Source organism: Pleuronectes platessa, chromosome 7, assembly GCF_947347685.1.
Source record: "Pleuronectes platessa chromosome 7, fPlePla1.1, whole genome shotgun sequence".
Lineage (NCBI taxonomy): Eukaryota > Metazoa > Chordata > Actinopteri > Pleuronectiformes > Pleuronectidae > Pleuronectes > Pleuronectes platessa.
In genome coordinates, this window is record NC_070632.1 from 13,399,846 (window position 1) to 13,471,934 (window position 72,089).

At 41.4% G+C, this 72,089-nt stretch overlaps 2 protein-coding genes across 3 annotated transcripts; one reads left to right on the forward strand and one right to left on the reverse strand.

The window, feature by feature from the left end:
• Positions 1–2,400: 2,400 nt before the first annotated feature.
• On the reverse strand, positions 2,401–39,200 carry slco3a1a (solute carrier organic anion transporter family member 3A1a). Of its 2 annotated transcripts, XM_053427410.1 has the most exons (11): positions 39,029–39,200; positions 38,307–38,977; positions 31,805–32,261; positions 8,842–8,940; positions 8,492–8,755; positions 7,871–8,035; positions 7,583–7,781; positions 6,417–6,585; positions 5,981–6,153; positions 5,793–5,857; positions 2,401–4,139 (listed from the first exon to the last, which is right to left on the reverse strand). In XM_053427410.1, exons 2-11 carry the CDS (start codon positions 38,463–38,465, stop codon positions 3,787–3,789), a joined length of 2,103 nt encoding a protein of 700 aa, XP_053283385.1. In that variant the 5' UTR covers positions 38,466–38,977; positions 39,029–39,200; the 3' UTR covers positions 2,401–3,786. The 2 variants fall into 2 exon arrangements, with proteins under 2 accessions (XP_053283385.1, XP_053283384.1); XM_053427409.1 differs by having other exon boundaries at positions 38,307–39,200.
• A 16,542-nt stretch (positions 39,201–55,742) lies between these two features.
• si:dkeyp-59c12.1 (Ras-related and estrogen-regulated growth inhibitor-like protein) lies at positions 55,743–57,752 on the forward strand. Its single transcript, XM_053427499.1, has 4 exons — positions 55,743–55,866; positions 55,962–56,015; positions 56,340–56,416; positions 56,896–57,752. Exons 1-4 carry the CDS (start codon positions 55,818–55,820, stop codon positions 57,319–57,321), a joined length of 606 nt encoding a protein of 201 aa, XP_053283474.1. The 5' UTR covers positions 55,743–55,817; the 3' UTR covers positions 57,322–57,752.
• The last annotated feature ends 14,337 nt before the right edge of the window (positions 57,753–72,089 follow it).

Below are 72,089 nucleotides of genomic sequence, written 5' to 3' on the forward strand. Positions count from 1 at the left end.
AGCTCTGTCCTCAAGGTGCCCTGTCTAAAAAGTAACATGTTTGCAGACACAAAGCCGAACCACCTGACCTTTGACCTTTAGCTGCCACCACAGTCTCAGGTGAGCCACTTACTGGCTGTGAGCAGGTGCGACCCTTTCTTTGTGGAGACCTGAGGAATGACCCTTTGAAATGTCTCAGGGACGTGATGCCCGGCCACTAAGAGATGTCAGACATTATTTTTGTCCGTTCACTCAAACTTAAAACAACACTGTGTAACTTTTACTGAGCAGCAGCTTCCTCTGTAACCACATGTGGTCATTAACTCTGTTGGGCTCTGTTTCCAAGCAATTAAGTTGTTTTTATGTAGTGGAAAAACTGTGTCAATCTCTGACGCAGTCCCACTCACTGGACTACAACACAACTAATCTGTGGTTATTACCCATGACTCACATTTGAAAAGTTTCGTCACTGAATATTGGAGAAAAACTCTTGTTTTTAATAACTTTTTAACTGATCCTAGGCCTGATTGTGGGTGACTATCAATAACTTGTTGCAGGAGATCGTACCCACTCACCAAAGTTGGATAGTGAAAGCACAGGTGCTCAGGGTGAAGCAGCATCTTTACTTATTCCTAGTCTGTGTACTAGCAAACTCATTTTGAGGTAAAAAGAAAGTTGCATGGTGTTTTCTTTTTTATTAACACAAACTCTAGTTTAAAGGATGTTGAAGTTCGGTTTTCTCCTCATGAAAGAGCCAGGTCTTCTGTGCTTTTGGAGGGAGCTTCAGAAGAAAAATAACCTTGATGACATGATAAAAGATGTAGTTCCATCTTGGGATGTATAGGATCCAGCATTTCTTGATCAGGGCTCATATAGTACAAAATAAAAGGAGACATACCAGGAGAATGGCCGTTACGCGAGGGGAGCAGGACAGGGACGTAGAAGGGCATCAACCCTGCAGCAGGACCAGTATCTGCTCCTTTGTGAGAGGAACAGGATTACTTCCTAAAAATAACCTCCAGCAGGCTTCAGGGGGGGAAAGTGTTTTTGACCAAACTGTCAGAAACAGACTCCACGAGGGCCCAATATCCTCTTGTGGGACCTGTGCTCACAGCCCAGCACCGTGCAGCTCGATTGGCATTCACCAGAGAACACCAGAACTGGCAGGTCTGCCACTGGCGCCCTGTCCTCTTCACAGATGAGAGCAGGTTCACACCGAGCACATGTAACCGGTGTGAACGAGTCACATTCTGCTGCCTGTGATATCATCCAGCATGACCAGTTTGGCGGTGGGTCAGTGATGGTCTGGGGAGGCATATCCTTGGAGGGTGACACAGACTTCGATGACTGCTGTTAGGTACCGGGATGAATTGCTCAGAGCGAATGTCCGACCTTGTGCTGGTGCAGTGGGCCCGGGTTCCTCCTGGTGCAGAGCAGGGACCGGCCTCATGTGGCCAGAGAGTGGAGGCAGTTCCTTGATGAGGAAGCCACTGAGGCCAATGACTGACAATCACGCTCCCCTGACCTAAAGATTTTCCGCTTTCCTCAAGATCTGATGTACATTTTATATATATGTGTGTAAATAGAAATCAACACTGTGAATTTAGGATTCATTTTCCAGTTTTGTCTTCCCTCCTTTAGTCTTATCTGTGAAAAAACTGCAAGCATAATAAAATCTGGACAAATAGATGAAAGACGAGTCCACGCTGCACATTTTTCTTGCCCAATGTCTTGATTCAGTTGAGAATGGTTTCATTGAATTATTCACAATATAGAATCCCATTAACAGCTTCTTAAAGACTGAATGGCTCCTTCTACTTGTGAATAGACTGAAAGCTGAAATGAGGAAGTCTCTCTCAGGTCAATACCTCACATCTTACTGAGTGAGCACTTAGCACTATATTGATCACCTTTGTATTATGAGCCGTGAAAAGAGATACACAGTTTCACACTCGTCCCTTAATGGTGCTTTTACACTTAGAGTGAGGGTTACAAAAGGTGAATGAGAGTATTGGATGGAAAATAACAGATTATATTCAGTATATTTAATCCTTACTCAGCTCAATAATACCCTTATTATATACAGTTGGTAATAACTGCCTTAGTAACAAGCGTATGTTACAACTTTTTTTGTTATTTCCATGGTGTGTGTTGACCTGGTGTTGACGAGTATAACTTAAGAAGTGTTATCTTAGATTTGAGTGTTGTCGTATCATGCCTCATTTTAATAAATGATGTTTGTGTTTTATTTCCTCGTACATTTCTAGTTTTTGCGTCTCATTTACTTTGTCTTTTGTTCAGTGTTTTTTAAAACTTTTAAATACATTCATGTGTTTTCTGAAGGTTGTTTAAAAAGATTAAAACCAAACCAAATATAAAGGTTAGAACTGGACACAACAAAAAAAAACCTTCACAATTCAGTACATTTTCTGAAAAATTATTTATTTCCAGAGTAAAATAAATGATATGTTGCCATACAAAAAGTGTAAGAAAACGGACTAATTCAAAACTGTAACTGCAGAGAGATCAGTAGAGGAGCAGGTCGTATTTGTCCAGATGCTTCAAAAAGACGTCCGGGAACATATTCAGTGTTGTTTGCTTCGTTTGCACACGCAGCTTCCTGTAACGTCCTTTACCCCAAATATCACGACTTAGCTTGAAGACACAGATTCTGTGTGTGTGTCTTTTTATCCCCACTAATGCAACATAATATAAATTGTCCAAAACCTTTAGAAACACATCCCAAGATTATGTTATATATATATATATATATACAGTATATATATAATTTATCCTTTCAAACACAGTCTAATGAAACATTCTGTGCCTAATGAAATCAAAATATATTACTCCTAATCTTTTAATGTCAAAACATAAAAGATATTACTCTTGACTTTTTAAATCTTAGCTCTCCCACTAGGTGCAAAAGTCAAAAGAAAAAGAAAATAAACATTCTTAATTCTTTCTTAATTGAATAATCCCTTATTAAGACATATTAGGCTGAATAAACTCTGCAGATGTAAAAAACAAACATGGAAATGAAACAAACCTGCAGTCTGACACGAGACGAGAAACAAACATGGACATTTTAAAGAGGAATTGCACATTTGCACCGGTGTGCCGGTGCCGTGATCCAGCAAGAGAACAAGAAACTGAACAGTGCATGATGACATCGACACACTCTTGTAGGAAGTTATTCCTCTTGACGTTCTGACGGTTAAAACATCTAATAGGCCACTATAATAAACCTGTCAGTGTTTCTGTTCTCTTTTCATAATAAGAAAACTTCCTGCATCAAAACAAAATGCATTCACTGATCTCAACTATTCCTTTGTAAACACTTGGCAACTTTTAAATATGAATTACTGGTAAAGAACCACCCAAACGTTTTATTTCAAACACATCTTGGTGCTGAGAGCGATAGACAGAACACACAGTGCACTGACTGAAAGGAGGCTAATTATTGTCTCCACACAGATCACTGGGATCATGACCTAAAAAAATATGGCAACTATCTTTGTCGCAGAATCTCGCCCGCTCACTAATAATCAACTAGGACCGAGCCTGACAGTACTGTAGAGATTTTTCTACCACCAAGTCAACACAGGAATTCACCGGCAACATGACGACACCTCGCCGATCGTAAACAACTAAAATGGACCCTTTGAAACATCTACAGAGGACGTTTCTCCTACGGCTTTAAATAGATTGCTTTGAAAAAAAACATTTTATTTCATCTTTTCAAGAAAAGACGAATAAAATCATCATGAACGTCCACGTTGTCCTTTTTTCCTGCTTTTTCACAAACTATAAAACTGACTCCATATTTTCACAAAGCTCGTGGTCCTCTAGGTTATATATGAACTTTGTCCGGTCCACTGGTTTAGGGCCGTCCGTGAGTGAGGGGTAAAACTCGGTCGTGGTCATGTAGCCCTCGTGAGTCTTGATGTACTTCTTGTAGTTCCTGTGTAGGCAATACCATGTGGTGGCGTAGAGGAGGAAGGCGACGCTTTTCAAGATGATGGCGAGGCTCACGTACAGATGCCGGTAAGCCACGTTGTCGTACAGCAGGCAGGCGCCCTTCTCACCGCAGTCCGAGCTCCAGAAAAGGCAAGTGGAGTCGATCCCAGCACCGAAGATCAGCGGAGGAGGGATGAAACCTGGAATACAGAGAAGAGCAAACTCAATCAGTTTCTATAAAAATGTCCTCATGTTTTATTTGTCATATGTAGGTGAAGGACAAAGACAAGTGCTGGACGAAGGGACAGGTGGGCTCAGAAATGCAATAAGAGCAATTATTAAATTGAAATAAAATAAAGTAAAAAGGCTCTCGCAGCACGGAGGCATGAAAAGTAAAATACAATATTATAATACTATAAACATTTAAGTACAGTACTGAGAAGCGTATACTATATAGAGATATGAATGCATAAGTTATTGCAAATATATATATGTAAGTTATGTTGATTCTAGATAAATGTTAAAAATGTTAGTTCATTTTTTTAACCTTATTTTCCTTTTTGTGTCACAATTTCATTACTACACAGTAAACTTCGGCCTCAATACATCACTTCTCCAGTTTAAAACCTCTGCTCAACAGACTTGAACAGTTTAACTTTAGTAACAAGTTTCTTATGTAAATTTACTTTGAAAGTCAGTCTCCAAGTAAACATGTATTTTAAAACTTGAACGTTTCATCTTGTTTCGAGCTGTAATGATTGAATCTTTCTTGAAGGAACAGTTTAGGGATATTTTGTGAGATGTGTTGATTAGATTTCTCTGCAGGAGTTACATTATAAAAGTCTCTCGTCTGTGAGGCCACACCCGGCAGCGGTTAGCTTAGCATTAAGACTGGAAACAGAGGGATACAGCTAGCCGGGCTCTTTGTCCATTTACATTTACATAAAGTTTTATAATCTTCATAAACACTCAAAGGGCTTAACATAAGATTCACACACACACACACACACACACACACACACACACACACACACACACACACACACACACACACACACACACACACACACACACACACACACACACACACACACACACACACACACACACACACACACACTATATATATATATATATATATATATATATTTATTCTATTCCTCGCACATCCCATTCTCATGCTGGGGCACAAACATCAGGGCAGGTTTAGTATTCAAAGTCTTGCCCAAGGACACTTTGACTTGCAGACTGGAGGGAGCGGGGAGCTGGGAATTGAACCCTGACCTTCCGTTCAGTGGGTGGCTGTGGCTCAGGAAGTGGACACAGACAGAGTTTTCTACGGATCAGGCACCACATTAAAGCAGGTAGCTGGTTTTAATGGTGTTGCTGGCCAGTGTATTTCTCTGTCGAGCCACTGTCTATAACTGGCAACTGGCGACTGGCTTTTCTTTACCAAACAGAGTATAATACTAAATACATTTTAAATATGTTGTTCTTTCCCTTAACACAAGAAAAAACAAACAGTGAAAAGCTTCCAAAATAAAACCACATTGTGTCTCTCATGTCCAGTTTGCGTACGCGTGTCTCCATAATCTCATTTTGATTTTCTTAGTTCCATTACTCCTCCCACCTCCATCTGTTTTTCCACTGTCATCAACTGTAATGTCGTGATTTAATCAACTTTATTTATTTATTCTCCATGTGGAAATAAACAAAACCAATAAAGCAGCTGAGGCTCATCGAGTCATACGTTTGTGTGAGTGATGAGATAATGTGGGTGAGGTACACGCACACACAGACACACACACACACACACACACACACACACACACACACAGAGGCTGTTTTCTTACCGAGGAGTCGCAGCAGGAGAAACAATACTCCGAGTGCGTATGATTTCAGCTCAGGGCTCACGGTCCTTGAGGAGAAGCAGATAGAAAACAGAGAATGAGATGTTTTCATCTTCAAATTGGATTCTGTCATTGTTCTTCCTACACTACATGCAGGGCCCTCCTGTTCGTTCATATCCACAATCCACTACCTGATCAGGATGATGACGGAGGGCGTCTGGGCCATGGCTCCGACCAGGCTGCAGGCACAGATCACACACAGGAAGATGAGAAACGACTCCTGGCAGCCCGGCATTGGACACTTCCCCGGAACCGCCGTGGCGTACTCGCTCTCGGTTGATATGCAGCCGCATCCCGTCAGATTCTGTGAATGGATTAAGAGGAAAACCGTGTTATATCTGCTGCGCACTGCTTTTAACATTAAGAAGAAGAAACGGGTGTCAGCGCACTGGAACTAAATGATCTGCTCTTAGAAATAGACAAACATTACTGATGAAACCTCTGTGGTGAGACTATACTCTCAGTGATGGTGGGATTTTGTACGCTGCTGAGCTGAGAGAAATGTGCATGTGATTCTATTGGAGAGGACAGGAGGATAACAAAGCACACGTGTAGCAGAATAAAGACCTTAGTGCCGTTAGATGCTGTTTGACTGTTTCCTCGTCGGGTGCAGCCGGCGAAGCAGGAGGACAGATACGTGATCCCGTTGGAGCCGCACACGGGGCTGATGGAGGAGGTGTAGCAGTTGCAGTGACTGATGCACTGAGCCTCTGGTTTCTCGCCCACCCGCAGAGTTCTGAACGGAGAGAGGAAAATAAATAAAGCTGAGTGTCCTTTTGCACTGAAAGAGCCGACGAGGTCCGTGAAAGACAGAATCAAAGAAGCACTCGTGACCCTTTATCGGTAACACCACGGGTCTCCGGTGTACTGTTAACATCTCCATGGAAACTGCAACGTCGCGGGAGCAGGTGGGGGTCAGGCCGATCGACAACCAGTAAAACCCTGAAGTCTCTATTTCCACATGGTCCCCATATGGACGGACAAATCCTACTCTCATAACGATGTAAACGCAGCCATAAGCCGGGACATCAACAATTCAACATGTGTCTGTAGCACAAAAACAACCTGACAAGTGTTTTAGTTTTTAATTGAGCTAAAGAAGAAACTCTGAGCTGATGCAGATCGAACCTGCAGGGTAAAAAAAAAAAAAAATCGAGATATTTATGTGGATCCAATAAAAACCTCCAAACACATGGGTCCAGAGAAATGTTTGTTTTTCTTCATCGGGTAAAAAGGCAATGACCACAGCTTTATATATATATCAATAACAGCCTCTGATGATCGAATATGGACTGAAGGACCTGACATTTATATCAAACACACACAACACAAAAGATTGTACACAATATTCACTAAGGTTTGGTGTGTGTCATAAAATCATTACTGCGTAAAAGACAAATAATTTTTCACCCCTTTCTCTTGTTCTCCCCCCCCCCCCTTATAGCGTAGGCTTATAATGTGTGACGCTATGACACTGTCATACTGAGGAAATTAATATAACTGTCCTAATATTTTTTTCTTGTTCTAATTTATTACTTGGTACTTTCTAAAAAAATCTCATGTTTATATATTTAACATTACATTTTTTTTAAATCACTAGGTGTGACACTATTTCTATGAAAAGTACAATACCAATTAAGCACGATTGATTGATAGTCATTTTAACTGTTTACTGTGTCGGGCTTTAAATACACATGGCTGCAGCTTCCTCGGTTATTGAGTGATTCTCTTACTCGTTGCCATATGGGACCGTCACCCCAGCGACGGGACCCGTGTCGCAGCCCAGGAAGAGGAAGGAGACGTAGCAGGCGGTGGAGATCAGGTTGACCAGCATGGCCATGCGAATGGCTCCCAGTGCCGACAGGTTCAGCTTCTTCACCAGCAGGCCGCCCATGAAGATCCCCAGACACGCACACGGGATAGCTGTCATACCTTTAAAAAAACAAAATAAAACCAGTTTATTACACCGTCTGTTAAACAGGCAGAGTGAGATTGTTCACAGGTTGGATCTGAGCACAGACCTAACAGCTGGTTGGCTGAGGTGGTGGTGAGGTTGAACTGCTGCTCCAGGTATTTCCCCAGGAAGGCAGCGAAGCCGGCCACGACGGCGATCTCCATGCACGCAGCCAGGACGATGCAGGTGAACACCGGGTTCGACAGGAGGTGCTTGGTCACCTTGGGAATCACTGGACAAACAGAGAGAAGGAAGGATCACGATGAATATCCAAGTGCACAAGGGTTAGCAGGACAGACGGGATTCTCTTGATTGAAGTTGTAAGATTTAAAATAAATGAAATATACCCCGATGAAATCTCAATGAATCAAACTTGTTCTGCTTTGGTTTCATGAAGTATGTATAAGCACATTTTTATTATGTGGATTTCCTCTACATTTAAAACATGTAATTTGCTGCAGAGGTGGAACAAACTGCAACTAAGTACTAATGAGGAACTTTGCTTTAGTCCTTATTCTGCTTTTTAAAAGTAGTTGGAATTAGTTTTACACAGAAAACCTGTTACAAGTCAATATAATATAATGGCTTTTTTAAATTATCATCTGCTTATTTACCACGGAAGTAGAATATACTACACAATATTGCTAAAACCCAACACTGAAAACACTGTAGTGCTGTGCGCGCTCACCCCTGAGTTGCTGACAGCAGGTGGGGCTGTTCGCCGGCTCTTGGCTGCATACGACCCCGTTGCTGGGCTTTGGAGTCTCTGTGTAGTCTGTATGAGAGGGAGGAAGCATAACCTGCTCGTTCTCTGCCCCCTCCTCCCTCGGCAGCGACTGAGGGAAGCCAAACATGAAGAGAGCCGAGCAAAAGAGTAAGGCACCGCACAGGAGGAAGCCTGCCCACCAGGCCCCGATCCACCGCGGGTCCTCTGGAGTGATGCCCAGCTTATCTGATGGAGAGGCACAGCAGGAGTCAGTGGAGCGCTCGCACAGGGAAACACAACGATACAAAGCCGGAGAGATAATGAAAAGTCACCTGTGTCAATGAAGATGGCATCCACATAGTACTTAGTGCAGAGGGAGCCGAGGATGAAGCCACAGGCAGGACCGAACACCAGCGTGGAGAAGAGGATTCCTGCACAGAAATTACAAACAAAGAACAACTTCAATGTTTGCTCTCAGTCATTTGGGACTTTAATGAATATATGTTTATGGTGACAGAAGCAAGTAGGAACATTGTACAGTGGAACGTTATCAACCAAAATCTTTAGACACTGTATAATAATGTTAATGCCTTTTAGATAAACCAAAAAATTGACTGTAGGTGTGAACATTAGTGTGATTGCTTGTCTGTCTCTGTATGTCAGTGCTGTGATACACTGGCAACCCCGCATCGCCTAATGTCAGCTAGGATTAGCTCTAGCTACCCCCCCCGACCCTGAAGGCACGGTCATGTTTCAGAGGCAAACTTTGGCAAATAAAACATTTGCTTCCTGTGGCACTGCAAATCACATGGACTTCAACTTTGGTGAACTGTGACCCGAGATATTTTCTGTGTATGTGTGGGACTGTGCACTTAAAGGGTGTGGTTTTGTTGGGTTCATTGTTTTAAAAAAGGTGAGAGAAAGACAAATGTAATTTGATCATGAAAGCAATTTTACACCCGCTGTCCATCAAGGAAAGACCCTGTGCTGTCTTAGGTTTAATGTGGGTCTCCAGCGTCTCCACCTTCTATGTCTTGTTTGCTTTTATGTGGCTTTTTCAGAAGGTGGAGGGTTGAAGCTCGACAGCAAAAAACATTTAGGCTGCCGTGAAAGATCAAATCTAGCCACTTAAATCCACGAGGTGAGCGGTGGCAGCTCACAAGGCGACTGTGCTCTTTACAATCACACGCGCCAAACCCCCTCACGCTCGCTGGGTAACACACTGAACAGACAGTAACAAACACACGCATGGACCAGTTGTTTTGCGTTGCCCCAGTTTGCTCTGGTGGGCAGCTGGAGATGAGAATATGGAGCCTGATCCAAAATCCTCATTAGAGCGCTGTCAGCAGGGTGAGAGTGTGATGCTGTGACTCAGATAAGTTCAGTTTGGGAGATGAATCTCTGCCTGGAAGTTTGTCCTGTGATCTGTGTGTATAACTCGATTGTCGTATGTTGTGTTGGACCGATCAAAACGTTTCACAACAACAGCAATGCCAGAGATTCAAATTATATTATCACCACAAACGCCGCTTCCTCCTCCTCCTGCTTTTGCAGCACGAGCAACGTCCCGTTCACCGGCTGCCGAACGGTTTTTTGCTCAAGTGCCAGAAGCAGCCACTTAACGCACATGCATGGAAACTGTGACTAAGCTTTGTGAGAGCGAGCGAGCGAGCGAGGGAGTGCACGGCCTGCTTCCTGCCTTGACCACCCACATAGGAAGGGAGTCGACCCATTTCACATAGCTGTAGCCTCATTCACATCATAGTTTATTCTTCAAATGAAGGAAATGGCTCACGGCTTTGTTAGGTGCGGCCTCTGTGCCTATAAAGTAGTAAAAACAGGCTGATTTAGGCAAAGCGAGGGGTGAAACAAAATCAAAGCAGTTTTCATAGTGGTTGGGAGCATATCTCTTCTTTTTCCACACAAATGAAACTTATTTTGAGGTGCACAGTCAGATACAGATGAGTGTCCATCCGAGATGAGAGCATGACAGGTTTCCCCCTGCTGGCGTCTTTGCAATATGTAAAGAAGGCAGGTAGCAGGAAAAGGCTAACTTCCTCTCTGCTGACAGGTCCTAATGCAGCCAAATCTGAAACTACACTTTAAAACAACCAAGGTGAAGCAACAGCCTTTAACCACATCCAGCAGCCAGAGAGCTGCAGCCGCTGTGTGACTACAGCGAATTTGCCTGCGGTGCAGCAGATGAGGAGTGTGCGCTCTCGGCATCGAGTGTTTCCTTAGAAACCAAGTGTTGTCTCGTCGTAGCAACAACATCACAACGGCTCTAACCACAGGAAACCTCAGAGAGGAAGTTCAGTTCGTGAAATCACCTTCAGGGAGATGGCGGCTCAGCCGAAGCCCACGACTCCCAACGACCACGGAGGTGGATAAATGTTTCCACAGAGGTCCTGTGCCTGTTCCCCGATTGTGTAGGAAAGGCTGTCTCCTTGATGATAACATTGTGCCACAGAACGATTCCCGCGTGAGGAAAAGATCACTAATCTATGAAAGACCACGCGTTCCTTATCAATCTGCACCGCGTGAACAAGAAAGGAGGGGCCTGCGGTTTTTTGAAGTTGGTGATAAAGTTCTCGTGAAAAATAAATACAAACGTGTTTCATCGCTTTTTTTCGTTATTGTCTTGAGGTCAAAGGCAGCAGAAGAAAAGCATATGCAGCAAAGCTCAGGCTTTTATAACAGGATTAAGCTGCATGAGCATGAACTGGATCTTGTAGTCAAAACACAAGCAAAATGTCACGTCCAACACTGCTCCTGCTTGGTTTCTCTCACTTTTCCCTTCATCCATGAGAATCCACTCGGCCTGAGAAGTTTAAAATGAAAACAAATTTCTTTGGAAAGACTAAAAACACCAAATCTAAACTTTCTCTGTTTAGCAATCCAGTTAGACCTTCAAGGTTTTAGGTTTTTCATGCTAAGCTAAGCCAGCCTTTACGACAGAACCCTTCCCAAACCTCAAACTCAAAATCTTTTGTCCAAACTTGGCCCAGTTCATAACCTGTACGGGACTGTATAGTTTCATTGTGGAATATTTCATGGCACACTGTGTGAAGTTGCGAATTATAATTTTCACAGTTGACATGTTTATCAGCTGCCTTCAAAAGGTGCTTGTAAGTAGATTTTTCTTTTAATTCTATTTTTATTTTTGTCCCTGTTCTCAGTTTGACAGTTGTATCTGTCGGCTAGTTTTATCGGGCCGATATGAGCTTGTCACAGACACGTATCAGCGTTTATGTTTATTTAGATGAGCTGATATAAAAACTTTAATTTTGCTTTCTTTATTTGTTAATAAGCAATGCAGCAAACATGGGCATTTAAGTTTATATTTTATGTAAAAATTGTATTTATTGCCTTTAGAAATGTTTCTCTCTTTACTATTGGTATTGGCTTCGGCCCCAAAAATCCATATAAGTCGAGCTCTAGATTTGATTATATTATGTTATATATATGTATATATGTGTTTTTCTATGTATAAACAGACTTGTGTGTGCAGGGACTGAGCAGAGATCAATTATAGGTGAGCATTAATCTGAGCTGAGGGGTCTGCTTCATGTGAAGGATTCCCCTGGGCTTGTATATATTGACATATTGGTTACTTTGATTATAAACTTCTCTTTCCCATCAACCTCGGTGCTTCCTCCTAATCTAATTGCAAATAACTAACTCAGACTGTGAGACCTTTGCTCTCAGGTCAAAATAAAAAGACAACTGTGCCTGGCCTGTACTGGGTCATATTTCATGTTTGTTCCCGACAGGATTTAACAAAAAAAAGAGAAGAAGTTAAGCACATAAAATCTCCGTGAAGGACAATACACAAGCACAGCCGCGGGTCTAATCTTTGTACACTACTTTTCCAAACGGCCTCTAAATCCCATTTCCCTTCCTGCAGTCCTGTTATGAGATAAGTACAAAACAAACTAATTTGTTCATGTTGTAGTTCACCTGAGCCTTTTAGTATCCTGTGAATTAAACTCTCAGGGGAGCATGTCAGATGCAATTCAATAACAAAGCTGGGCTCTAGCGTTTTTGTCTCCCTCTAATATGTTTAGAGACCAAGTGAAAAGACTGGGAGACCGGGCGTCCGTCCACGAGGTTCGTCCACTTCCTGATGTTAATCAAACCACAGATGCATCACACGACCTTCACAGCACATTCGTAAAGTTACGCACATATTCGGGTTTAGAGTTTTAATTTGGGTTACTGCTTAAAAAGGTTTACATGCTTTCAGATGAACACACACACCAAGTTCACCAGCTGCCTCTGCCTACTGTTTTGCATTAGTATGATTGGCCTAAGTGTTTGTTTGAGGACTATTTGATTGGCTGGTGTCTCACCATAAGGGTGCAGAGGTGCAATATCGGCCAGAACCATTGACGAGGACCAATGTTTGACAAAAAAAATTATACATTAAATTATAAAAAAGAAAAAAACTGGAAAAACTGAATAAGTCTCCTTTGGTAAATGGTCTGTATTTATACAGCCCTTTTCTAATCTTTTAGCCATTCACCTATTCACACACACATTCATACAGTGTTTCTATGGGCATCACTTTTTCTATGAGAAGAAGTTCAGTATCTTACCCAAGGACACTTCGGCATGCAGAATGGGGACGTATGGGATGAAGGTTGAATACGAAAGTACAGAGAGCGTTTGTTTGTGTATCTTGTGCAAACTGTTGATCAGAATCTTTATTTCATGTGTTGTGTTTGTGGTTCAGCAGAAATGGGTCGTGCTGTTTCACACACAAGCACATGAGCAGGTTATAGGACCCGTCCTGCATCGTACAGAAGAGATTGTTCGAGCAAAAGACTGGGCTGCCCTCTCCTGAGAGTAACGTAGTGCCATGCAAAACCAAGTGGGAGGCCAATTTATCGCTGCTCGACAATTACACGAGGTTCTGCACAAAGCTATAAGAGGCCACGCTCCCAGAGATTTGTTTCTTTAAACCCTCCAACTCAACTGCTTGAGACTATAAAAACCAATGCATTGTGAGGTTAAAAAGAAAAAGCTCTAAGGCAAATGGAAATGTCAGATACATTACAGCTGCACAGTCCAGAGTTCATTTCCGCCTCTCACTGTACAAAGGGAATTCCTTCTCCTCCTCCGTTAATCCCGCTCAAGTCGCCTCAGTAATCCCCAGGCTAAATAAGAGCAGAGGGACGCTGCGTTGAGGGAGGCTAAACAAGAGCTTGTGCCACTTTCACATGGAGCCAGACTGAAGCCGAGTGTGAGCTAAATGATCACTGAAGATAAAGCCCAGAGCCAGTGTGTCCGATGTCCACGATGCGGCCTGAGAGTGGATTTATGTCAGACGGTCAACACAGAGCACGGACCAGGAAGTACATAAAGCAGACGCACGATTTTAAGGTCGTCTTAAAAGTAACGATTACATTTTAAGATTGTGAGATTTATGGAGCTTTCAAACACAACAGCTCTCTCTTCCCCCGGCTGCTGTACATCAGGCCATAACATCCTCCGCGTAAAGACAGGTTTTAAGACTCAGGAGACTTGAGAGAGTAAATTGCTCAAACAGGCGACGTCAGACCGTTTCCTGCACGTCCGCCGACAGTCGGCTGGCATCACTCACTCTGACGGTTACACAAAAGATTCAGACAATTATGACAACACCTTGACTGAGACGAATCCACGCACCGCACCTACAGTAACAAGCTGCCATCTGCTTCCTGGCAACACGCTGCCTCCGCTCTCATCAGCTGCACAGAGACAGCTCAGCTGTTTACAGTAGCTTGTCAGGGATGTTTTACAGCAAGGAAGAGCATAAACTTCAGAGCTTCTTATCTATGGTGCTGAATGGAAAATGAGCCACATGGTAATGACTTTTATTCTATAGAAGAAAAGATTAAACATTTTTTATGATCCTGTGTGGCTGATCAATGATTCTGATTAAATCTTTTAATGATGCCGTCAGGCGTGAAGCTTCGCTAGTTTATACTGCCGGCATGTTTCAGTCATCGTATTTTTCAACCCCTGTCCTATGTTTATTAATATGGTGTGTGAATGAATGGTTCTCCACACACCTTTAGAATCAGTTCAGCAGGTCGCCCCCGACTAGCAGCTGTGACATGGCGACAGTTGCCACATTGGATCTTATGGGGCAACTGGGCAAGGCCCAGTACGATCAAAATAAAAATTTTAGGCTTTTATTGGTGAAATAAAAACACTTTAAGTCAACGTTTCCTGGACATTGTAGCCACGGCTGCCTGGCCTGGCCTGGCATGAATCATCTAGCATCTGGCATATATCCACTGTCTGGTACATTCTCTTGCTACTGAGCTGGTGCCTACACTGTGCAGCTGACAAATAGCATGATAATACTAATTCACCTCTAAAGAGTCATTTGTAAATGGTGAAAATGTCCTTATTAATACTGTTATTCAACATGCTGTCTTCACTTGTTTGTCCCTGTGGCATCTCACAGTTTTCCCTTAGTAAAAAACCTGATATCACAAAAACTTTTTCTCCACTGACCAACATTATGAAAGAGTGTCTGTAAACTTTTGACAGAACTCTTCCAACTATAAAAAAGGTAAATTATTAATGTTCCTTTATCATTTGAAAAATTATAACCATCATTTCCGTTCTACATTGTATTTGTAAAATTTGAGCTGGATTACATTATAGCCCACAGTACATATATGTGGAGGATCTATCTGACAAAACCACTGATAAAACAGGACATATACGGAAGCTTGAGCCCTCCTGCACCTTGCTTTCTGCTTTGGTTCCCACTCGGCCTTTTGCTGCACGTCTTTGTCATTTCACGCTGACGTTATCCCCCCCCCCCCCCCCCCATGATATGTGTGAAAATGACACACATAAAAGGGGAAATGAGCTGGTGGCTGTGCTTTTTGATTACAAACTGCCGATTTCATCTCCTGTTGCGGTTCAAACGAGCCGTGTGAAAGAAACACACTGGTGTTTCATCCGTGCTCGGGCACTGAATAATACAATAAAAATCAATCAGTCAGGTATAGATAACCATTACAATAAATGTCACATTAAAATATAGGTTTAAAGACATATTTTTGCTCCTGAGTGAAGATTGTGGTTTTAAACTCTCCTTTATGAGCAGAGAATCACAAGCATTTTTATAATCTGAGGTCTATCAGCTATGTGTTATACCTCCTCACCCTGCTTACATGATGTATAATCATTACATTGATATATCTTGAACGTTTGCAATCACAGTGACTGGTCAAATCGCCAGCTTGTTTAAATGTTTACCCTGTATATTTACCACATAGCCTGTTGCTCTGTGGGTTTCTTTAACCAGGTCAGTACATTCGACTCATTACCGGCTGAAAACAGGGGCGTTTTAAGCAGCTAAACACAAGCTTAAGATAAAAAGACACACGTCAGCATGTGTCTCGTTTCAATAAGAAGGCATTTCAATATCAGCTTTTATATGTCACTCAAGTACAAGCAATTTAAGAGAGGGGTTACATAATGTCCTGTTTCTGGTCAATCTGCTCTTAACAAATATGGACTTTGCTAAACACATTGTACCTGTATTGAAATTTCTGGAAAAAGAAACTTCAAACACTCAAGGAATATTCTAACTTCCTGTCCGGTCTCTGTAGAGTTCTTTTTTTGGGCTGTCACATCTTATCTCCATCCTAAAGTCATTTGTCTGAATGCGCTCTGAGGGGAACTGACGAAATTCTTATCTTACATTTCTCAAACCATCGGCCTGAGGACCCACTTCCTCGTCTATCTTTGGATGACACTCAGACTCAGAGGCTCCGTGACACTCGCTTAACACTTAGGACGTGAACTTGAGAACAACAAAAACAAGCAGGAAATGAAATAATTCAGACGTGAGAAATTCCTTTACTGGGATCAGGTATGATTTAAATTCTGTAAACATGAAGCAGAAGCCAGATATGATGGGGGTATGATGACGTCAGGGCGTGCAGGTCCCTGCGGCAGGATTAAACACAAACAGGTAAAAGTCGTGCCAACGTCGACTCCGAGGTGAAGTCTATTTTAATGAGGTAGAGAGAAGATTAATGGCGACCAAATCTTCAGTGATCCATAAGTAAGCACTAACAGCATTAGACAACAGCTTTCACCAGAGGAAGTGGAGCCTCAGCCCACCTAAGTGGCTTTCAGCGTCAACCTCAACTTCTGTCGTCAATGACAACACAACAAAAAAAAAATTTCCCAATAGATAGACTGTAGTTTCTCTGTCCTATTAAGGACATCAGGTATTGCCAAAAAGCCAACTATTAATAAGATTAAAATCTGATTAACAAAAATGCATTTTGGGGTTTATTTGGTCGGAAATGTGAAAAATACATCATAAAAAATATACATGGATGGACAATAATTTGCATTTTGTCATTCTATCTCTGAGAAGGTGAAATCATTTTTTTTTCCCAACGATGCTCAGAGTTTACTCAGTTATATATTACCGTTCTAATCATATATGACAAGAACATTCAGTTCAGAAAACTAAATTCTGCAACTTCATGAAGCCAGAAACAGAAAACTATTTGAGCTTGAACTGACTTGACTCATATAATTATCGGAAATTGTTGCTGCAAATTTTTCCATAAATAGAAAAGTTGATTACCAACATATTGGTCCAGCTCTGGATAATAAGTGAGACAAAACACTGGTTGGTTGGAGTGTTGGTCAGCTGTTCAGCCATGACCTAAATAACGTGCCAAAGCTTAAAGTGTGCTCTCGACTCGCATTCAAATGCCATTACATCAGCATGATCCGCCTCTAACTTCAGCTTACACCCAAACTTATCAAATTTGAAACCAGCGCTCTGCACACGTGAGTCTATGACGTGACATCAAATCAGCGTTTTCTCCTCTAGTCGACGTTTAACTTCCGAAGCAGACGATTGTTGCGACGGTTTCACTGAGGCCATATGGTTTGCTATAAAAAAAAGTGCAGCTCAAGGACACATTTAAAACTATTAGCTTTCTGACCTCGAGGATGAACGGTGGGGTTACTGCAGAGCGTAGTCCAGGCTGCGGCCGGCCGACAACACAAGGCTCCTCGGCGGCTCTCAACACCCTGTCATGTTAAGCCGAGCTCTGGCTCAATCTAAGCCTCTGAGAGGTCGAGGCCTGAAGTGGGAGGTCAGCGCCAGGCCTTGCTCCCTCATATCCCTCTACTTTAACAGACTCCTGACACGAGTCTAGACCGCTGATAACAGATCATGTTTATGTAGCAGAACAATCAAGTGACTGACACACTGTACAGCTGGTGTTGTGCGACATCTTTAATTCTACAAAACAACGACTTGTTTTACTGCTTCACCACTGTTTCATAAACTACTGTCCAGCCGTTTACAGACATGACCTGTGGGAATTAAACCAGTGCTTGCACAGCAACAAATCTTCAGCATTATTCAGGTGAGAGGTGGAGCAGCATGATGCAGCAGGAAGTGACAGACAGGAAGTGACCTAGTAACTCTGCTGCAGAGATCACATGATGCGGTTCTCTCTTGAAACTCATCTGGGTTATCCAAGTGTATGACACTGCTTTTTCAGCGGGAGACATTCGTATTCTTTTTGTTTCTGTCATTTATAAAATAACTGAATGCTAATTATACAGATATAATAATTAATTCAAACCTCACTTTATATGTCAGATTAGGTTTTGTTAAATTAGTTTGAGTCACACATCAGGGGCAGCGGCAACTGAGCTGCCACATTATTTAGTGACAATACAGAGAAACTTCCCTCGAGTAAAACACACTTCTGTGTAAAGGAGAAGAAAAAAAAAGAGCAATGGAATAAACCCACAAAGTCAATGAAAACCCACATCTGGTCCTCTGACATTATGTAAGACATGGGTAGGAACACAGTATGGGAGTGTTCATTTCCTGTGTTATCTAACTGATAGATACCACAATAACAAAATCTAATAATAATAACAGATCCTGGTAATGGGCATGGCGGAAATTACAAGTGGGGGAAAAACAGCTGTTATATTTAATGTAAACCAACAAAAGACCAGTCCATAAAACTCCCAGTGTGGATGAAGAGCTGCCATCATGTTCGAAACTCAGACATTTCCATTTGCTGTGATTGATGAAGATTCGATTTTACGAGGTCCTGTGGTTTCCAGGCAATTTCCAGGAAACTCAGTTTTTACTCAGAAATTACTCAGATAAGGGAAAAGAAGAAGAAGCCGTTACAGTTATTGAGAAGCCAACGGTTATGTTCAAGGATTTGCGCAACTCGAATGAACGCCTCCACCAACGAGTCACGTTCCAGTACAAAATGTATCACTCCATCGTCTTATCCTTCAGACACTTGTGATAATAATGTCTTAATTACTGTCTTAATGATTAAGTTATGGCAAAAAAAAATATTTGTGAGATCACAGCGAGTTTGTCCTTTGACAACCAAACTGTAAATGGTTCATCCTCGAGTCGAGCTGAGAGTGTTGGACAATACAAAAAAAAAAAAGTCCTCAAGGCATCGACTGCACGTAAAGATGATCGGACGGACAACCAGGAAACACGTACAAATGTTGGATGTCTTGTAAAAAATACTCAATTATTCAGTGAGTAAGTGATAAATAGTTGATAAACAGATTTTCATGAAAGCACCTGTTTTCATGATACATACTATTTCATGACATAATATATAGATATTCTATAGATGTTGAGGTGAATTTTTGATTTGATCAAAATACATTTCTAAAGAGTGTGTATCCAGTGTGTCTGCCTGTTATTCTCCAGTTTGGAGGTCAATGGCATTATGCTACTTTAACCTGACATGCAGTGACTTAATCTCTGAGTCCAATTAACCCTGTGTCATCACACTCCAACTATTCCAGGAAGCACTAAAAGCCCCAATTAACCTAAATGATTCCAGCCTAGTTTGCGCCAACTGGGGTTCGTTGGTCCTGCAGAATTTACACTGTACATTTGAGTTGAAGTATTTGCATACTTGTAATATTTGTATTGCCAGTGTGCTGCTAATTGCCTAGTGAGGATTTTTATGTATGGTGTATGGGTGTTGCTGTATTGTAACTGAAGATTGAATGATAGTCACTATAGGCGTGAATTCTGTATTTGCATTAAACACTCTTGGAATAGAGCCACACAAATAAACAATTAAACTAATTTACATCAATGCTCTTTAAAAACAAACTGATCGACATTGTTGAAAACCTTTTTGTGCGAATCTGTGCCAGACCGGCCAAATATTACAGTAACACAAGTTTCGACTGCTGTTACAACAATAATGCTGTTCTCTCTTGTGCCATAAGATTACATAAACTGAGCAGACATGTTATCAAACGGGCCACTGGTGTGATGTCAGACTGTACTCTGCGAACACTGGGTCACAAGTAGTGAGGGAGTGTGAGAGACATAGAGGGAGAGGAGACGGGAGAGAGACGGGCAGATAGACGGTGGGTGGGAGTTAATGGAACAGAGCAGAGTGCAGTCATTCTGCCCTGCTACACTGGTCTGTTTACAATCCAGCCTCAGATGTTTGCTCAGAGCTGGGACGGAGCGGCACACAGTCTCCATTGTTGGGCGGTGGGTGGTATGGGATGAGAGGGCGGGGGAGAAAGGGCACGAGACCGGAGCAGTGAACGTCTCTCGACTGGAGGGCCGCAGCTGCTCTATAGAAGACGAGCAGCTCAGAGAGGGCTGGGACCGCTCCACAGCAGCTGGTAGCAGCTTCCATGGTGGTAGGCTCGGCCTAATTGACAGGATAGAGATGCCAACAGCCCGTTCCCCCACTTTCTGCAGGAAGACACGAGAGGCAGGCGCACAGCCAATTTTTACAACACCATGTCTGCCACCAATTACTGTGAGGAACTAATTGTGCTGCATCCTGAGGAAGTAGCCAAATGAGGAAGGGGTTTTGAGGAAGAAAAAAGTTGAATGGGAAGTAAATGCCTATATGCATGTGATAAGGCTGAATTCCAGAGTAAAGGTGCATTCATCGGAATAGGGTAAGTAGAGTAAAAAAAACACTATAATTGATCAGTCTAATGTTTAAAGCAATAACAGTTTATCCACTTCCTTTAGACTCACCTTTAGAGGCTAATCACATTAAGCTTTAATGTTTTTAAGTAACAAAAATGGAAATAGATTGATTTCACATCATCAACCTTTTGTTACCTTCACCAAGGGGGTACTTTGTTTGCAGGATTATGCAAAAACCACTAAACCCATTCCCACCAAACTTGGAGGAAGGATACGGGGTCTGGGAAGAACTCATTACATTTTAGTGCAGTTGTAAATGAAGGGGCGGATCCCGGATTGGTTTTTCACTATCTTTAACTATGTTTCATTAGAAACAAGAATGTCACTCAGAAGAGTTCACACCTCCAACGACACCCAACAATCTACTTAAATCTAAATCAAGCTCATAGATATCAGTTCCCTAAATGTAGTTCCATAAAGGGAAAATGTCAAAAGGCTTTAATGAGAGCGTTTCAAGTTTGTCGAGTCTTAACATACTTATTCACACCAAGCAGGTAGAACTGGAAAATCAGATGAACATCAGACAGTACCGGATGACACACATACTGTAACAGCAGCCTCATTAGTTCGCACACCTTCAATCAGCAGCATCTCTTTCCAAATGCAAAGGTTCGGATTCACAACATCACAGATGAATCCAGGTGTTTTGACGTGGTGGGAACTGGCTGTTGAAATGTAACTTTATCCTGTTTATCTGTCTGAGGCTCTAAGTGGTTAAGCTGAACGAAATAAGTTTAACTATGTTTACCATGTCGACTGTCTATGGCTCAGTGTGCTAGTATGCCAAACTTAGCTAATTAGCAGTAAACAAAAACAGTTCATTCACCTCATGACCATAAACATCTTGTTTCCGAACATCAAAAGACAACACGTCCCAGTAAAGAACCCCTGGTTTCGCTGGTATTTGGTCGTCTTTCAAAGTCAGTTTTGAAATTCAACTTCACAAAACCAAAATTCAGTACATGGTTGTTGAGATAAATTAGGAGCCAAAATGGTGGGAAACATTTTTATCCAGAGGGCCACAGCACTAGCATGACTAAAAACATAATTAACCCCTTTAGGACTCCATCCATCCATCCATCCATCCATTATCTATGCTGCTTTGAGGGTCATGGGGGTAGATGGAGCATGGTCAGACTTTGGTCAGGAGGCGGGGTACGCATACATTATACCTTCTTGTTATATCACTGCAAAACTATCATAATCAACCTCTGCTGTGACAAGAAAAATAAACAACATTTAACTCAATTAAACAAATGGAACACGACCCGTTTGGATTAGACATAAGATTCTGTTTTCCCACTGAGTAAGTAACAGTCGGCTGAATCAAACAGTCAATTATAATTACTGCCCACCTATTGATCAGAGTCCATTTAATTAGGCACTGTTATCCCTCACTCTCCACCATCAGTGATATGGGGATTAAGTGCTGAACATGCTTCTGAGTAATCCTAGGAGCCCACGGAGAAACCACTTACGAACCACTCAATCAATGAGGCTACGGATTTGTGGTAAAGCCACAGGCGCAGTGTGAATCTGTATTTCCTGAGCAAAGTCCTCGGCCAAGGTCGGGACTGCTCGTTTTTTTTTTATTCTGAAAAACGAGCAGTTAAGTGTACGACAAGTCCACGACGGGGGATGACCGGCCGCCTGAGGCGTCATCCGTGTAACGACCTGGCTCAGCAGAGGGAGGACCGCCTCCTCGCCAGAAGAGGAACGACTCAGCATTTCAATCCAATAGTCACAAAAAAAACACGGCCAAACAACCGGCTGTTCCTGTGGCAACGGCTTGCTGATGCTGCTCTGTTTATGATCTGTCTCCTCCCACCTCTTATCCCCATGCTCCTCCCCCAGTGGATGACCAAAAATCCCCTTTTTAATCAGCGGTGACAGAGCCTGACCCAGATTGCCTGGAGAGGGCTGGGTGGTGTTGGGGTTTAGGTTTTACTGGAGCCACAGGGTTTCGGGATGGAAAGAAAAACGTACCACATGAATGTTCAGGCCAAAATAAAGGCAACGTGCTATATAGAGGACTGCTCTGGCCACTGAGTCACATCTCCACCCCTGCAGAGGGCGATCTAGGAAAAAACCATAGAAACATGTTTGTAGCCATAGACAGAAGCTTCAACATACGGCTCCGTGGGATCTGGTGAGACGGCCCGAAGGTCTCACATCTGATATCCATCGCTGATCCATTTCATACAGAGGTCTGACCCATTTTACCGGCTTCCAAACTCACACTTGCCCAGTTCCCTGACGACCCGGCTGAGGGACGAAAGGTTCAGCAGGCCAGAGACGTTGGCCTCCATTTCGAGTGGGACTGAAAATGATCTTCAAAAGACCTCGTTCCAAGAAAGACCGACTTATTTTAAGCCCCAAAAAGTTGACCATCCTGTCCCCAGCCTAACTCAGAGATGGGTGTCCAGTTCCGTAGCGACGATCACTGACATCAGCTGACCAGTTGCCTCAAACAGCAAAAAAAGAGTCTCATTTAAGTTTATGCAGCTGACATCTAAATGAAATCTGAATATCATTCTGATCTAAAGCACAGTTAAAGTCAATCTTAAATGGCTGATATGAAGCAGCTGCTTTTCTGCTTGTGGACAACAGACGACCATGTTTTAATCTGTTAAATTAACTAGTACACGTCAAGCAGCGCTCGCATTTATGGGGAATGTGCGTCAATAAATACCAACATTTTTACATGGTGCTCTTGTCCAAATAGCTTTTTTAATTTACCGTTCACTAACACCTACATACACACTCACCAATGACTACCACACAAGGCACTGGATAATCTACAAGTGTCTTGCTCTTGGACACCTGGTGATGAAGGCAGCAGCTGGGGATTGAACCCCACACTCTCCGTCACCTGTTTACACATCTATATTTCAAGATATAGAATTGTTTTCGTCATGATTCATTCACTGTAAATGTAGGAAATTATAATATTAAACTACCAACCCTGAGCCATTTCTAAGAGCAGAACTTTTCAAATACACAGAAATGTGTTTAAAAAACAGGTCAAGATCTTTGTAAATATACAGTATATATAAAAATACCCAATTCATATGTCGTCATGCTTCCGTCTGTGTTGTCAAAAACAAACACAAAGTGTGGGATTTACCTTTGTGATCTAACCACACAAAACATGCACTGACATAATTATGGAGTCGCTGCCGTATGACTCCACCAAAACACCAGATTGGCTGAGGTGAGTCACTCCAGTGGCCATATGAGGAGGCTGCTACACAACATGATGACACACAGCAGAAAATCTGGGAGTGTTAAAACCAACTGCGTGAGACATTCACAGCCATCTGAGGTTCATATAACATTCTCAGACAGTTTTGTGAACGCGCCCCATCTGATTCATATCGGATCCACGTGTAAACAAACAACTCCTCCACCCGCTGGTATCATCTGAGAAAAACAGCAACAAAAAAATCTAAAATGAACAGTGGACGAATTAGCTTCATGTGTTTTGCCTCTTCACTGCCCAGGAGGGAGACACAAACATAAAGCCACTTTGAATTCGGGATTATGTCGGAGTGGGTCCATGTGAGAACGTGGCAGGATTATGTCCCGGGAATTCACTGCCAGCGAGTGGGCACGATGATGACGTTTTTAACACCCCGACAGATGCAGAACAAAAAAACAAACTAAAAGAACACAAATATTTCAGGGTGATAAAGATCTTTCTTAAACGTAGAGGACGTAGAAGATGCCACCTTGGAAAGACACCAAGACTTTGGTGATGAAAACCGACAGTGGTGTCGATGCTATGCAGCAGAATTTACACGTCATGTCCTGCCTCATGTATGCTTCATGTGACTCCCCCCCCCACACCTCCCCTGAATGCGTCTGACCTACAGAATCTCCCGTCACCTTTAATGTGTGAGAGTCAAAATGTGAAGAAGGTCTGGACCCCATTGTCGGCTCATTTTCCGGAGTTCATCACCGAAAACGGCTGAATTAATCCCTTGAATTTGATGAAAGGTCGACTAATCAATCACTATGAATTGTAGCAGGAGCGAGTCAGCAGTCACCCTCTGCTCGGCCTCTGTCGGCTCAGCTCCTCTCGGACTTCTTTACACGATGTGATACTTGGGAGCGCTTGGGGATAATTAATGATCAGATTTGAGACAGAAGAATCGTGTCGACCTGTTGGATACAAGATAATCTGATGTGCATCGCTCCCTCTACCCTCGAGGACCAGTCGGGGAGAAACGGGGGGGCTGTGTTGGTCACTCAGCTGCTACAGCACTGAGCCTCCTGTCGCACACACACACACACACAGCAGGAAGACACACAGTTCATACCGGCGATGCAGAGGAGCAGCGGCGAGCTGATGAGCGTTTTACTGCAACGCCGTTCACCATCTTGAGATAAAACAAACTGGTGTTGCTAGGCAAACTTGGCATGCAGCTTATGGCGGGGTCGGAAAAACCCATTTAGAAAATAATCCTTCAAGATGACATTAACATGCGGCGAGTTTAAGTAGCTTATATAAACGCCCTGCCGCAGCAACTGTTTGGAGTCGCAGCATTTTAGCAGGAATGTTGACAAGTCCCCTCGAGGACCACGCCTTTTGTCTCTTTCCTACCAAACCCGAAGCTAAATTTATTCCCGCAGAGCTGAAGTGAACATAACATGATGAAACGTCTCATTAGAAAACTGCCGAGATATGACAGTTTGAAGAAACACGCAGGAGCTTTGGTGAAAGAAAAGAAAATGAACCACAAAGCAGTGGTGAGCAGCAGAAAACAGGGATAGGAAAGACACATCTTCATACTTTTTATAATCAGTGAACTATCTTCTTTATAATTTGTATAACTCTTCAGGAGGAGGCAGCTATTTGGCCTCAGGTCACATCGCCAAAAAAGGACTTTGGTGTTTCCCCACTGCTCGTTGGGCATTCCAAGTTTGCTTGTTTGACAAAGAGAGAGAAAGAGAGTATGTCCTCTCTGACAGGTTTGCGTTCGCCAATAAAACTTCATGGCCTCTCGTGCACTTGCCTCACATTTATTTATCCCTTTCACTCACAAATCATAAATGTAGGCAGCAGCGTACTTTGTCCGGTTTGGTGGCTCGTCCGGCGAGACATGTTGGAACACAAGACGTGTTTTTATTAGTAGAAAACAAGGAGGTCATTAGCTCAGAAGCTGAAGTAGGTTGTTGAAAATAAGTAGCTCTCTTTCTGTTGTGTGAGCGGCTGCTGTCTGGCGAGCAATGATAGAACCCTCAGGCTAGTGGTTTTGCAAATACACTTTAAAGTGACTCATTTGACTGATATGCAAATATGTTCTCTGATAAGGCTGCTGTCAAGAAACTGATGATTTATTTCAAACCTCGTAGTTGCATGGGTCAGGTGACATCAATATTGGTAAATCAGTGGAGCAGATCCAGTTAGAAATATGTCAACCTTTATTTCATCCATTACTGAGATATCTTTTAGACATCGATGATGCTCTCATGAGAAATTCTAATCACTAAAGTACCAACAGCAGCAGGTCAAAGTTCAACAAAACTATTCCTTTAAATATTAGTAAGCTAACATGCTAAATTAAAAAGTTGAACATGGTTAACATTATACAAGCTACAGATCACTGTTAACATGTACCGCAGCGGTACTATGGCGTAAATTCTATGTTGCATGTACAAGATATAAAAGTACTACATTCAAAATCTTACTTCAGGAGTATAGACAGAAATATGTACTGACAAGTATCCTCAGTATACTTCTTTCTTTGTACATTGATGATTTACTGTTTATCAATTAAAGTATGAGCAGCATTATATATTTGGCAGTTTATTCAATAGTAATGAATTAGAACTTCAGTGATCATATATTTTTTATCTAAAATCCACACACACACGGACGTCTCTTCATTCATGCTGCCCAGTCAGTTCTCTTTCTAGTCTCTGTACAAACTGATCAGCTTGCCCTTTGTTTGGTTTTGTTATTACCTATTAGGGAGGGGCAAGCTACCTAATTGTTTTAGAGTTTCAGGACATAAGATTAATATCTCCACCCAACTTAATTCAGACAGTGTGATGATTGTAAACAAATAAAACACAAACCTGGTTTAACCACACCTGTAAAACAAACGTAGTGGAGTCGTGACTATTTCCCTCTGAAATGCAGTGAACAAGTAGTAGTATAAGAAGTACTATGTTGCATGAGATTAAATTAAGTACAAACCTAGAAACTGCATTTGAAATACTACTACAGTAAATGTACTTGATTACTGAGTCATTTGTAAGAAGAGTAAAAGAAGCTACTTTAGAAAATTGCACCAGGAGCCTCCTCTGCTCTCTCCTTCAGTACTTTGAAATCTGATCATAAATGTCTTAAATTTATTACGCGACAAGCAAAGTCCACATGTCCAGCTCTGTGGTATTTCAAATAAAAAGCCATGACATTGATGAATTAATTAATATCCTACTTTCAAACTACTCCATACTGTATCTGAGCCGTACTGCAGCCGCTGCATAGTTTACATTACGGTTTAATGAAGAAACGCCTGGCTGTTTAAAAACATCTGAAACCTGCAGAGGCAGCTGCAATGAGACGGTGCTGGTCGCCACACAGCGTCAGCTCCAAACTCCTCTCTGTGGGTCCTGTACAGTATATTTATGCAGTCTGGGGGGTCCTGTGGGAAGAGCCAGAATTAGCAGTGGATAGTGAAAGGTCATCGAGCAGTGGGAATGGAGATCCTGTTGACGCAATCTGTCCAATCGTATTTGTTTCCTTTAGCCAGAGACAAGTGGGTGTGTCTAGACTCCGGGAACAGACCAAAACAACACAAGGCCATAAAGTACATGTGTTTATGTTTGATAGATTCTTGACTTCGGCAGTGACGGCATTCAAAGTGTTTTCTTGACGACACAGAAGTGCTTCCTTTTAAGAAGAACGTGCATCATTTAGCAGCGCAAGCTCCTGAAATCTCCTCAGAGTGACGGTGAACGTTCTCGTCTTCACCGGAGAGAGACGGACGAGGACAAAGAGCTCTTTGAAGAGTCGGAGCAGACTTTGCCTGAGTGTGTTTTACAGTTGTTTAAACAGCAGTGGGCTCTGTCTGCTGCTGCACTCCCAGTAACGCCAGGCAGTCAGAGTGGTTATTCACAGGCTTGTGAGGAATGCATGTGCGTCCCGACCCACCTCATCGCCGGCTGGTTGGCATTCCTGCCTCATTCTGTAATTATGACTCTTCCCCAGGCCTCTCGACTCTGCTCTCCCTGCTCTGGCGGCGCGGGGAACATCCCTCCGCCGAGGGCCCACACTTTTTCACCTGGACTATTAGCTCAGGCTCTAATTTTAACAATAACACATCGACGTGCAAGAATTTGCTTTGACATTAGCGGCGCAGGCAACAGCTGCAGCAAAAAAAAAGAAGAAGCTGCAATTACACTTGGTGCTTCGTGTTTCATAAATCAGGATTAATCGCAATGTTTTTAACCTCCGGGTGAAATTATGGAAAAAAAAAATCTAAGATTTACAGCACAAGTACAATCCGTGCTTCAAGGAGAAAGAAGAACAGAGCATGTAGATACTTGTAACGTGGTACTAGTTTGAAAACGAGGGAGCAGAGGAAGTTTTACTGCAGCACATCTGTTGGCAGCTGTCAGAGGAGTGAGCGTAAAGTTTCTGGTGTCAGATTGGAAAGGTGTTTTTTTATTTCTGTTACCGCTCCTACATTCCTTCTTAAAGCACTGCAGAAACAACATGAGATGATGGAGATGATGGATGCATTCACTTCCATGTTTTTAAATAAATAATGATATAAAATAATAATAAAAGAAAAACTACATTAATCCGATAAGATGATGTGATGTTGACAAGCTAATACTATTTGACTTATTCTCTCGGCAAAGGACGTTATGTTTTAATCTGTGTTGGTTACCAGCACTCTGCAAAAACTACTCAATGGTTTTCCATGAAATTTCATGACCAAAGGAAGAACTCTTCAGATTTTTATGCAGATTCGGTTCAGGGGGTGAATCCAGGATGTTTATTTTCACTTTCGTTAACTAACGTTTTTGTTGATTTCCCCGAAAATTATTCATGTATCGTGATGAAAGTAGAAATACCGCATTGCGGCTGTATGCCTCCGCCAACCAGTGCAATTTCTTTGTACATATTTCTACATGCTTATTTTCATATAAGAGATCCCTGTCAACTTTACCTTTGACAAGTGATATACAGTAACATGAGGACCCTGACCCTTGACCATTCAGGCACCAGAATCTAATCAAATCATCTTTTGAGTTCAAGTTTTGCACCAAATTTCAAGACACTCCCTTAAGCTGGTCTTAAGATATCATGTTCAAGAAAAAAATAAACATGACCTTGGGCTACCAAGAGGAAATCCAAACTCAAGTGAAGGCTTCTGTCAAATGTGAAAGAATTCCCTCAAGGCGTTTCAGAGATACTGCATTCACACGTCGGAAAACGTGCTTTGTGATGTCACCGTGACATTGACCTTTGACCACCAAAAACAAATCAGTATCAGTGAATATTTTTACCAAATTCTAAGAAAATTCCCTCAAGGAATTCTTGAGATATCACGTTCACTGTAATGGGACAAAAAACATGAAAACATTTTGCCTGCAGCCACTGGCTGTCACCGACGCAGAGGCATAAAAAAAAAGACATCTTTAAGGGACTGATATTTATGAATGTGTGCAGATCCAAACACAATCTAGTGGATTTAAAAGTGGTTTCATACGGAGACAGTTGGGTGATGGTGGAGGTATACACGCTCCTGAGTGTACTTCAAGTTCACATACAAGTTTACAGAGAACTAAACATGATCACAAGACTGATCCTACAGAACTTCTAGGTGTAAAGTGTAGACTTTTCAAAAAGATTTACTTAATGTTGCAGCTTCAACAAAGTGAATGTGTTGACGTAAACTGGCGAATAATCCAAATATTTCAACAGTATGTGAAAGGAAATCTCACAGAGTTCCAGACAATCTACTCCATTCATGCAGCTGCAGGCACATGACACGCCTGCAGCAGGAGGATTAGGACGATCAGCTGAGCGCGACTCAATACCACATTGTTCCTCGCTGCTCACCGCTTGTTTTTCCTCCAGCTCTTGTCGCAGCTTATCAGAGGAGGACAGAACCAAATCTCTCCTCCTCCTTGCACCGGCCCAACTTCAATCACTTCCCACCGTCAACTGCGAACAAGCCCAACGACGGTGGTGCCAAGATGTGAGGAGCCCGTCTCATGCTCTTTATGTTTCAAACAAAGCTCTAGGTGCTGCTCATGTTCAGGACACATAAATACAGTCGGCGGCAATTAAGAAAATCTGCTTTGGGCTCGAGATTACAGGGCTGCAGACTGACGCCTTTGTTTGCGGGTCACATCTGTATTTGAGTGACAAAGGCCACCCATATGCTGCTGCTGCTGCGTAAAGGGCGTGTTCCATCCCTGAACGCACCCTCTATCCGGGCTGTTATGGTCTCCGCCCCACACTGACAACAAAACACACACTATGCAAACACATCTCATCTTCTCATAAACTGGATAACAAAATAAAGGCAGGTCACAGTCAACACAAAGAAGCAGATGCTACTATTGTAGTGGAAACCTCAATGTGAAACTAGGAAGTTTAATATGCAGGTTAAAAGGTCACGATTTTATAACTTGAAACAAGTAGTTACAGGAAAAATATCTATTCTGTCACCTGCCAAGACTTTTTGTACGTTCATCTTACTTAGAAAATTCACATGAACTCCGTTTCAAGTTGAAACAACTAAGATCACTTTTAAACTTGCAAACCCCCACAAGCACCTAACAGCAGACTTTGTATCCAGTACAGACAATTTTATGATAAACTCACACATGATCATTTTTCTTTGCTCTTCATTATTATGCAAACCAAGCAAAGAGGTGTCACAGTGTACAAGTTGTAAACACGTAAAAAGGACATGTTGTTTGCAGCGTACATATTTTTCTCACATTCTTACTTCAAAGCACATGAACAGACCGAAGGCGGAAAAACAAGTTCACAACTCTGGAAGTGGGACCTTCCGAGGAGCGCATGAATACATCATCATGTCTGTGTGGTAAAAGTGCAGCTGGAGCTAACAGCTTAGCTTAGCTGAGCATAAAGACTGCTCCATGCTGGCAAAACAGTAAGTTGTGTTTACACTGCGATTTTTACAAATTAAACTATAAGTTCTGGTTGGTACATTTTATCTTTTGATAGATCCCCACTACCCCTTTGCATGTATTTGGGCCAGGCTAAGCTAAGACACGCTAAATGAAAAAAAATATATATATAAGCTTATTTTACTGTTTCTCATCTGAAACATTAGTATTCTTTTATTTCTAATCTAATGTTGTGAACTGTTTCTAATTTTTGCCTTCAATTTCTTTTCCTTTTCTTGTAAAGAACTTTGTAACCATGTTTTGAAAGGTACATAAATTAAGTTTATTATTATTACTATCATTATTATCATTATTTGTTAGTAATCAGAGGAAAAATAAATATGCAGAGTCTTAGTTTGTAAGCACAGTAAAAAAAAAATCTCCCTGAGTGGTTCGTCCTTTAAAATATCTGATATGGATTTACAGAAAATGCTACAGAAGTGAAAACTGTTCACGGCTTAATGACAAAAGTATTAAGCTGCCTCCTGTATACCGAATGCTAAATATACACATCACAGCAAATACACATCCCCGAGCAGCCATTGTGCAGTCAGAGTTGTGCACAGAAAGCACTTTGAATGCACCTTAAAACCTGGAAGAGCCACATCAGCAGCATCTCGCCTTTGAGAAAAAGACTGTGCGAAGCAGAGATATTGAACCTGTTTCTGGCCCCTTCACCTCTGAAACCTGTGTAATGGAGATTAAATTGCTCTGAGATGTGCTCACCTGGCACTCACGTGAGCAGGCCTGTGCTTGAACACACAGGGAGATGGTGCGCAGCAGAAGAACACAAATAAAGTACATGTACACGCCGTGTTGACTCGGAGCAAACATTGCACCTGATGGCGACAAACAACACATTTATGGCCAATTTTCCACAGTACCGATCAGAAGCCCTGGGAAATCACTGTACTGCAGCAAAATACATGTTTGCTTTCCAGCGGGATAATCATCTGGGTTCTTCTTCAAGCACTGCTTATCTTACCAGGAAATTCATTCAGCCTGTGGTTCTCTAACTTTCCCTGATCGCAGCCATCTTTCATTATTGTCTTTTTACCAGCAGATTATGAGAAATCTGGATTGTGGACATCTTACAGAGTGGTATGATTAGGACTCACCTATATAGAGTGAGGAGTCTTTCTTCTTCACATGATCATCGATGTAGGACACTCCTAGAGGCTGCACCGGTGTGGCTCCGATCCCCAGCAGCACTTGGGCTCCGATCAGCAGCAGGTACATCATGTTGGTGTTAGTCTTTTTGTTACACACATCGTCCTCTGCCAGTTGAGCCTCCCTGCTGCTGGTGTTGAAGCAAGCATCCCGACCCACGTCAGTCCTCCATGCAGCCCTTATCTCGTACTGATTTGTTAGAAATTCCGGGAGAGCAGAGAGAAGGGCGCCAAGCGCCATGACGATGCCCCCACAGCCTATCAGACGGGGGCGATGTGCTTTGGCCCCAAAGTAACTGACAAACAGGATCAATGCCAGGTTGCCGATCTCGAAGCTGCTGGCGATCACCCCCACGTCAGCGCTCTGCAGGTTGAACCGCCGCTCCAGGGTGGTCAGCACGCTCACCTGAAAACAACAACAGAGCACTACATTAAACCACGGCTATGATAGTGAAGATGCACGAAGCAAAAAAGAGGAAATAATTAAGAAGGGTGTGGGAATTTCATGTCAGTATTGGAAAGAGAAATTCATCTTATGATTTATCAGGATACTAGCCATAAGCATCTCAATGCTAATATTCCAATTTACGCATTGTGTGATCTATCAAAGCAGGGGCGTTAACACATCCCTAGAGATAGTAGTGTTCAAAAACTTCCCAAACTAAATATAACTTAAATATTAAGATGTGATCACGGTCAACAGATACTACAAGAACCAGATGTCAACCTCCAGATCACATCACACATTGACACTAGGAGAACACAGGGCCTTTATTTGATTCTTTTGGACGAGCTCTTGGAGAAATCGTGAGTCATGCAGTTTAAACAGCTTCTTTCCATTGGAATATCCTGAATGACAGACTGCTCAGTTGTTCCATACTGTGTCTCCTCCCTGCCAACAGGCCTCTGTTTCCAATTAACCGCGCACAGCAACGTTTACTTCCACGGTCGGAACGGCTCACCACGAGCTTCTCTCTCTTCCACCAGCTGTCGTCCACACAGCCTCCACGACTCTCAGCCGAAGCAAACACAGCAGAGGGGTTGTTTTTTGTGACAGTTTGTCAGATATGATTCAGGAGTCGCTGATTAAATACTGTTAGGTGGTGAAGGCTCCATCAAATGAAGCACAATCAAGCAGAGAGGGCGACTGTGTGTTTGCTTGTGATGTGTGTGGGAACCGTCTCTCTGTGTCCATGTGAACCACAGTGACTCATTTAAACAGTTATCAAGCTATTTTCAGATCTGTCCCAAACTGTCCCTGAAATGGCATCACAATTTTCCATCTCCCTGCTGCCGGCGCAGTTAAAGAGTTGGGACTGAGCTCTACAGAAAAATGAGAGAGAGGGAGAGAGAGAGCACATCCTGCCAACACAAACACCCCACTCTGAAGAGAGTGACTTCACCGCAAGATGAATCAAGTTGTGGTTTCGTTGTTGGAACATTTTCCCATCAAATGCCGAGTTTGCCCAGATTAATGTCCCCAGTGGATTTGAATTGGAGCAGAACTAGCTCCAACTATCTGACGTGAGTAAATGAAATGACGTTTGGTTTGACGTAAAACAACGTTTAAGGCTTGAGAAGGCTGCTTCAGGGCCAAATGTGGAAGTGATTGATCAAAATCATCCTTTTCCTTTCATGCAACTACACTAAAGTTCTTTATTTAACTTCACATTACGTCACTACATATAAAATCATAGACTCTGTTACTAGACTTTCTGTCTGTACATATTGTCCTTTAAAAGTTTGTAAAACATCACACGTGCATTCAACACAAACCATTCCACTTTCCTTCAGTGACAGTTTGCAGATTCGCCTGGGGTCCACAGACATTTTTAGTAATTGCTGCTTGCCGAGTTTTGGTTCTAAAACTCTGGTGCTTTGTTTTTGTTTGATCAGGTTAGAAATTAAGAAGTTTGGAAACAATGACGTAGACACTCCCCACCGTTCACTGATTGTGTGTTTTCGGTCACGACGTAGCCTTCGCAGATACGTCAGGCTCCTATCAGTTGATCCCGACCAGAAGAAAACAACCCCCATCAGACTCAGCTACCAGTCAATTACAAACATTGCTGACCATGTTGTTTTTGCTAACAGCTGTTGTGCAGTTAAGTTCTGCATTTAACATTGATACAGCTGTTATATGCGTAGGAGACCAGCTATACTTCGAGGAGTCTTTTCACACCTGCATGCAAGTGCCCAGAGTGCGTGAGTGACCACATGAAGTGCATTTCAGTATGGATGGGGATTTAAACTCATACAGAGACAAAAAAAGAGAACATTTTAGTTTGATAATGCTGTTTATAAATTAAAGCATATTTGTATGAATGAAGACTCTGTGTCCACTTTGGTTTTCCAGTACGTCTCTAAAACAGCCATCTACATCACAATCTAAACTCCAGATGTGATGCCTAATTGGAAATGAGCAGGACAGTTAAGTTTTAGCATTATGTCCAAAGTTGAATTTGTTCTATGATACTACAATCTGTCCTGAAGCAGGAACTGTACCATACACCCGGGACAGACGCCGGGTAGTAAACTACGACCTGTTTCTAAAAATGCCCGTCCCGTTCGAAGCTAGACTTAATGCACCACGGGCAAGTGGACGAGGAGTCATCACTGTCAACAGAGACAAACACTGTACAGCCTGTTTTGTCATTGTAGCACTTTAAAAAATGTCCTCTGTGACTTTTTAAGAAGCAGTAGTGACAGCAGGTCGTACTTGCAGCTGCTCTGAACACGACCGCAGTCCTTCCGTCACTGCACATCAAGGCAGGGCGAGGATGATTGTTGGGAGCGGCTCGTGCCAGTGTCCTCCAGTGATGTTGAGTGGATGGAAAACTTCAGGAAAGAGTCATGACATCTCCACCCTTTGGGGAAGCTCTTTCTCACGACTGCGAACGCACTGGACGGGGCTGCGTTTACGCATTCTGGTCACAGTGTTGCCTCATCTTGTTCTTAGAGGCGATGCCAAGCCCAAACAACCCGTCGACATTACAGCTTTAGTTCTACGCAAACGGCAACAAAACATCGCAAAAGGAGTGGGGGCCATTATCTAATCAGATACCATCCCGTCACGGGAGGCCTGAGCAAGAGTGTGTATGGCGGACAGCTTGTGCGGTGGAAACACTCTGGTTGAGTTAAGCTCCCGTTGCCAGGTTCAACATGTTTGTGCACTTCCACTGTGACTTTAACAGGCAGCCTTCCAGGAGGATTACAACCAGGATAAAATTGCAGACAGCTCAGCGGTCATATTTGTCCGGATAGCGTCTCGCACTGTGGAAAGGTTTTAATTGGCTGCATGGCAACAAAACAAACTTCAACACACTGCAGCATGACGTCCGATCACATCACCTGACAGATGAGCCAGTGTTTGTCTGAGCAAACTTCCACCCAGTGGTTTCAGGATGTTGTTAGGTATTATGAGGCAGGCAGAGAATGATGCTGGAGGCTGACGTTCCTGTGAGCAGGTTAAGGTTTAACGTGGTGACGTTTGTCGAGGCACAGAGGCCGTTTATAAGTGAAGCCGGAGCTATTTAGAATCACATCCACTGGGTTTTATGAGGTGTGACTTACTGAAGGTTGACTCAAGGTTAGTTAAAGTACTTCAACTGCTCTGAATGAGTTATTTTCAAGATCTGCTTGTTTATGTTGAAAAAAAAATACATCTGTAGTATCAGCTGTTGGTATATGGCATAGTTCTACTTTTTACAACATCTAAATACTACCTGAGTAAAATAGAAACAGCATGTCATTCTGGATTTTTTTAATGTTTACCACTTTTCTCAACAGAATGTGACGTCCGCTGCTCGGTTAATGGCTACACCAATGTAATGTTTAATGAAGAAGGCCCAGGGCTGACGCCTACGATGAATTACCTTGGAGATTATGTCTGTATATTAACCTGAAATGTCAACAGGTTACATTGATGTTAATTTAATTGGGGATTATTGAAACATTTAAATGTTATTTGAGGAGTCAAAGTAGCATTACCTAGAAAAATACACATCCTTCATTGGACCGTATTTATCACACCCAATGTTTATTCTGCTTTTAAAGAGACAATAATGTTCCCGTTGGACAGTTTGGGCTCCTCCCTCCCACACTCAGCTGATTCAGTGCGACCGCAAGTTTGACAGGTTTGCTCAGCTGAGACCAACACAGTTCAGGCTCGGGTGTTGGTCTCACTTTGCAGCTCGAGCCCTGAAGTGTCAGATTTGGTTCTTATCGGGGAAGAGTTGCTATAACCAACAGAGCTTAGATCCTCAGGTGCGGCATGCACAGAAGTCACAGATAGAGTTTCCCAGGACGTGTGTATCATATTAACTCCGGCAATTAAAATAATCTAAAATTAGCTGAAACATGTGTGAAAGTGTGTTTGAATGTGCAGCCTCTTCTGGTTCGAACTGATTCCTCAGACTGAGAATCAGCTGAAGACCGACAGATATTGAGATTTATAACATATATGAGAACAAACAGCATCCAGACCTGTTATTGTAAAGGTGGAACTGTGCCATGTTTGACCTTTTCGCTTGAATGATCGATTATGTCAGTCATTTATGAGGCAAAACTTGCTAATAAAATTAGATATATGCTACAACTTCTCAGATCTCCAATTTAAGAATGTGATCCTCCTCTTTATGGTATGTTTTGACAATATACGAGAACCTGCCTGATTTATCAGTTGACCAATAAAAATCAAGTTCATGGTTAAACTGTAAAACTATCACGCCTCAACTACATTTCTTTGTCTTAAGTGTTTGATAACGATATCTTGGAATCATTGCCAAGTGTTTTAATATATCATGATATTTCGAACATCCAATATATTCGACTCCCTAACATCTGTATCTGCATGAGCCCCGAAAAATATCACCCTACTGGTCGGGCTCTACATTTTACAGATGATACATCAAATCAAAAAGTAGTCGTCAGTTTAATCAACACTCAAAATAGCTAAATCGTGAAATTATTAAGTTTATATATATATTTTAAGGAAATTACAAGAGAAAGTTACTTCAATGTATCAAAAGCAGGGAAAGTATCAAAAGGGAATTTCTCAGAAAAACCCACATGAATCATGGTACAAGGATGACGTCACAGATCTGTCAGGTCTGAACTTTAGTGGTATTAGCCTGCGCAGGGTGACAGGCTGCTAAATCAGGTCACACAGCATGTTGCTAAGTGTCTTGTACTGTAAGCAGCTCACAGAAAAGCAAAGGGGCCATGATAGTCGAGTTCTGTTGCTTCACTGCCAGCAAACAGCCCTAAGTCCCATCATCCAATCAGAGACACCACAGTGGCTCATTTGGGTTGACTCCAATTTACCAGACAGTGAAACCAGGTGCCTGATGACCTGTTCATGTAAACATCAACGGGCCGGAGTGAAATGACTCAAAACCTCAACTGACGCTAGAAAGTTTCAACTGACACTGTAGGGACAGGTGTGCAAAGCAAGTGCACCCTTAAAAAAGCAGAAGTGTGAGGCCTGTCTTATCAGAAATGAACAGTGGAGGAAGAGGAAGAACATCCCCTTTAGGAAATCATCCTAACTGACTGTGAGCGGCACCGCTGTGCCGGGCTGCAGCTCGGAGCTGCAGGATGCTTGATGCTCAGCAGGTCCACTAAAAGAGAAGATAAGACGTTCCACTCCAAATACGGCCAAAGCATTTACGGTTGGGTCTATTAATATTGACTGAGCTAAAGAAACAGTGGGATTCTTGGAAAATAAACACTTGCAAATATTGAAACTAAATGTTCTTAGTGGTTGCCCCGGGCTGTGCGTCTCCTCCGGGATACTTTGAGGAAATATTTTAAAGCCCTTACGCTTTGTCCCACAAAATCTATGTCAGACTATTCTACTTCTGATTCCTTCCTTCTTTGAAACAGGATCACAAATTCCAATTCCAGCTTTTTAAGTACAAAGAACATATTTTAAAACCGTTTTCCTCAGTGTGGCAACGTTTCAGCAGAAGCAAAACTGAAAGAGAGTCAAACTAAAGGAAACAGGAGGAATGGGAGGGCTCTGTGCTTGACCTTGAATGACATTTTGGGTCAAAAGAGCCAATTACTGCCTTGCTCAATTTAATAAAACATAATTATTATTTATTCCAAACAAAGATTAAAAGGTCAACCTTTTTGTTTTTTACATAGATTATCAAAAACTGCCTCAGTTTAAGTTGAGAAAGGTTCAACTTGAATGTTATCACAACTCAAACCGAGCCTATAATGATCAAAGGCAATTAGACACGACAGCTGACAATTTAACGGGGGACATTACAACGGGGACATGGAATGTGTCCCATGCATGAGACATGGTTTCTATCTCATGTCACGGCTCAGGAGCAAGCACCCAGACCCGGGTAAGACAAGTCTGGATGGGAGCTAAAGGGTCTTGGTAAGTTCACAGAGACAGAGCAGCCAGCACTGAGGCTTCTTCAAGAGCTTCACTCACCAGGTATGCTCCGACGGTGCCCTGAGCCAACATCAGGGCGCATTCCGATATCAGGAATATCTTGATATTTGAGAAGCATGAGGAGTTTTTGCGGGGTCCGTCCGCCTCCAGCATGTCCCCGCCGCTCTGGTCCGAGTCCCGGTGCTTCTTCACCTGCATCCTCTCCACCCCCTTTGGGCTACTTTGCCCACACGACACCGCGAGGAAGCCGAAAGTGTCCGCAGGGAAGACGCTGGCGACGTGGCCGGTGACTACATTCGCGTTGCTCCTGTTTGTTTAGTTTTTCTCTTTCTTTTTTCTTTAATTCACCGCTGAGTCTCCCGATTCAACAACGTGTCATCTGACGGACAGACTACGGAGCACACGGCCAAACTCCGCGGGGCTCTGCCGATAGTCTGCGCCTAAACATCGCGTCCCGGTCGACGCACAGGAACGTGTGAGCTCCGTGAAGGTGTCGGTGCAGGAGCGAGTGAGGTCCCGCTGCGTGAATCTCTGTCAGGGCGCATGTTTCCCGCCCATCGGCCGCAGGTGAAGGTTTTAGGTTTCAGACTCCTTCTTCCTGCTCTCGCTCCGGACTGTCATGGTCCTCCAATGACTCTCTCTCTCTCTCTCTCTCTCTCTCTCTCTCTCTCTCTCTCTCTCTCTCTGTGTGTGCGTCTCTGAGCTCCTCTCTCTCTCTCTCCCTCCCTTTTCTCCCTTTCTGTGTGTGTGTCTCTGCGCACCTCTCTCTCTCTCTCGCTTTCTGTGTGTGTGTTTGTGTGTCTCTGCTTCTCTCTCTCTCTCTCTCTCTCCCCCTTTCTGTATCTGTGTGTGTCAGTGTCTCTGCGCTCTGCTTCTCTCTCTCTCCCTCGCTCTCTCTCTTTCTCTCTCTCTCGCTCCTTCGACTCTAGAGGTGGTGTGTGTAGCTGCATCTCAACTCTCTGACTGAAAACACAGCTACACTGTGTATGTGAAATATAACTCGTGTTGAGGGGACCTATATCTATTGACACAATGACATTATGAAGATTTGTCTTGTCAGAAACGCGCTTTGCCCCTGAAACAAAAGTGTTTTTTGGTCTCAAACATGTCTCCCACCCATCAGCATAGTGGTGAGTAGATAATGAGTCCTTTAAGCAAACTATCACTTTAAGGGCAAGGTTAGGGTTACACAACTAGTAAACATGAAGCCCCATTCATGCTTCTGCGTCGAAGCTGCGGCCTAGCCTACGCGTAGCCACCCTAAGCAGAGCCCTAACCGTATCCTGACTTGCACCAAGAGCTGTGATTGGTCCGCTTGGTAGCAATCGCATCTTTAGCAAACTCGCTGACATTGTTTTATTGAGTTGCACAGGCATTGTCTTTCTTTTCTTCGTGGCAGTTCTTTAAGAAAAGGTAAGTGCTCTTCGACATCTATCAACTCCGACTCTAACACGATCCACTTAGTAACACTAACCATTGTACTGAAGTAAACAGCGACACCAGAGAAGTTGTAAATAAGGGGAACAGAAACCAGAAGACACCCAACACCAGCATAAAAACTCTACCGCCCCTAGTGTTTCAGCGCCGTAACTGCAGAACGACTCACACACACCTACGCAAAAAACTATGACTGCTCGGCCCAGTGCATTGGCTACGTGCTTCCCTACAGCGTAGTTTCGACACAGAAGCCTGAATGTGGCTTTAGAGTTAATCTCCAGGAAATGTCTCTTTACATGGATTTTGTTAGGACCAGTAGACCTGAAGCAAAACTTAAATTTCTGAGGTCCCGAGGTTAGAGGTCAGATGTGAATTATGTTCAGGTTAAGTTTAGGGTTAGTCATGAATTTTTCACGGTTAAGGTAAGGGATATGGCTTGGTCAACATTTTGTGGGGTCTTCCCAGACTCACATTATACTTCCATCAAGTTTTGCGGAAATCTCTTCTATTGTTTTTTTGTTTTATCTCTTGGCTGCAACTAACTAGGGCTGACATTAGTCTTGACGTCTAGTGCTTCTCATCTCAGACTGTCAATAAGTTATCAATAATTATTGATTAATTCTTGTTAAGTCACTTCCTTAACAAATGAACAACTCACTCCAGCTTTGGCTCTCTTACAATTCATTGTTGAAGGATGTGTGATGTTTGCACAGTGGTTTCCAACACTTATCACTGGAGAGTCGTGTTGTCAGCATGTTTGCGATGAGGTATTACAGTGGCTATGATGTCATGGGACCACATAATGATGATGATGATGGGGTGGAAACAGAGAGGATGGTAAACAAATGTTGTGTGAAAGCTGCTCGGTTTTTCTGCTCATGTTGTGTGCTCAGTTTTTGAGGACATGTAAAGGTCACTGAGATGAGCTGGTATTTGATGAAGTGTGAAATATTTATTTGAACCAAACAGAACATTTACAAGACTGCTCAAAACACCAGAGTGACATTCTAAGTGGGTCTGTAGATTTTTTTTAAATAGATGTGTTATATTTTAGATGGACACTAGTAGCTGAATTGTACAGGTGAACAGAGATGAATGAATACGTCATCTTGGACTCTCACAACATGTGATAGACTTTTTCACTATTTTTAGATTATTGAATAAAATGACTGGCAGATTAATTGAAAAATAAAACCAAGCTCTCCACGGTATTACTACCTGAACATAAGCTATTTCTTATGTAATTTGTGTTTTCTTATATTGTTTTATTTGATATATATCATTATTATTCAAATGATTATTTAGATTGTGAGATCCTAAGTATGAGAGCACAATTGTAGATCTTTTATTAATAAAAAAAAAAACTCTATTAAAAATGAATCTTAAAGCTTACCTCAGTATCATAAACACGAATTTTACCACTTGCCCTGAAACAGTGCTGTCAGAGTTATCACAGTAGTGCCTGCTTATTTATTGTCTATCTGACCTCAGTTCCACTCTTGCAGTGAACCCACAGGACCTGAAAACAGCTTCCATAGACCAGAGACTCACAATGAAAAGTGCAACTGATCAGATTCAACAGTCCACTGTGATTCACGACGCCCCACCCTCACCCTTTGGGCAGGTATCCAATGCAAAACGATCATCAGTGGCTGGTTTTAGTGGGTCGGACGAGATGTGTGCTACCCGTTTTCAAATGGTCCTGGTGAAACTGAGACATTATGTAAATACTGAAAGTTAAATGAGCAACCTTTGGAGAAATGTAAATCTAACATAGCGTGGAGCAGTTTCCTCCTCAAGTTAGTTTCAAAAGGATAGACCGAAGCACAAATGAAACACTTCACTGATCCACAGGTGCAGTAGTGATATGTGTTTTGTGAATGTGTGCTTTTAATTCACCAAATCCACTGTGTTCTTTTCTGACTACCAAATCTCAAACCATATGTTTTCCAACCTTTTAAGTATATGACCCCTGAAGGTACGTGATGCTTCAGCTCAGGTGCTCTCGTTAGTTTGACTTCGGGCGAAGCGATAATGGAAGGTACATGATGGCACAGAAGTCTATTAATTTATATTTCCTCTTTCAATGAGCTGACTATAAAGCTTTGAATATTTTGGATCTTATTCGGCCTACTCTCGGATTTGTCTTTGTTTAGATGTTTTCACTGTAAAAGAATCACAAAAATAGACATTTTTAGGTTAAGACAAGACCTAAACCATATAAGTTTGGTTTAAGTAATAGTGAATGAGTGGGTATTTGTGTTTGTGTGTGCGTGTGTGTGCGTTTGGCGCGTACGTGCTTGTGCCTGTGTGTTTTTGTGTGTATACCACTGTTTATATACCCGGGTGTGCAGGGACATGAGTCAGGTAGTTACAGGCAGTGGGCGGTGACGGCTCGGACCGGTGCCAGGAATGTGTGAAGTCTGCAGTGTATTGTTCTATCCTCTAAACAACTGCTATTTATAGGATTTGGGAAAATAGGGTGTAGTGTGGAAAAGAAGCCCAGCCCGTCTGCTGGGAGACACCGGGAAATGGGTGAAGTCTGAGGAATAAGAGGAAGTTTAAACATTGCCCTGCAGCTACTTCTCCGGTTTGAGCAAACACATGCATGTTGTACATGTTATTTCCTTTCAGGGAACAAGCGCTTCAACATGTGAAAAAAATAAATAAATCCAGAGGTCCTTCATTTCTAATTGAATCATAATGTTGGCACCAACAATCGCATCATGGTCAAAGTCACTGAGATAAACTGCTTGCCTCCATTCTGATGTTTGATGGGAATGTTAACTGTCAAGTTCCTCACTGCTGGCACTTGTGGCAGACCTGAGAGGCAGGTGTTCCTAATAAAGTGAGACACACACAACTTACAACGGTTATACAATTAAAAAAGAAATTGAAACGGAATTTGTGACGTTTTTCTTCATCCCTAAATAATTGTGAATAATTTTCAGTTTGTCACTACATTATAAGAGTTGATCAATGCCCCCCCAAAACGATGCCACAGCGTCTCAGTCCCCTCCCCCTGGTGGCTGGCTGCAGTATAGGTCATGATCCCCTCCTCCATGTTATTGAATAGGAAATATCAAATGATTTTTTTCTCAAAGACGGTTTCTGAGATTTCAGGCAGTTGTTATCACACTGACGCTTGTTGAAGTGTTATTGTATTCTGGTTTTATTTACTTATTTGAGGCTATAAACACATAATGATAGATTTTCATTCTTCACTGTCCCACACAGAGTTTCACCTCCAGTAAAAAGTCTCTTCTTGTCTGTGTGTTACCTGCAGCCGTCAAGTCGAGTTTTTTTGTCTTTGCGTTTTTGCAGAAAACTCAAACACAAAACATGAAGAGTCATCCGCAGCTCTCCGTGTTTTCACTCAGTGCTGATTCAAGACTGCTTTCACAGAGTTGTGCGTTTGTTGGCACAGTCGTCCTCTCATCTGTCATTGGGTCTCTGCATCCGACTGAAAATCTTCAACTCGGCTCTCACGCTGCAGCAGTTGCCATGGAAACGGTTCCAGGAGGATTGGGGCTGCAGGATGGGTGCAGAGGGACTTTACACCCATATCGTGAACTTATCAACATAATTAATTGGAAATGAGATGTGTGACTTATGACTAACGTGGTGTTTGATTCCTCTGTTTGTTATCTACTTTTACATTTTTAGATGTATGGATTTAACAAGTAGTTTACAATGTCCCTTCAATTAGAGTTATGCATTTCAAAATAATTGGACAGAAAAGTTGAGATAGACCTTAAATGTAACTATATAAACCTTGATTTTCCTTTAAAGGGGACATATTATGATAATTCCTCTATTGTAGTGCTTCTACACGTTAATTTGGGTATCTGGCATGTCTACCGTCCCAAAAACTCTGGAAAAAAACAACTCCCGCGATTTGTTGTGGTTCCTCTATTTTAGAAACGATACGCTAGAGTGCGTCAAATGGGATTACGACCGAAATAAACGTCATAGTCACACCATGCCCATGTAGGGAGTCTCGCTACATGGCCTTGGATTAACGCTAGCCGGGCTCCACCGGCCCGGTTAGCTCGCTGCTGCTACCCGTCAGACATTTAAGTGGCCGCATAAACAAGGGACCCCCGGGACACCTCTTAACGTTGACTCAACAGTGTGGAAGGATGCTGCTGCTGCGCCAGCTCAAGCTCCCACTGCTCCCACTGCGGGGCTGCGCTGGGGAGCTGGGGCTCTCACAGCCAGGCTCACCGGGGGTGAGGGGGGCTGGGCACTCAAAACAGGTCAATCTGAGGAGGGCTGTTTTAGACAGGGTAAAAAGTATGCCGTTTTAAATGGTCCTTGTGGTATTTTGACCAAAATATGTTACAGACATTTCCTTAAGACCCCAAGGAACCATATCAACTGTGGTAAAATGGGCATAATATGTCCCCTTTAAACACATTTATGTGCTCAGGAGGTTTGTAGGAGGAGCATCTCTCGTCTGCTGACTGTCTTCAAAGCAGAGTTAGAATCCAGCTCCTCAAAAGCTTAGCCATAAACATCTCACGCCATTTCGCTTTAATCTATAAAACAACTATAAGGTAAAATGACCAGCTGAGGTTCTATGGACCGTTCAACTTTATGTGAAAACTGAAGTTCTATTCATTTTTGCATGGAAATATCAACTGTCTCTCTTGTGTAACATTGTTATTCAACTTCAATGAAGCCTCAGCCATGGAGGTTATGCTTTCATTTCTGACTGTTTCTTTAATAATGTGAGAGAGGACCTTTTTGACATTTTCACCAAATTCCCTTTGATCTTTAAAAAAATCCTAGCACACTTAGGGAAGTACTCTCTAGTAGGTGGGTGCTCTCCTGCGAACATTCCAGCTGCAACTGAAAAGACTGAAATTACCACATACCTATACTTATCCAACAGCAGAATACACAACATGGATGTCACAAGCATGAATTCCACTGCGTGTCCGGACAGTGTTAGCTTCCATCCCCATTCTGGGCTCAGAGCCGTCTCCTCCTTCTGCCCAAGTTGCTCAGACTCTCAGGTCTGTGGAGCTGCAAAGAAAAACTTTCAGTGGAAAACCCCAGACATGTTGTCCCACAGTGTCAAGTCTCCTTCAGCTGCTTTATTTCATCACATGCCAACTAAACAACTGAGACACAGTGTTAAGAACCGAACTGCAGTCATCTGTGGTCGGTCTTTGATTTACTTTGAACTGGATCAACATTTACAGACTTTGTAACCAGCTCTTTATTCTTTTCGATTTCGACAGAGTTTTCATCCTTTATTCCTGACAAACATCGACAAGAGAGAGAGTTGGATACAAACAGCAGAATCTTCCAGTTCTCAATTCCACTGGCATTTTTTCGCAGTCACACAGCGTTGACCAGAAGTGAAGAAAGACCTCAACCTGCCCTCTGACATCAGTAGAGATCTTAAGGGCACATAAATACTGCATGAACGCAAGGACAGTCAAATGGCCTTTTTTCAGCTTCAGAGGAGAGTTGCTGAAATGTCACAAGGCACTTTTTGTGATTGTGTTTCATCTAAATATAGCAACCACTCTCTGTTCTACATTTTAAACTATTTCATGCTGCCGCTCTGATGTCTATTTTTACTCTGGTATCAATAGAAAGGCCGGAGCATGGTTTTAAAATAGAGTAATATCATCTCTGGGTAGAGGGTTTCAAACATGGCAATGGTATGACGTAATCCAGTCCAGTATTTAAATAAAACCAGGCAGTGTCTCCTCGTGAGGCTGCAGGTCATTCAACTGTAATTCAAGTGATCTGTTATGTCGAAAAACACATTAGATTCAGAGACAAGCTTCTCCGCCCAGCAGACGTGGTGACAAGAGCGCTGATTGATCTGGGTTAGGTCATTTTAAACGGTGTGACCTGCTTCACGGGAATGGCTGTGAAAATGATCAGTGCAACGAGGAATAAAAAGACAAAACAAAGTTGCTTAAACCAGACAGACGAGTCGGATGGCATCCACACAAAGAGTCAGCAAGGAAGAAGAAGCGCTGTGGAACACGAAAAGTTCTCAGTTACACTTGGGGTTGGACGGAAACAATGGCAGGAGAGAAGAGTTAGCCTCGGGCTGCCGTCGAGAAGACGTCTCACCCGGAATTCGACCAGAGTATGTGTGATTTTCCCCCACCAGCCTCCATTTGTCTGTCAAAAACAATATTTGCATACATGGAAATCTTAAAGAGAGAAGCCACAGAGACAAAGCGCTCTGACTTCAACAACATGTCCAACCCTGGAGCAAAGATGAATCTTTATGGATTCATCTTTAAGCTTCCTCGACCTTATGAGGCTCATTTTAAAGCTTTATAATCACGTGAATGGGAATATTTTTTTTTAAATGTCATGAATATAAGTAAAAGTTCCGGTTTGCTGTCAGGAATAATCCCATGTTTGCCTCATGCTGTGTCCTAAGGCTTAGCCAAACAGATCTGAACAGTATAAACAGCTTAGCGTGAGAACAGTTGTATAGATACACACATGCCTGTGGATCACGTTCTTACAACAGTGTTCTCTAGCCGTGAACAATATGTGTGTGTGTGTTATTTAAAAAGGTTTAATCACATATCTGTATTCAATAAAAACAGGTTACGAGAGCACTTGAGTGGCATTGGGTCATTCACATAGAAGCTATCATGAGCTTTCCAGCATCTCAACTTTGGGGCCCAGGCAATTGCCTGCTTTGCAATGCCACTGGTAATAGTTACAGCTACATCTCTAAATAATGCAATTTTTTCTTTTCTGCAATCTTTTGTTACTTATTTGGCTCCATATATGCAGACAATGATATATCAGCATAAGCTAAGAACAGCAAAAACATTAACTTCAGGCTTCAGGCAATGATACCCAACGGATCAAGCTTGTATTTTATAAGTTTATTCCCAGACAGTTAGGTCAAACTTATCTTCACAATACCCGGGAAATAAATGCTAATCACCCTTTATCAAGTTTCTTTTTAGGTATTTGTTGAGAGACGTTGCTAAACTCAACATTCATAGTGAGAAAGTAAAAAGGACAAAGCCTCTGGGTGCTCATCGGTGGTTTCAGCACTGACCACAACTGACTATAGGAAGTCATGATTTTTCTTTTTTTAAAGCTACTCGACTGAAATGTCACGAAGCAGAAAGAAAAAAACTCCCAGCAGCAGTTTAAGACTGGATGGTTTTGGTTTGAAAGTTGCAGTGCAGGACGTATACATTTTGTCATGTGACCTGTTTTTGAAATGTGGGTTACCACCACAGGCCTATAATCGGGTTCATTAAAGCCTTCTTGCTATAGCTCAGCTACAATCGCCAAGTATGGAGAAACAGACCCATAAATCAAATGTTACATTTCTGGCTGTTCTAGTAAAACTTTGTTTAGGATGGGTGGGGTTATTGACATGACATTTGACCGCCACCCTCATGAGAAACAATAAAAGCAACACAACCTCTGCATTTTGTTGTGAAACAGACATGGAACAGTCCATGTAGAGAGAAGCAGCTTTGTAGGGTTCATCTTTTCACTCTGCCGATTCGATCCCTCCTTTAGCGAGCGGGATATTTTAGTCTCTGACATTTTGATTGTCAGTGTTTGGCATGTGGTGGGCTGATAACTCATGTTGAAAAGCTGACTAATTAGGCACCACAACCAAAAGGCTCTCTGCCACTGGAGGCTGTCCAGAATTAAAATGATTTCATGCAACTGAGATAATTCACTTTCAGATTTTGCTCAGCACAGCACAAGATGTTCATGTGACTTGTCTGGCCCCGGTGCTTCCTCGTCTCTGAGCCGATCAGTGCTCACATCTGAACACAACAACATGCATTTATTCATGATATCGTTTTAACATCAGTGGACGTGTGTTGTCCGAAACGTGGACAAAAAGCAGTGTTGTGCAAGTTCACTACTCTCATGAACAAGTTCAAAGTTCAGTTCATACAAGTAAACATGAATAGTTCACGTTCATAGTTCACCATTTAAATTCTGAACTAGTTCATATTTCAGTTCATTTCATAGTTTTAAGGTGGACAGTGAGAATGAAAGAATTAACTTGTTAAAGAAAACCTTATCCATCACTTCCCCTTGCCTTTAGTGTCGGAATGTTTATCAGACAGTGTGTAAAAATCCCTCAGTTAATAATAAGGTGCATCGGATCTCGGATGTAGTTGCTGAGTCTGCGTCTCTGCTTTCTCTTGCCATCTGTAGATGAGACCGAGAGCTGTTGTGTTGCAGGTATGGCCTGCCCCTTTAAGGAAAGTTTGTAGTGTGTGACGTAGTGCACCAGGGTATTGTGGGAAAATACGCTAAAAGTGTGTTTATAAGGAGAAGTGACAGAGCACCTAGAGGTGATGCGAGTGTTGCTCCTGTTGTATATCCGAGAAATAGAGTGGCCGCATTCCAAGTAAAGAAACATCTCTTCCTCCGTCTTCACGGAGCGGTCCGGACGGCTGGTTACCGGCCAGACAGCGAGCCAAGATAACCAGTGACAGGGGCGGCACCTGGTACAGGCGACAGATAAATCATATCATGACGTGACACATGCAATGTAAAACAATACATTAACGTAAAACCATCATCCTCTATCCCCGGGACGCACCGGAGGTAGAAGCGCTGTGAAAAGCGCTCCGCCTCCTTTCCTCGCCCATGTTAAATACTTTGGTTGTTCGCACCGCCAGCGTAGTGCCGGGAAGAACCAGGAAGTGCCGCAGCCACACACACAAGCACATAATCTCCTGTGGGGGGGTGGCGGCTACAGGATTGCGTAGGTCAGTCACCTGTGAAGACCAGCATCATTTACCCCTGAACCAGCGCGGAGAAATGATGATGAAATGTAATATAAAAATTGTGAATATAAAATTAAATATAATTTTTTTTTATTAAATTAAATATATATATTTTTAATTAAATTAAATGGGGGGGAAAAAAAGAAAAAAAAACTGCGCGCGCAAATCCTGCGCAGAAGCCCATTGCGCACATTCTGCGCAGAAGGCCACTGCGCAGGAATTGCACGCGCAGCTTTTTTTTTTTTTTTTCTCTTTAATTATTTTTTTTCCTGTTTTTAATGTTTAATTAATTTAAATTAACATAGTGTAAGTCATTTTGCATTAATAAAAGACGTCCTGCCAATTTTAAGTGTAACATATTGCCAGCTTGAAAATGGGAATGAGTGGGATTCGAACCCGGGTCGCTGTTGTTGGCTGTAGGGTTTTGTGGGATGCCAGGCTCTCATTGGCTGATGAGTTGGCGTATCAAGGGTGAATGAGGAAGGGGAGTGAAGAATACAGTGGTGGATGAAAGGAGTGTCAGAGTTACGAACAAGAAGCGTGTCGTGTTCGCTGGACTTTAATAAAGTTACACATGAAGAGAGAAGTTTCCTGTCGTCTATACGCGAGGACGCTACAATATGAACGTGTTCACCGTTCATATTCATTATTTGTCATTGAGTTGCGTTCAGTTCATCGTTCTCATATAAGTGAACGTGTTCAATGAGCGCGTTCTCTTGCGTTCGTTCATGCACAACACTGACAAAAAGTGACTCACAGTAATTATGCACATTTGTTTTCTCGCTCTCTCTCTCTCTCAAGCCAAGAGGACTTGTTAAACATGGACATTTGTTGCCCCCGTCTGTCTCAAGCTCATTTACATACAGTTAAATTATTCCAATGAATAGGAAGCTACTCAGTGTGGGAATTTCCCTGCCTCCACAAACTGCATGAGTGATCTGATTCTCCTCGCATCTACAGGAAATTTAAATTGTAGTGAAAAGAAGAATAACCTTGTGAATGCTGCCCCATTTGTATCCCGTCCGCTCCTGGCTGATAGATTAAACCTCAACACAGTTCAGAGTAAGATCTTGAAGATCAATGTAGGGGAAATATTTGGTTTTGGGGTATGCTATGTTTGCTATTTTTGATTGGAATTTCTTCCTTGTGTCCTGTGATCTTCTTGCTTAAAAAGAGCCCAAACACTGCCCCCTACGCATTACGGTGGTAGTGCTCTGTTTCGTCCATCTCACTAAGCTTTCAGAAGACATGCTCTAATACGGACTAAATATTTTAAGTGTGGAGAGAAGACTCATTCTGTATCTGTATCGGATCTTATCTACGAAAGTTGAGCATTAATTAACCTTTATGGGCACAAAAGCCGAAACTTACCTAAAAGAAACTTGTATAAACTTCACTCCAAGACACTTAGTCAAAATCTTGTTTGTCATGTGACTCCTTGATTATCGTTTATGCATTTGTGTAAAATACTTTTTAAATTGTGAATATAATTTAGACATTTGCTGTTCGTATAATTATATTTGTGAAAAGTGGTTGAAGTGTGTGAAGCATCTTACCCTCTTACCCTTGGGGGCTCATTTTGAGCGGAAACATGGGGGCGATATAGAGGACTCTGAGGAACCTTCAGGGACCTTTACAAACCACTTTACCATATTTATACCATGAAATATTCAGGCAGCGCTTTTCTGAGTAAGCACACACGCATTCTTGAAGTTTAATGCAAACAAGCCAAAAGAAACATGCGAACATATGGCCACTTGACAATCTCATTCGCAGAGGGACGTTTTCTGAGCGGAGTCAGGACTGTATGTGCCACAGAATCCCATGCTTTATATAATGCAGAGGATTTAGATATACGGTAATATGTTCAGAGGCACCAGCTCAAATGCATATTCCTAATCAGATGCAAGCTAGAAACAGAATTTAGCTGAGGACATTGTAAAGGACAAAAGTTCTCTAATAACCACCCTTCATAGCTGTCTGGAGATGCCGCTTTTCCTCCTCTTTCCCTGCCAGCAGGACTTATTCCTGTCTCTGTGTATAAAAGGTGCCCTGGTCCTTCCTCCTCATCCTGTAATTCTAATGCTGCGCATCTGAAAGCTTCCTTCCTGTCAGGGAAATGACATGCTAATGGCCTGCTCTTCCCTCTTCTGCAGTCCTGAATCACAGCTGTCTAATGAGAGCATCACCATACAAGTGCCCCCTGATGATGGATGCCTTCTGTTTTATCAGCTGCAAGCAACTGACACTAGTGGTCCTGAAGATATCATCTCCCTTTTCTTTGGTTTTTCTTTTGGATTGAATCGTTCCATCTGTGTTTGTACGCAAGATAAGTCCAAAAATATATTTCTGTTCTGTGTCTTTTGTTGTATAAATATTCTCTCTTGAGAAAATGCATTTAAAAATGCATTTTCAGTCTGAATATTTATGTAAAGTTGGTCCATATATGTGGTTGGAAGCTGAGTCTTTTTATCCATTGTAGTATTTTTGAGTGAAATGCCTTAACAAATATTGGATGGATGATCATTTTATTTTGTAGAGACATTCATGTTTCCCCCAGGATGCATTGTAAAAACTAATCGACTGCTTGCCAGCTCGTAACACCCATAGACTGTAAATATAGATGAACGACTGATCTCCACTTTATTAAAGAAACTAAAATGCTGCCATCTTGTGCTGGTGACGTCATTTGGAGTCTGCGCAGGCGTGATCGGGGGATGGAGCTGAGGTATCGAGGCCCTGCCTCATCCAGATCTTTTAGCATTAAATAACTATGTAAAACCACACTTATCAGAAACATTAATACAGCCAGCCACCAGGGGGCAGGTAAATCGTTCTGGCTTCACTTTACGGGAGCAGTCATATCTTCCGTCTTCATGTAGGCTCAGCTGTGACACATCAGTAGCAATGTGACTTTAATTGTAAGCAGACTCCTGCCTTTTATCAATGGATTTGACCTTTCAAAATAAATGTTTTTGAAAGGTTAAATCCGCAGTCCACTGTAACTAACACTCCACAGCTCTTCTCAGTTTCAGTTTTATGACCCACGCCTCAACATTTTGATTCACTCTCTTATTGACTCTCTGCAGCAGGACGCTCTAAAAACCCTCTGTTCATGACCTGCAGCGCCTAGAAGGAGACACACAAAGTTAAAGAGCAGCTGGTGAATGGTTTTGCAGTTAAAGAGCCTGACTTTGCTCTGGGAAGATGCTCGATGACTAAATCAGAGGTAAACAGAGGTTGAACACTGTCCATACAGACATCAGGGGGCCGGAAACATGACCCCTATGCGAACGATGCTCTCTGCTGGATGTGTAAACAGGAAACTGATGACACATTTGACGACCTTTTGATAATATGTCAGTGTCGTGTTAACGGCATGTGCTGTTATCCACATGAGGCCGAAAAATATGAGAAAATACAGTTTTAATGTCAATGAGCAGAGGACAGCGTGTACACTCCCTCTACACTTGGCATGTATTATTTACCTCCGCCATGGAGATGATGTTTTCCTTAGCGTTTGTTTGTTAGCTAGCAAGATTGTAAAGCAAACTACCAAATTAATTTCCATCCAACTTGGTGGAAGGATGAGATATGGGTCAGGGTTGGATATATAACCCTGATCCCATAGGGGTTATATACCCCCCCCCCCCCCCCCCCCCCAGACACACACACACACTTTCTTAAAGAATAGCTCATGGATCTTGATGAAAGAAATCAGGCATATTTAGGGAACTTTAACTATGACTGTGTGAAACTTTTAGATCAGAAACAAATAAAAATCGGTAGTTCCATAAGGGGTACACCAAGAGACAAAGCATGTTAATTAATAAGCGTAAATAAGTCCAACATGTAAATGTGCCAGATTTAGACATGCAGGCTAGTTTTCATCTGAAGTCCATGGCAGGTTGATGGAAAAAAAAACACAGAAGTGCATATACAGTTCTGTGCATGTCAGTTTAGATGACCATGAGGCCAATTTATCTCCTAGCTGGAAAATAATCAGTTTGTGAAGACAGCAAAATGCACATATGCATATCTGCTGTAAAAAATAAATATTTTAAGAATATTCCATTTAAATCAATGTTGGTTTTTAACTCTTATTCGCATGAACGTCTATAAAGAGGTTTACTGTTACAGCTTAGATTCGTCATCTTCTCACAGAGGTGAAACATATCTTCAAAGAGTTTAAACCTGCATCTCATAAATTAAACTCTCTGGAACTTGTGGTATGTGAACATGTCTTCAGTCATCAGCCCCCTATTACACACTTATATGCATCATAGTTTTAAAATGAGCTAAATGCAAATTTAATGTGTACACATCTCTGAGAAGCTGCGCTGCTGCCTCACTCGGTTCAGTTTTATCCTCCTCTATTTGAAGTGGCATGTCTCAAATGGAATTGCAAATGGAGTGTACATTTAACCAGGGCCTGCCATCCAGACTCTTTTATCAAGAGGATAGTTTTCAGTTTATTTCCTGATCATGCAGCTGAACAGAAAAAAGTGGAATTATCACTCACATAAAGTGAGTTTAAGTTAAGTCCATAAGAAGATTTATTTGCATAAGCACACACAGTCGCAGCAGCTTCCTGCGAAACAGCCTCTGATGAAAGGAGCTTGTTGAGGGAATGAAAGTACCAGCGGATGTTGCTGGGGTCTTCATCCCTTCATCCCATGTAAAATATGTATATTTTCACATAATAATACACAGATTAGGTATTAACCTAAATACCTACTGTAATATCTGGCTCCTCTGAGAGGATTCAACCCTCAAAATGCTCTCTTTTCAAAGTGTTTGGCATCAAAACACTGATATAAATTAACACACCAGAAAATTCAGTTTTCTCCCTTTGTGTAATCCTTTTGGTTATCGGGACTAAGTGAAAATCCTAATTATGAAGTTTGTTGTTTAACATAATTGTCTCACTTTAGGATTAATTTATCTCTTTACAGCTTAAAGGAGTTCAGTGTCTATTAAGACAAACTCAGGCTTTACAGAGACACAGAGGATTTAGCATTTTTACAGACTCTCATGAGAAAACAATTTTCTTTAATATCATTCATTTCTAAAACACACATGATTCTAAAAACACTGTAAGTGCATTAAATGTTAATACATTTTAATATTGTCTCTGTTTTAGTTATATATATATTTGTATAAATTGATTATTTGTCTTGAATTTCTTCCTCCTTAGTTTAATGCATTGTGATTGAAAACAATTATTATCACTGTAACATTTGCTGCTTTGGCGACTCCCAATCATGAATTGTTCCCCACGCATTAATTCATGTGTTTTTCACTTTGGGTTTAAGTGCATGTTGTAATAAATAATAAATGCCACATTATATCATTTATGTGGCATGTTTTCTATAACATAACATACATGTGTATATTTTCAATTATGGAATTGCATGCCTGTTTGAATATGTCAGGGCCATATTACAGTAACCTAATTTTTCACAGTACTTTCACAGTTAATGCTGCAGTAAACAAGGGTAAAGGATAATAACTACAAATAGACATTCACAACCTATGTACAATAAAACAAAAGTCAGAGTTTGTCCTATCATTTTTTATATTATGTGCAAAATTCATGTCATGTTATAAATACTTTCACACCCAACATGGAAACAACCATACGTTTGAAATCACATCGCCTTGGAGCTTCCAGCCTCAGAATAATCTTATTTACAAAGAGGAACTTATTTTTGCTGATATCATATCGGGGGTTTATGTGTGAAGGTTTCAAAGCTGCAGTTTAAATAAACTGCTTCAATCTAGGAGACTGTAAAGGGCAGAGGAAACCAGAGCCTATATTAAATGAATCAGCTGTAGCACATTTATATGTTGAAATGTAACCTGCTTGACCTTATCTGATTTATAGTATTTTCCTTCATGTGATACATACAAGACCCCAACACACAAGAAAACAGAGGCGTGTTCCAGTCAGACAACAAACCAATTACCCAAGGGCTTGTTTTCAGTTCCAGTATGACTCCTTGGGGTTTTCTGTTCACAGACAAATTAAAGTGGAAGACATTTATTGAAATCTACTTCCCTCTAGTGGCTGCTGTCAATATTGCAGCAGGAAACAAAGAGCCTCATACAAATATACTCACATGAAAAACAAAAAACAAAGCCACAATACAACATAAGTATAACTTTCACATATATTTATATATACATTCAATTTGAAAAATTTACTACAATGGGAAGTATACAACGTAAAGTATCAAAAGTAGAAGTACTGTGAGATCTAATTGGGCTTATATTATATCATATCATCATGTTACTATACTGATGCTATAATATTTTGTTGTAACTGGCTGTGGTGAATTGTATACACTAAGTAGTGTAATATTTTATATTTTATAAGCTTGCCATATTTTTTAATGTAAAACATTTAGTTGTAAAAGTACTGAAAAGAATACTTCTCTCTAAATTGTATTGAATGTTTAAAGTATGTCAATATAGCAGTATTTGGTAAAGAACAAGTTTCCCATATTAAAGTTGTAAGTATACTGTACTGTACAACTTGAGTAAATATACTACACAAATATACAGAAATTAGCTGATTATGATAACACAACAGCAATAACAACAGTAAATATGAAAACTATCTGGACTTTCAGGGATTTCTTTCTGTTGTTCTCATCAATATTTTAAGGTCGTAGGTCCGTCTGACTCAATCTTGTCACCTTTTCAAGAATCGTTAACATGGATTCAAGGATACACTGGTGGTCAAAAGTGACTGGGACCTCTCAGGAAGGCTAATTGTGAATTGATTTCAATCACATGTCCCTTTTTGTCATTTTATTGTGAAGCATTATTTGCTCTCTAAAGGTGTTTGAGCAAGAAAAAAATATTTTCTTCTTTACAAACATCCTACAGCGAAAATATGTTGAAGCCATTTGTATCTATAAAGTCAAAGGTCGAACCCATCCTGATGCTTTATAGAAACACTCTTGTGGACAAGATTTAATATCAGTGACGCCACACTTCCTCCACCTTGCCTGGTAGGCGGAAGGATACGAACACGAGACGGTGTCTTCAGTCTAATTTCATTCACTTGTGTTGCCTCAAGCGTTTTTTTGGCTCGTTGCGCACAGACGCGCGTGGGTCAGAGCCACAGACGGAGAGCACGTGACGGAGCCACCACTGCTGCTTGTGTTGTTGTTGTTGTGGTTGATTGGTTTTCTCCGCCCACAAGTGAGCGCTATAATAACCCGTGTCTGTGCGCCCTGGAGCAGCGGCCCAGCAGCGGAGCAGCAGCGGCACAGCAGCAGCCTCCTCCGGCGCACATGGAGCACAACGGCACGGCGCAGCTGGTTCACTGAGCATGGAGGCAAACATTGTGGTTCTGGGGACCGAGAGCGTCGGGAAGTCAGGTAAAAAAACCGCAGATTCACGGATATACAGGTGGAGCATCAAGTTTATGTGTGTGTGTTACTCACGTTGAGTTTAATGCTGTTGTGTTTTTCAGCGCTCACTGTGCGTCTTTTAACCCGGAGATTCATTGGAGAGTATGGACACATTGGTGAGTTCCATACATCTCTACTGAAACTTCACTTTAATACAGAATAATGGCACAGATCACGTTGCGCTGCGTTACTGATCAATCTATAATATGAATTTGTTCTAAGACAAGAAATCTTTCATTTATGTTGTGTTCCAGTCTTTATTTACTCTGACTGAGTCACACACACACCTCTGTTACCTTTTATATAGATAACAATACTATTCATAGACTTGTTGCGGAGATGTACTATAGATCATATGATATATACTATATGGTATGTTATGTATTGATTTTGGGCATGTGAGGCCTGGGGAAAGTTCATTAACTTTCTTTGTCTTGCAGAATCCATCTACAGTCACAGTTTCACGGTGGATGGGAGAGAGATCACTCTCAATATTTGGGATTTACCATATTCTGAGGTAAGGATACACTGAGTTTACTAATAACTTTTGGTTTTCATGCTCTTTTATTCTGCTGACACGACAAAGATAGACATACTCCTTAAATGCTCAAGTTAAATAAAAGTAGAAATATAAAAATGAAAAACTACCCCATTGCAAGTTAACTTTTTGCACTAAAAACTGTATTTAAGTGATTTTATTTTAAGTTTAAATGGGTCTCAAGTATCAAATAGACTATTTCACTTCTGACATTTCAGTTATATTTATACATATTTTAATTGCAATTTTTTCATTATTGAAATCTTGACATAAGCATTATAGCCTTAATATTGCAACATGTGAGGATGATAAACTATTTTCATACCATTGTGTAAACGTATCAGTAACAAAAGGGATAAAACACACTTGTATTGACATAAAGTACTTAAGTAAATATCCTTAGTTACTTTTCATGAAGGGTTGTTGCTCTGGATTAAATTAGACATGTGATTTTACAGGACTCGTCCATGGAGACGTCCCTCTTTGAGAAGAAAGTCCGGTGGGCAGACGGCTACATCCTCGTCTACAGCATCTGTGACAGGGCGAGTTTCAACAGCGTCAGCAGACTCATTCAGACCATCAGGTCGGCCAAAGACTACCTCAACGCAGACAAAGTGCCAATTGTGATTGTGGGCAACAAGAAGGACCTGCACCACAGGCGGACAGTGCTTAGCGAGGAGGGCCGGCTCCTGGCCCTCAACACAGACTGCCACTTCTACGAGGTGTCAGCGGCCGAGAACTACCACAGCGTGCTCATGGCGTTTCAGGGGCTGGTGGACAGGATGAAGGACGGCAAGCTGACTGCCAAGAGGCCTCTGGGGCTCAAGGGCATAGTGAAGAGCATGTCAGCGGTGTTTGCCAGGAGACGGATAGACTCCATTTAGTCAGAGCACGACGGAAGAGGAAGAAGTTTTCTATGAAACTGTGTATCTTGCTGTACATATATGACAGTCTGTCACTGAGCTGTTACCAGGTGTGCCATATGTTCCTGTGCCTAATGGAGCCTCCAGACGCCGAGGCACCACCGAGACGGGAGCTGCTTTACAATTAAAAAGTGAAGTTAAACTTCAGAGAAGAAACAAGCCATTAAAATTCAGAAAAAAAAAGTGAAATGTTACTGTAACGCGACATCTGTCGCGTTACAGACGCGACAGATGTTTTCGAGGACAGGTTATCAGCTTAACACGTTCAGCTTTGCAAGACTGATGAAATGACACGATTAATACTTATCATGTAACATATATATTTGAAATAATATGCAATATGTTTAAATGATGTTTTAAAGATTGTAATAAAACCTATTCACAAATGAAAAGGTGCTTTTATTTTTGATGCATATGCCAAAGATATTAGAATGGGAAAATATATATATTGAATCCACAAGTGAACCCTTGACATAATGTCCTGCTCAATTCGATAATATCTAAAACGCACAAATATTACTGACATAAATATTTATCGATTAGTTCTATGTATTCCTTGATCTACATGAGGAAAAACTTACACATCAGAAAGAGTTAGATAGCTTCAGAGTCAGCTCTTGCCTTCTTCCTTTACTGAATCATTGATTACTGATTCCATGCATTTATCACACATTCATCGTACACTGCAGGCTCAAAGTAATCACCTTGGTAGCAGGCACATATTTGCAGAGACTATAGCTGAGAGTAACAGGTGCCAACATGTGGAATCTTTGATGAAGTCAGGGGGGAATGATCCTGCTGAGGCTCATGAATCAGTCAGAAAACCTTCAGTGTATCCGTCTCCTCTGAGCCTCAGAGCAGGTTTGTGTCTCTTCTGACTCGGAACACAAACAAACTGACAAACAGCAGCAGCCGTGCTCATATTTCATTTCAGATTTCTGTGGATGGGTTAGGGTTAGTCCAGGATCAAAGACTTTTATCAGTTTTCTACGTTCTAATAGTAGCAGTCAAACATTTATCAAAGCCGCTATAATTGATGTTTTCATAATAATTGTACTTAATGTGACAGACGCCTGTTGGCTCGGGCTTTGTGGTGGATTTGAACTCAATGTTTATGTTCTGCAACTCTTTTTAAGTGACAAAGCCTGAAAACCCCCCTGGATGCCACCTGCTGGCCATTAAACACACACACACAGACACACACAGACACACACAGACACACACACACACACACACACACACACACGACTGGTGAGCATAGATACAGTGTGGATCTGAAAGAATTGGACTCACTTCCCCTAGACTTGACTGCAGGAGAATGATACTTTTGCTCAACTGTGGATGTGTTAATTGGCAGCGAACAAGCTCAACATTTAAAATGTGATTGACTACATTGTTATTGCAGGTTATAGTTCCTGAGGTGAAAATATTTATAATGGTTCGAAAATTAGATTTAATGTTTTGCGTACATTGGCCTGAAAACAGTTTGCAAATAGGGATAAATGCAGGTTTAATGAGCTGAAAGAGCTTATCCAGATCTGAAACTCCGTAATAATATTGATAATAATAATGATCGTCTCCATCACCTCTTGATCTCCCTCCTTCATGTTAATGGCTGGGACATGGACCAACAAAAAAAGTACACGTCACATGTCCTTTTAGGTTCAAGTGCTATATTTTGTAGTAAGTTTGGTTTTAATTAGTTTTTGATGCAAAAAACAGGGCGCTGTGATCGACAGATGAGATTGGCTCAGAATTGGTCGATACTGTGGCTCAAGCCCTGATGTGTTTGCTCAGACTCTGTCTCCAAAAGTGCAAGATGGCGGCGTTTGTAAGTAGGCTGTGGTTTGGCATTTATCAAATAAAGTTGAATTGATAAGAATGAATTCCCACTGAAAACTACAGGCTATAATGAATGGGGTTGTCCATGGAGACATGCCCATCTAAGACTTCCACAACTATAGTTTGCCCTGAAAATAAATCCTCTAATTCTTTGCTCATCTGCTCCGGTAAACTTGGTCTGACCCTCAGCATTAGCAGAACCGTCTGTCCCCTTTCCCCCTCCCCTCAAACTCTGCCGTTAGGTGTCAGGACGATGTCCATCTTTGTGGCTGTAAGGCTGCAGCATGGGAGGGCAAATGGCAGATAAGCTGGTGCCAGCTCCCCCTCCCTTCTATTCTTGTGTATAAGGAATCTGACAGGAACAAGGCACAGGTTAACAAAGTAAGACTGGGGCAGTCTGGCCCCTGCAGGTTCTCGTCACAGTCCCTGACCCCGCAGGGCTGCTTCGCAACAGGACCCAGACTATAGAAAGAAGCCCCGACACAGATGTTTCACCTGAAAGAGCCGGCATCAGCTTCACTGGAGCTCAAATGATGAGCTTTCACAATGACACCCACACAGAGAACGAACAACACTACTGAAGAAAAACATTAAACATGGACACAAGACATTTGCTAAGCCCAGCTTTTAGTTTAAAATTAAAAAGATGTTGGATACAATTAAAGAGGAGATGGACTGTGTTACCGCTTTTCATGTCACTGCATGAGGAAAGTGAATTAAATCAAATTATCAGTGTAATTGCAATAATATTCAGATCTTGATTCAGAACCCTTGAGTTGAATCATGCTTTCCCTAAAAGGTTATTTTGTGCAACAGAAGCTACGAGATGCACCCAATGATAACTGAAATGCATTTAGGCAAGATCGACCATTTATATTTATTTATTATATATTATATACCATTAATTGTTGTATCATATATTGATTTACATATAAATATGTGATATCCCTGTTACATTTTCCAGCATTGGAAGCTCAATAGTTTCTTTAGACCTTTTAAGCATGGCTCATTATTAAGCCACACTGGCTTTCTGATGGGGGAGGGTAGCCACACACTGTGGTGGTGATCAAATGTCTGGCCTTCTAACACCATTATGCTGCAACCCATGAGTAATGGTCACTTACACATAGACTAAGTCACCATCTTTCCATGCATAACGTGCATGCTTCACTCAGTCGAAGAGAGCAATCTATTTCCTTTTTAAATATTGATGATACTGATTAATAAAAGACAAAAAAACAAACAAAAAACATGTATCCCTCTATATCTCCATTGGATTGGATGTTTTTTTGTTGTGTGTAAAAACCTCCCTCAAAGCAAAAGATATTTCTTGGTACAAGCGATTCCTCGTGGTGGGGGACAAGTTTTCATTTGTTTTCATTGCTCCCAGTGCAAATGACACTGGTGGTGGTCAATGCATCTGGCTCAGTAACACATTCAAATTGACGTATCTTGACTCTCACTTCTGCACATGTAGTTAAATAATAACCAGACCACTGGACCTTGTCTGAATGCTTGGAGTCAATGTCACACAACTCACTGTGGGGAAGAATTAGATAAGTAACCAAGAAGGTTAAAATGTTTCATCTTAAGGTTCCTTAGAAAGTGCACAAGGCCTTACAAGAAATACAGATAAAACAGTGAGGTTACTTACAGTCGTTCTTATTAGTTTAAACATTCTAATTAGGGCCCGAGCACCGAAATCGGTGGGAGGCCCTATTGAAATTGAAATGATTATTATTATTATTATTATTATTATTTTTCTTAGCTTAAATGAATTGGCTTTTTGAGGGCTTTAATGTGCTCAAAAAGTTGTAGGAGTTTGCAGTAAATTCGAAGGCGGCGAAAATTTACGTATTCTGGAGTATTTTGAAAAGGGCGTGGCAAAATGGCTCAAGAGCGCCACCTACGGAAAAGCCCCTCATTTAGCATTCACCGATCTTCAAAAAAAACAAAGACTATTGTGTATCATGACTAGATGCACAAAAAAGTCCATCAGTGCATTATGAATAACGCAACAGGAAGCCCGCCAGTTTGACTTTAGTGGCCATTTTGGTCATATTCCATATTTTTTCTTTGATGTACTTGTCGTACAGCTTTCATCAGATCAACTTCAAATTTAGACGATCGTCATCACAACAAATTGGAGATCTAAAGTTATTGAAGGATTACGTTTTAGCAAAACCGTCTGACCGTGGTGTGGCGTTAAAGTTTGATGAAACGCCATCAAAACACAAGCTTCCATATTTCAGACATAGTTTGTCCAATTGAGTCCAAACTAGACACATACGACAAGAGTCGCGACCAGAAGACATCACTGCAGAAATTGTGACTTACAATCACAGCGCCCCCTGGTGGCAACAGGAAATGTCTTGTTTTTAAGACGTGTTATGTTTTTATGTACTACTCGGAGAGCTTTCATCAGATCAACTTAAAAATTAGATGAGACTCTACAAAACAAGATGAAGATCTAAAGTTATCAAAATTTAAACTTTTCATCAATCCGTGTGACCGTGGTGAGGCTTAAAATCTTGATGTGCAAAATGAAAAGACCTGTTTTCATTTCAACCATGTATGTGTTTCATGGTCTTATACTGACCTCTAGTGGCTTTATATTGCCGGCACAACCTACTTGTACCGCAATATTAAGTCACTAGAGGGCAGTGTAGGATCATGGTTTGACCAAGGCACAAATTGTGTCACCTAAGGCAGGGGTAGGCAACCTTTACTATTTCCTCCACTCTTCCCCCAATTTAAAGCTGTCTGTTGCCGCACAACATATTTGATAACACAGGTTATAAAGTTATATATATATATATATATATATATAGTCATGCAATATATATAAAAACTATAGTTTGTTGCATTTATTAAATAATAGAACGACAATAAAGACAACTGTTGACATTTAACTGCTATTTTTACCTGTTACAAAATAGGACAACACCAAACTCTGACCATGGCGTGGAGTCAAAGTCTGATCACACGCCATCAAAACACGAGTGTCTGTATCTTGGACATATTTGGTCCAATCAACTCCAAACTAGACATGTAAGACAAGGGTCGCGACCTGATGACATCTACAAAGACATCATGACTTAAAATCCTAGCGCCACTGGCTACAGGAAGTGAAGCGTTTATTGTTGCTGCAGAGCTTAAAACGCACGCAAGGCAGAGACATGCGCTTGGTCATCGATCGTTCTCTCTCCCCCGACCGCAACAGACTTGAAATTGCCTGTGCTCGACCACTCTTCCCCCAATTTAAAGCTGTCTGGTGCCACACAACATATTTGATAACACAGGTTATAAAGTTATATATATATATATAAAAACTATAGTTTGTTGCATTTATTAAATAATAGAACGACAATAAAGACAACTGTTGACATTTAACTGCTATTTTTACCTGTTACAAAATAGGAAAACACCAAACTCTGACCATGGCGTGGAGTCAAAGTCTGATCACACGCCATCAAAACACGAGTGTCTGTATCTTGGACATATTTGGTCCAATCAACTCCAAACTAGACATGTAAGACAAGGGTCGCGACCTGATGACATCTACACAGACATCATGACTTAAAATCCTAGCGCCACTGGCTACAGGAAGTGAAGCGTTCATTGTTGCTGCAGAGCTTAAAACGCACGCAAGGCAGAGACATGCGCTTGGTCATCGATCGTTCTCTCTCCCCCGACCGCAACAGACTTGAAATTGCCTGTGCTCGACCACTCTTCCCCCAATTTAAAGCTGTCTGGTGCCGCACAACATATTTGATAACACAGGTTATAAAGTTATATATATATATATAGACATACAATATATATAAAAACTATAGTTTGTTGCATTTATTAAATAATAGAACGACAATAAAGACAACTGTTGACATTTAACTGCTATTTTTACCTGTTACAAAATAGGAAAACACCAAACTCTGACCATGGCGTGGAGTCAAAGTCTGATCACACGCCATCAAAACACGAGTGTCTGTATCTTGGACATATTTGGTCCAATCAACTCCAAACTAGACATGTAAGACAAGGGTCGCGACCTGATGACATCTACACAGACATCATGACTTAAAATCCTAGCGCCACTGGCTACAGGAAGTGAAGCGTTCATTGTTGCTGCAGAGCTTAAAACGCACGCAAGGCAGAGACATGCGCTTGGTCATCGATCGTTCTCTCTCCCCCGACCGCAACAGACTTGAAATTGCCTGTGCTCGACCACTCTTCCCCCAATTTAAAGCTGTCTGGTGCCGCACAACATATTTGATAACACAGGTTATAAAGTTATATATATATATATAGACATACAATATATATAAAAACTATAGTTTGTTGCATTTATTAAATAATAGAACGACAATAAAGACAACTGTTGACATTTAACTGCTATTTTTACCTGTTACAAAATAGGAAAACACCAAACTCTGACCATGGCGTGGAGTCAAAGTCTGATCACACGCCATCAAAACACGAGTGTCTGTATCTTGGACATATTTGGTCCAATCAACTCCAAACTAGACATGTAAGACAAGGGTCGCGACCTGATGACATCTACACAGACATCATGACTTAAAATCCTAGCGCCACTGGCTACAGGAAGTGAAGCGTTCATTGTTGCTGCAGAGCTTAAAACGCACGCAAGGCAGAGACATGCGCTTGGTCATCGATCGTTCTCTCTCCCCCGACCGCAACAGACTTGAAATTGCCTGTGCTCGACCACTCTTCCCCCAATTTAAAGCTGTCTGGTGCCGCACAACATATTTGATAACACAGGTTATAAAGTTATATATATATATATAGACATACAATATATATAAAAACTATAGTTTGTTGCATTTATTAAATAATAGAACGACAATAAAGACAACTGTTGACATTTAACTGCTATTTTTACCTGTTACAAAATAGGAAAACACTAAACTCTTACCATGGCGTGGAGTCAAAGTCTGATCACACGCCATCAAAACACGAGCGTCTGTATCTTGGACATATTTGGTCCAATCAACTCCAAACTAGACATGTAAGACAAGAGTCGCGACCTGATGACATCTACAAAGACACCATGACTTAAAATCCTAGCGCCACCTGCTGGCTACAGGAAGTGAAGCGTTTATTCTTGCTGCAGAGCTTAAAACGCAAGCAAGGCAGAGACGTGCGCTTGGTCATCGATCGCTCTCTCTTCCCCGACCGCAACAGACTTGAAATTGCCTGTGCTCGGGCCCGTTAGTGCTACAACGTAGCCCTAGTTATTCTTATTATTATTATTATTTTGCTGTGTCGTTAATGAATTGGCTTTTTGAGGGCTTTAACATGCTCAAAAAGTTTTAAAAGTTTGCAGTAAGTTAGAAAGTCGTGAAAATTTACGTATTCTGGGGTATTTGGAAATGGGCGTGGCAAAATGGCTCAACAGCGCCACCAACAGAGAGCCCCTCATTTACGGAGATGCACCTCATTTAGCATTCACTGATCCTCACGAAATTGAAGACAGTTGTGTATCATCACCAGATGTACAAAAAAGCCTCTTGGAGCATTATGAAAAACGCAACAGGAAGCCCGCCATTTTTGATTTAGTGACTATTTTGGTCATATTCCATAATTTTTTACTTTAATACACTTCTCATAGAGCTTTCATCAGATCAACTTAAAATTTAGACGACTGTCTTCACAACAAAATAGAGATCTAAAGTTATCAAAGAAAAAACTTTTCTTCACACCGTCTGACTGTGGCGGGGCGGCAAAGTGTGATGAACGCCATGAAAACACAAGCTTCTATATCTTAGACATATTTGGTCCCATCGACTCCAAACTAGACATGTAAGACAAGAGTCGCGACCTGATGACATCTACAAAGACACCATGACTTAAAATCATAGCGCCACCTGCTGGCTACAGGAAGTGAAGCGTTTATTCTTGCTGCAGAGCTTAAAACGCACGCAAGGCAGAGACGTGCGCTTGGTCATCGATCGCTCTCTCTTCCCCGACCGCAACAGACTTGAAATTGCCTGTGCTCGGGCCCGTTAGTGCTACAACGTAGCCCTAGTTACTTAATACGTTTTAACTGACAACACAGTGCTAGATTTTCCCCCAAGTTTCTGAGCTGAGCATAAAAAATGTTGTCATGTGAAGATAATTTGTTTTGGACGTTTTATGTGACAGCTTGGCCAGGTTTAAAAAAATCTGCAAAGAGAAAATACGTTTCTTAAAAACAAGGAATATAAAGGGTAAGAGACGTTTACTCTATTCTCTGACTGAGCAGCTTTGACTTTCGGACCCTGGACACAGAAATACTATATGACACATCTATCAATATCGCACAGCTTCAGGTACCATTGTGGACCTCTGCTCTGTGCTTCCAGTCAGTTTTAAAGAGAAATCTCCGATCAATGCACTTGACACATTGTAATTTTCCTTTGCCTTATTAAATAGAAGTGGGCCTTATTTAATTACTGGGTACTTAAATAGAATGGGCTAGCAGGTCGGCGAGTTCAGGGATTCGGTAAACAAAGATATAAAACAGAGAGAAGGGGAAACTCAGAGTTGATTCATCAAATCAAAACCTTGTGCTTCATGTGCACAATTATTTCTGACAGCATAGAAAATGAATAATTGAGGACTATAATGTCTAATGTGTGTTTTCATATTTACAATTATCATTGTACTGATGAGCTAATACCTCCCAATGACCTTATACCTCTCACATTTCTAATAAAATAATAATTAATCATTTGATCAATTAAATAATTAATCAAGTTACTAAGAGAATCATGTTTTCAATAAATAGTATTAAAAATATTCAAGAAGAGGATAAAATAACAATCGAAACATCAAGTCAGAAATTCAAGAAATGGAAAAAATTGCTGTGTAAATAAAATGATAAAATACTAAAGATGGAGATGTATTAAAGGGGGTAAAAATATAAATAAATAGCAGGCTGTTAGAATAAAACAATGTAGGAATTAAAAGTACAACACAATGATAAATCAAGTTGTAAAGCTGAATAGAAATGGACAAAGAATTGCTAAATATAGGTCAATCAGATCAATTCTGAAGTAGACAGGGCAACCGCTGCAGAGACCTAATGTTTGCTTTCTATCTGGTCTGAGTCAACCCGTGTGCAGCCCTGTGTTGAAGCAATTGTAGTTGAGATATATTCTCCTTAGGGAGACCAGAGAGCAGAGTATACAACAGTAAATCATATAGGTAATGAAAGTGTTCACCGGTGTTTCTGTATTGTCTTGGGAGAAAAAGTTCCATTGTTCCAGAAATATTCTTCAGATAATAAAATAGATTCTTGGTGAGGTTTTATGTTGGCTCAAAACAGATCTGAGTCAAAGGTAACTCAGATTTCTTATTGGATTTCTCTCTTTTCAGTACCAAGGACAAGGACCTCAGTTTTGTAATGATTGAGCTGCAGAAAGAATCTGCCTCCCAAGTGCCAAGTGGCAGTATGTTAAGCTTTACAAAATAAAACAAAATGGATCTAATAAGCTCTATTGAGACCATGGGCCATGGGAATGTTGTCTGAATTAAAGTAACATGAGAAGCCTTGAGGGGTTATTTGGACGTAAGGAATTAGTGTAAATTGCATAGAGAAGGGACCTCATGACACAGCCTTGAGGCACTCCTGAGGGAAGGCATTACGATAAGGATGTTCTCCTTGGCAGGACCCACCCATATCCAAGACTGTGCTCCAGCTCCGGCCGTCAGGACTTGTCACAGATAACAGGGCTGTTTCAGTGGAGTGGCGGTTCTTAAAGCCTAAATGATTTGGTTGAAAGAGGGTGTTCTTAAGGGGCTCTCACAGAACGCCCCTCTTGAACTGACTACTGATGGCTGCCACCTCAGTTAAGAAAGAGCCAAAGATTTCAGCTGAGCGGTTTATGCCTGTTGGAGGATTTAGATTTGCTTTGCGAAAATTAGTTTTGGCAGAACTGATGCTGGAGGAAAGTTGCTGTCTGATCCATTATGACATCATATATTGAGAACTAGACCAAAAACTGCTTGTACATGATACTTCATCATGTGACTCCTTCAGACACTTTCATTAAGTGTCGGACCGGTTTTCAGCCAGTCTTTACTTTTTATTGCTTATCAAAGCTCATATACCCGCACAAACATATCGACAATCACTGGTTGTTTGAGTGACGGTGGCCTGATGTTGTTGTTGACATTTGGCTCAACCGTTTGTGTTTATGTTTGTGTTTGTTACTTTAGAGGTTATCAATTTAGTTTCTATGCTAAAATAAGTTGAATTGTTGTCGCTCCTGGCTTCATATGTTCTGCAAAGCCAATAGAGTGGTATAAGTCTTTTCATCTAACCTTCTGCAAGAGCTGAATAAAAGAGTATTTCCCAAAATGTTAAACCATTCTTTAAAAAAGGAAAAGTGTAAGTCAGATTTAGGTTTTGACTTACTGTGCGTATTTGACTGCATAGTGACTTCAGATCACCTTTATAGGGATAAAATGCAGGGAATGTCGTCCGTGGCTAACAAACAGCAAGATCCTAATACCCGTGTTTCAGCTGAGTCACACCTGATCTCGTACCTTGGGGTGTTACAGCCTTAGTCAGCCTGACAATGACTTTTAGTTTCCTAATATAGGATTTACGCAGGGGGTCTAGAATGTGTGGACTGGAAAACGAAGTGCAGTGCTCAATGAACCTTTTCGTTAGGATTTAATAATACTTCCTTAACTGCTCAAAAATGTTAGCTATCCCTTTACTGGTGCCCTTTTGCCTTTTGCTAAGCTCTCCCGCAAAGATTTAAGGACCCCCTGCAGCGCTCCACAGGTCAACAGCTTTCCAAATACGATTGTGGTGTGTACACACAGTAACCATAATCTCCCCCCCCCCAGTGGTGAAAAGAGCTAAGGTTCAGAGTTCACTGGCATGTGGTACTTTTTCTAGTTAGGATTTAATGGCTTATCCGACTGGAACATTTACAGCACTTTTATGGATGAAAACAATCTGGTGACAGATTTTTATTGCCCTTTTTGCCCTTCCAAACTATCATTAAAGGCAACAGGGAGCAGGTTTGACATGTATAGTAGCCATATGACATACATGACCCTGCAGACTTTTATGTCAGCATGTTGATGTGAACGTTTAAGGACTCTATATGGAAATTTCTTCTTCCATATATCCTTCAGACACTTGTCACACCTCCCTTAAGTCTTAAGCCTTCAACTCCTAACCAACAGACGTCACCACATTAACTCATTAGACACCTGAATGTACTTTTAGCACAATATGACACATAACCATCCACGAACAGCTCATTATCAGTTTCTCAACCTAAGTGATGATTGAAAATAGCTATAATTTACTGAATTTCTCCCATCAAGGATAATAAGATAGTAATATAAACAATTAGTTGTGATGCATCTAAATGCAACACAACTAACGTGATTCTGTTGACAGGAGATACCTTGCCTCTCTGGACCTTTAACAACCTGATGCTCCACCGAGTGCTCACGTCTGGAGGGCAGAGCTGAGCTAACATTGATTGGATTCAACACAAAATGAGTGATTGAGCTGCGAAAATGTTTCCTCTTACGTGATGGGTTCATATGGAGGGGAAGTGAGACATATTCTCACTTCCCCTCCATGTGAACCCCTCACTGAATTCAAACAGGTGAGTGAATTATTGGGTAAAGGAAGGTTAACTTGGTGCCCCGACTGTAGAAGACGCTGCCTGCAGTGGATGGAAGAAGTTGTGAGGATGCATATGGAGACACACACACACAACTGTATGTTTCTTAAAAGGAAATTGATCAGAAAACAAAAAAACACAAGGTGATGTGAGTGGGTTTTTCAAAAGCAAATATTGTATTTATATTCTTATGATATCCTTTTAGGTGTTTATACAGACTTCTAACTTTACTTGTAGATCATTTTTTTGTTCAAATAATGTAGCAGAAGGAAAGCATTACAAAATACATCCCCACACCCACCAATGCACTGAGCAATAACAATAATTACAGGAAATAAGAAAACGCTGTTATAAAGGCCAAATTTGCTTTAAAGAACGCAGATGCATACAATTATAACAATAAAATAATAAAATACTTATAAGGAAAAGATGAAGAAGAAATAATAAAGATAAAACAAAAACGATAAAATAAAAAGAGATGTTTGCAAGTCGGTAAAATAGGAAATAAGAAGTAAGGAAGACAGACAGACATATTCCAGGAAATTTAAATAGTGTGAAAGTAAAATAATCTAAAAATGTATAAATTAATAAATTAAAATGATTAATAATGAAATAAAATCCAATGAAAAGCCTGACTGCAAAAGGTTACATTTGCTTTCTGTAATATCAATATTCTCTGCCCACCTCACGTCCTATAGAAGAATCTTCAGAGATGTGAACCACAGTAATAAAAAGCAGCTCTGTGGGAGTTTTTATTCTGGGAAGGAATTAAAATGCGACTTTCAGAAGACCTGAGGTTTCTACATGGTGGATAGAGACAAGTCTGATGAACAAGGCTTTAGGAACCAATAAAGGTGTTATATTCCTCTGAGGTACAGACAAGGAAGCAGAGCATCACAGTAGTTGATCCTGCAGGTAATAAATACGTGCAGTTGTGTCTCTGTGTTGGTTTGAGAAGGACAGACTCACATGGTACATGTTGCCGAGGTAGAAAGGTCTTAAATGCACAAATGGTTAGACATTTGAAGAAATACAGTTATTCAACTTTTTGCTGACTTTAAATAATGTCTAAAAATATACATATGCATCGACCACCTGTTATATGACTTAGTAAAGGTTGTTTTAGCCTGAATTTAGCCTGTAATGGCGGCTTGGCTGCACCTGTTTTACCTCATATCCAGTTTACATACAACATCCTTCACACAAACTGTCAACATGCATACATACTGTACATGTTAACACTCCTGGCTGACGGCCAGGCTGATGTCACTGCAGGGGGTCCCATGTTGTGTAACACCCCCTTTGTTCTAATACATATCCTGTGAATGATGCTGAGAAAATGGGAGTTGCAGGGAATGTGTACTGAATGTGAAGAATGCTATTGAGGTGCATTTACAAAGAACTTCTCTGAGAGTCACGTACAGGGTCACGCAGCTGGACCTCCATTAGTGGTTTAAATATTATGGAAACCAAGAGCCAACAGGATTAAAATAATAGTACGGTAGACATGAAGTTATTAATAAAGAGTGAAAGCCAAGTAATAAGGATTCTTCAGTTTAAGAAGAGCAATTCTTCCTCTTACGTCACAGAGTTAAAGTATGTGATTTCCTTGTGTCAAAGGCAGGGAAACAGTTTGGACTGATTACTGAATGACGAGGGTAGAGGAAACACCCAGTTGTATTAATGAAAAGTCAAATGTTCTTACTTATCTAGTATAAATAAATACTAATAACAAGTCTTTCAAGTGCCCGAGCACTTCCCATGACTGGACCGACCACAGGAACAACAGGAACAAATCCCTGGCTGGCTTCACCCATTGAGCTTGTGGACAGTGAAATGATTCATGAGGTTTTATTCCAGCAGATACAATAAGTCCAGGGCTGTTTGATCCCATTCTGGCTAACAGTGGCTCTCTCCATCCATGTGAATATCTGTCCGAGGTTGACTCTTCTTTTATCTCATTTTTCTATCACTTTCCCTGTTGGACTTCTTCGCTTCCACCTACAACAGTTTACTTATTGTGTTGTTGCTCTGGTTATTCTGACCCAGAGAAAGTGACTGAAAGCTACCAGGGAAAACAAAGCCACCATCCCCTGTTTCGATCGATTCCACGCCTGTTTAGGGAACTAATCTAAATGTAGATTATATGATTATTCCAGAGCTTTTTAGAATGTGCAAACAATGTTTACTTAATCATAAAATGAAACAAAAAAACAACCTTTGTCATTCTAAATAAAAGATTAGTTTTACATCTTGGTAAACACTCGTCAGCAGGGATTAAATTCCTCTTTGCAGATTAGAATCCGTCTGCTGTCTTTTCTGTTGCCTCTGCTTTTTTTTATTTTGATGAAAATTTATGAGAAGCAAATCGGTAGTGAAAAAAAAAAAGGCTCCTCGGAAAAGGCAGATAAAAAAAAAAGTATAAGGAGAAATATGGCCACCGGCATAAACACAGGAGCATACGTTCACAACACAAGTTGCATATAGGCCCCGACTCACTACACAAGAGCTAGATACACCCGAGTTAGATGTGACGATAGACTTGGCTTAGCTTAGCTTACTTTAGCATCGCATAACAATGACGAAATCCACAATCCAAACACAATTACAAATCTGAATTGTTTGCAAGCTTGAACTGAAATTAATAATACATTTTTCCAGAGCTTTGTGTTTAGCTAAAATAAGCTAAAACGAGTTAAGCTAAAATAAGCTAACCAATAGCTTTACACTGAAATGACAGAAATGCAACAAAGTTAAAGATCCTATTTCGAAACATATGTAGTAAATGTTCGGTTCCTAACATTACTGCCGTATGTTCTGTCTGGGATCTCACTCACATTAATTACATTTTTTTGAATTCCATGTCAGCAGCCTGTCTAAAGTGGGACACTAAAAGCCTGATCTGAGCACAGCAAAACATTGTTTTTACTGCGCATGAATGATTTCTTCAGCAATGTGAGCAGAACGTGACTGCTGGCTTGTTCTAATAATGACACACATGAGACAAGTGTGACCAGGTGCCTTAATTCGTGTTTGTGTGTCTGAGCGAGCTAATTGTCGTCTGATCGTCAGCTCCACTGCACAAAGTGCTGTCCAGAGTCCAAAGGCGTAAGGTGGTGGGCGATGGGTCAGCGGCCTCGACTCATGCCCCCCCTCCCCCAACACACACACACACACACCAGCTAATTGGACGGAGTGGAGATGGCACTCAGCTGCTGGATGGGAAAACCG

What these genes read in the sequence shown, in the direction of transcription:
- si:dkeyp-59c12.1 (XM_053427499.1), top strand. Translation starts at nt 55,818, where the DNA reads ATGGAGGCAAACATTGTGGTTCTGGGGACCGAGAGCGTCGGGAAGTCA. An exon ending in CGAGAGCGTCGGGAAGTCAG is followed by an intron (nt 55,867 to 55,961) that starts GTAAAAAAACCG and finishes TGTGTTTTTCAG; the next exon opens with CGCTCACTGTGCGTCTTTTA. An exon ending in TGGAGAGTATGGACACATTG is followed by an intron (nt 56,016 to 56,339) that starts GTGAGTTCCATA and finishes TTTGTCTTGCAG; the next exon opens with AATCCATCTACAGTCACAGT.
- slco3a1a (XM_053427410.1), bottom strand. Translation starts at nt 38,465, where the DNA reads ATGCAGGTGAAGAAGCACCGGGACTCGGACCAGAGCGGCGGGGACATG. An exon ending in TGCCATCTTCATTGACACAG is followed by an intron (nt 8,756 to 8,841) that starts GTGACTTTTCAT and finishes CCTCTCCATCAG; the next exon opens with ATAAGCTGGGCATCACTCCA. An exon ending in CTGCTGTCAGCAACTCAGGG is followed by an intron (nt 8,036 to 8,491) that starts GTGAGCGCGCAC and finishes CTGTTTGTCCAG; the next exon opens with TGATTCCCAAGGTGACCAAG.